The sequence below is a fragment of the Microcebus murinus genome, chromosome 6 (genome assembly GCF_040939455.1).
Source record: "Microcebus murinus isolate Inina chromosome 6, M.murinus_Inina_mat1.0, whole genome shotgun sequence".
NCBI classification, from domain to species: Eukaryota; Metazoa; Chordata; class Mammalia; order Primates; family Cheirogaleidae; genus Microcebus; species Microcebus murinus.
Genome location: NC_134109.1, coordinates 60033049 through 60105137, shown reverse-complemented (window position 1 = coordinate 60105137; position 72089 = coordinate 60033049). Strand labels below are relative to the sequence as shown.

Below are 72089 nucleotides of genomic sequence, written 5' to 3'. Positions count from 1 at the left end.
AACCTACTCACACCTCAACCTCAACTCAACCGACCTTGCACCACACCCAATGATCAAAGGCTGCATGTCTCAACCTTTGCCCACTAGATTTTAATAGGAGTTACCTGAAAAGAATCTCTCATTGAAATTAGTGGAAAATGCTGGGTTATGCAGGGTTTACCTATAATCAGGCATGGTGAATATCACCTCTTGTGCCTTCCCTGTCCTATCCAAGAGGATTGACAGTGATGGTATTCAAAGACAACTTTTCCTACCTCATTTGGGGTTGAGAATTGGGCTCCTCAAGTCTCTTCCAGAAGCACTTCAAAGCAAGAAGCCGGCAAATATTCTCATGACACAATACAAACCATATAGAAATAAAAACTAATCTACCTCCACGCCCTGTCTAGTCCCTTGTGGGATAGAAATGCCTAAGCCATGCTGGCCAGGCTCTCCTGGTAAATATTTAGCAAAGGAAAGAAAAGTTTTGAAACATGATAAATGGCAAAAGGCTCTCTCAGTCTTTTCCCCCAGAGTCATCAGGGGCTCTGTCCCCCCTGATGAGAGTACAAACCAGAGAAGACACCACCAGCCCGCAAGGGTTCAGTCTACTAGAGTGGACAGACACCATGCTTCCAGCTAGGCCGACTGAAATCACCACCACAGTAGGGCCATTTCCCAAGTGTTGCCGGTCTACAGAAGAGGGAAGTGTTGATCTATCTGTGGGTGTTGGGGAAAGATATGCAAAGCAGTTCCTGGGCTGTTGACAGATGGAAATGTCCAGGAAATAAAGGGAAGGGCATCCTAGGCGGGCAGAACCACATCAGTAAATGCACACAGCTCCTGAAAGTGCCCAATGTGTTTGGGAAGTGGCGCCTGATTTGGGGCAAGATAGGACCAAGATGACTCCACTTCTTTGCAGGGCAAATTTTACTTAAGTGATTTGCCTATTTCCTGTCCTCTTTTCCTCCTCCTCCTCCTTCTTCTCCTCTCTCTCTCTCTCTTCATCAGGCATTCAAAATAGAGCTTACACAGGAACTCAGGGGAGGGAGCACATTCCATAGTGGAATTCTAAACAGGGCTTTCCTAGGCTCAGAAATTATCAGTGACAGGATAATGATTACTTGATAAGCAGACTGTAGGCGTCAGAGCAGGAAATTTCTGGTCACCACAGTGCTTGTGCTGAGGAGAGCTCTCCCTGAAACTAGGTATCTGAGTTCTAAAAGTAGGACAATGCAGCCACAACATCTCAAGAGCAGATGCGTTTATTCAGTTAATTTTAAATTACATTGTCTTTACCAGTACCAGTCACAAAATAAAAACGGCTAAAGTTAATTGTGTCAAACACTTTTAGATATCATTTCTTTAAAAACGCCCAAGGACTGCATAAAATAGGTATCGTTATTATTGCCATTTTACAGATCAGAGAACTGAGGCTCAGAGTTCAGTAACTTTCATAAAGTCACACAACTATTAAGTGAAGGAGCTGGGATATGAATTTCATCAGCCCAACTCCAAAGCCTACAGTCGATCGATTATATATTGTAAGACACATTTAAATAACGGTTCTACTATGTTCTATTGCTAGGAACAAAAAAGCTTTTATTTAGTCTTCTCTGTACTTCAGACTTGCCAAATTCTTGCTAATCTTCTATATTCCCCAGAGCACACGACACAGAGCTGGCACCATTGCTCACATCCGTGTCAATACGTAAGAAACATGTAAGGAAACATTATACTAGACCCCTATACTAGTGAGAGAAAACAGAGAAAGAGCAAGAGACTTGATTGAATGGATTGGTTGGTATGTCTGTCTCTCCTTTCTTTCCTCTCTCGTGTCTCTGTCAGTCTGTCTCTTCTCTTGTCCTTCTTCTCCTCCTTCTCCTCCTCCTTCTTCTTTTTCTTCTCTCTCTGTCTCTCTCTCTCTCATGTCTATGTGTCTCTCCATATGTCTGTCTCTATCTTATTTCTCATTTTGCCCCTAAATCTCTCTGCTACTATCTCTGTCTCTCCCTCTCAGACATACACACACTCAATTAAATTTCAGAGCTGCACATTGCTTCTAGATCTGGAACAAATGAATAACCTAGAATCAATTTGATATAAAACATTCCTATAGGACACCTTAAGTCCCCAAGAACTCAAGTTACCGGCTAAAGGGAGCTGTAGCTTGCAAACTACATGACCTAGGGCAAGTTACACACCTGTGTGGATGGCAATTTCCTTGTCCATGAAATGAGTAATGTTGTAACTGCTACAAAGAGTGTTACCAGGATTAAATGCAATAATGTGTATAAAGTTCTTAACAAATGCTAAGCAAGTAGCAACAGTACTAGTAACTATCATTCCATAGTTATTCACAGAGTTTTATTTGTCTTTAGACACTCAGCATCTAAGCACAGAACATGGCACACAGTCGGAGCTCAGAGAAACAAGGTAGAAAGAGACAGACATATCAAGACACACAGACAAGACATAAGACAGACACAGAGAGAGATACCACAAAGGAGAGAGACTGAAGAAAGTCAGACGTGTGCACACATGAGGGAGCAAGCAAGAGATTAAGAGAAAGACACAGAGGGAGGAAGGGAGAGACAGGCAGACACAGACTAAGAGACAAGCCAGTCCACCCACTGACCAATCTGTTGCTCTTTCTCTCTAAATTTTCTTTCACTAATATGGATCCAGTATGTTGCCTTACGTGTTTCCCGTGAATCAACATGAATGATGAACAAGGTCACGTTCTCCACCCCACCACCAGACTGTCCATGGTACAGAGTGGAGCTTAGACATGGGGAAGAGGGTGCCCACATCCAGCACAGTGTCACAGAAGTAGTGAATGGCTGGCTAAGGAGAGAGGTGACCCAGGAGCAGTCTGTGCCGTGACTCCCTGCACCCCTCAAGGAGAATAGGGTGTTACCAGGTCCATCAAGTCCAGGATATGCAAACTCCATGACCTTGAACTCATTTGCAGAGGCCTCCTTAATCAAATCAGAAGGAACCCATGTTCCTTCCCTGGCAGAGCCACTGGACCACACCATAGGAACTTTCCTCCACCAATATGTGGAGGGCAAACTTGTATCCCCACATCAAAGGAAAAAGCAACTAGGTCCTCCAAAGGAAGACTCCTGGATCCTCTCTGTGCTTGTGTTAGCCCTTGGGATACTATTTTCTGTTGTTGCTGCAGTAAATTGTGAGCTTTTTAATACCTGTCATCAATATACTTGGACAAAATCAGGTGAGTATGGAGAAAGACATATTTGGAACAAGCAGATCTTCCGGGAACAGGTGTTGAGCAAATCATTGTGGAAACAATATTTACCTTTCACATGACTCCAGAGGAAGACTGAATCATGGGGAAAAAGTTGCAGAGCACCAGGGTTCTAATGTTTAAATGGAACCACCCCACCTCGAGCCAACTGCATTCCTTAGACTGCATGGAGAAAAAAGGGATGTTACCAACAGGATGTTAAGCTGATTTCAACCACGTGAATGTGATCTCTCTTCTCCAAGGAGCAGGCTGGGACAGTGCCCTTCTCTTCCCTGAGGACAGATCTTGTGCTGCTTGAGTTCCTCTCAGTCACCTTCCTGCTCCCTCCTATATTGCTTCCGCATGGCTGAAGCCAGATAATTTGGGCCATACGGTGTTGTCGCACCGCTGTTGCGAAGTTCTTCTGAGCTCTGTAGCTCCAGAAGTTACAGAAACCTGGGAACTCTCCTCTGCCCTTCCAAACCAAACCCACTTCATCTCGTCAGCAAAGGACAGTTGTGTGGACTGTCAAGCTGAGCTGGACTAGGAATCCTAAACTATCATACACCATGACAACGTCTGCCATTTGTGGGAGCCTATTGTTTTCATACTTTTGAATTTCATTTCAGAACCATTCATCAGAAATAAGAAGTTTCCAAGGAATAAAGAGTTGCTTGTCCTCCCCACTTTGTCTCAGATCCCCAGCAGATGGAGTCACTGAGGCCAGAAAACAGATCATTTACTTTCGTTTCTAAAGAAGTACAACTAACCCTGGAGACAGATGGTGGTCACGGTTGCACAACAATGTGATGTACTTACTGCCACGGAATTGTACACTTTAAAATGGTTAGGATGGTAAGTTTGATGTTATGTATGCTTTCCCACAATTTTTTAAAATTTAAGAAGAATAAATTGAATGCAACATTTAAAAATAGAAGTACAGCTACGTCCCACATAGCTTAATGATGGATGATTTAGGCCGGGCGCGGTGGCTCACGCCTATAATTCTAGCACTCTGGGAAGCCAAGGCGGGTGAATTGCTCGAGGTCAGGAGTTCAAAACCAGAGCAAGAGCAAGAAACCTGAGCAAGAGCAAGACCCCGTCTCTACTATAAATAGAAAGAAATTAATTGGCCAACTAATATATATATAGAAAAAATTAGCCGGGCATGGTGGCACATGCCTGTAGTCCCAGCTACTTGGGAGGCTGAGGCAAGAGGATTGCTTGAGCCCAGGAGTCTGAGGTTGCTGTGAGCTAGGCTGATGCCACAGCACTCACTAGCCTGGGCAATAAAGTAGGACTCTGTCTCAAAAAAAAAAAAAATGATGGATAAGTTATTATTATTAAATTATTTCTAGAGGGAATCTCACTGGAACAGAAAGGTTTCCAGCTTTTAGGATTGATAAAAATCAAAAGCAGGAAATATCAAAAAATGCCTTTAAGGCCGGGCGAGGTGGCTCACGCCTGTAATCCTAGCACTCTGGGAGGCCGAGGCAGGCGGATTGCTCAAGGTCAGGAGTTCAAAACCAGCCTGAGCAAGAAGGAGACCTCGTCTCTACTATAAATAAAAAAGAATTAATTGGCCAACTAATATACATAGAAAAAATTAGCCGGGCAAGGTGGTGCATGCCTGTAGTCCCAGCTACTTGGGAGGCTGAGGCAGGAGGATGGCTTGAGCCCAGGATTGTGAGCTTGTTGTGAGCTACGCTGATGCCATGGCACTCACTCTAGCCAGGGCAACAAAGTGAGACTCTGTCTCAAAAAAAAAAAAAAAAAAAATGTCTTTAAGTAAAAAATCAGTGCACTCTGAATATTGTGCATGAGTAAGATTTTCAAAAGAATGCCACTAAGCTTTTTCCAAAAACTGGTTCTTCCACAATTGCAGCTTGAAGAACATTCAGATCACAGGAGTGGCTTGTAAAGGCTTCCAGCTCTTTATTTAATAATACCTTAAACAGTCTATTCTCATGGTACCCCTCAGAAATGTGAACAGACACAGTTAACATAAGTGGAAAACAGTATTTGTTTTTGCAGATGGTAAAATTAAGGCATGACAAGCATAAAAGACTGAGCTGAGGTCATTCCAGAAAAAGAGAAGTTCAGATTCCATACCCAGAGTGTCTGGCCCGTAGGCCACCCTTTCCCAGCCTTCTGGCTCAAGATCATTTAAGAAACAAAGATCACCCACTATAATTTAATTAACTCCAGTAAACATCCACCCACAGAAGCACTTACTGTCTTGAATCACACCTGTTGACTCACTCTTCATCTAGGAGAGTCCAACACAGAAAGCCCCAAACCTGGGGGAAAGTTCCGAAATGCAGCTTACCTTTAAGGAAAGGGAAAAGATGCAATTAACTGTTCATAACTGTCAGTTTCACCTGCAAGGAGTGTGGGGGCCAGGGAAGGGGGCCAGATCAGCACAGCTCAGGCTCTAACTCGCCATTGATGGCACAAGTGACAAGGCACATCAGTCAGGAGCAATCATGGAAGCAGAAAATCCCACGACACGCCTAAGAAAGAGAACAGCTATCTGTTGAAAGAGCTCTTCTATTGTGATGCCAAGCCAAGATGGACCAAAACGAAAGAGAAAGCAATAGAATCTGTTAGGAATGACTCTCACAGTTCCCTACCATCCTACTCACAAACATGTGTCTGCATCTGCCCTGGATTTCACATCCTTCCCCAGTCTCAGAAGAAGAATAAAACAAACCATCCTCTTCCCAACAAGAGAATCCTCCTCCTTAAATTCTGGCTCCTACCCTGGTCACTTCCTCACTGGTGGGTCAGGCTATCCATCATCTCTCCTATTTCTTTCACCTCTTCCTCTATTGCTGCCATTCCTATAGCACAGTGGTTCTTAATATTTGTGGATCACAAATCTCTTTGAGAAGCAGGTAATTTTGAATGCCATTTCTAAGGGGTTGATAGATTCCCAGAGCCTTGGAGCCCAGGTAAGGAATCCCTGCCTTAGCAAAAGTCTCTTCTGCCTTAAATCTTACTGCCAGTGGACATCCCTCCTTGCTTTCAGAGCAAATTCTCAAATGTCTCAGGTCATGGAAAATCGAGGAAGGCTGGGGGGCTTTCTAGACTGAGACTACAGAGAGCTGACAGCCAAAGCAATGCATGAACCGTGACTGGAGCCTAGATTTTTAAAATCCATCTATAAGGAACTGTTTGGGGAATCTGAGTATGGACAAGATTTTGAATAATGTTATTGAAGTAATGTGGATTTTCTTTGGTGTAAAAAGATGCCATGGCTATCTAAGAGGATGTCCTTGTTCTCGGGAGACGCGAGCTGAAGTATTTAGGGTTGCACCATCATGATGTGTGCAGTGTGGGACTCCTCCATCATCTCTCTTCTCTTCTCATTCTTCTCTCTCTACTCTTACATACTCAGCCACCCTTTCACACACTCACCTGTTCTACCCCACTTCCCTGACACAGCTGCCCACGAGAGTAACTCCCAAACCAAGATCTGTAGCTCATAACCTCTGCTGAGCTCCAGACCTGTGGAGCCACTTTTCCAGTCAACATTCCCACCCTGAATCTCCCAGCAGCATCTCAAATTCATTATATTCAAAGCCAAACTCATCTTTCCTCTTCTCAATCCCCCCTCTAGAAAACCTGTTCCTTTTTCTGTCTTTTCTATCTTGATAAATGTCAAAAGTTCCCAACTAAGACAGAAACTTTTTTCTTGCCCCATATCTACTCAATCACCAAATCCTATATACCTTGTAAATCTCTCTTGCCCATCTCCTCCCCTCTGCGCTAGTTTTGTCTTTCTTATCTCTCTCCCAAACTAAATATTATAAAAGCATCCTCACTGGTGTTTCTTGCCTCCAATCTATCTTCTACCCTTCCAACAAAGCGAGTTTTTCAAACATAAAAATCTGATCATACTCTGCACAAAAATCTTCAGTGGCTCCCCAGTGCCTCTGAGATAAAATCAAATAAACTCTTTTTCTATAGTATGCAAAGCCTTTCATGATCTTCATCTCTGTCTTCTTTCCCAGTCTCAATCTCCTCCTGTACCCCACCTCGAAGCCAGTTCTTCAAACATGCTAAATTACTGTGCTAATTCTGAGTATGTCGTGTCCTACAGAGCTGCCGGGCCTCTGCACCTGCCATTCTCCCAGCTACATAGCATCCCTGCCCCCTCTGTACCAATCGCTCCCCACACTGCATACCAGCACGCTCCCACTAGACAAGATATGTCTGCTGGAGCCTTCTCTGCATTCCCCAGTCTGCTTAGAAGCTCCATGTCCCCTATGGTCCCAGTAACCCTGACACAAACCTCATTAAAGCAATTTATCTTATGGTATTAAATTATTTGTTTAGGCAACTGCCTTCCCAAATTTCCAAACAGTTGCTTAATGATATGAGACCTTGTTTTTAATTTTTTTAAGTGCCTAGTCCAGTCTTCTAGTTTTTAGTAGGCAATCAACAATTGCTTATTTAAAAATTGTCATCCCAGGCCGGGCGCTGTGGCTCACGCCTGTAATCCCAGCACTCTGAGAGGCCTAAGCGGGAGGATCGCTGAGCTCAGGAGTTCAAAACCAGCCTGAGCAAGACCTCATCTCTACTAAAAACAGAAAGAAATTATCTGGACAACTAAAAATATATATAGAAAAATTTAGCCACGCACAGTGGCACATGCCTGTAATCCCAGCTACTCAGGAGCCTGAAGCTGAAGGATTGCTTGAGGTTGTTGTGATCTAAGCTGACGCCATGGCACTCTAGCCTAGGCAACAGAGTGAGACTTGGTCTCAAAAAAAAAAAAAAAATTGTCATCCCAGTGAAATCATTTGGTGTTGTTTTGTTTTTTTGTTTTTTTGGGTGGTGGTGTTTTTAAGGACTTTATTTCCAAATTATAAAGAGCTATGACCTGCTAAAAAAATAGGAACAAGAAAAGAGATTGGGAAGGTTAGCAACTAAAGGAAATATTACTAGAAAATAGAGACTTTAGCTCTTTCCCTCTCAACCTTGAAAGACAGTTGGGGAAAATGGGGCTGGGAGGATTAGGGAGTCAAAATGCAAAGGAGGAAAACAAGTTCATTTTGTGTATCAAAAAGACTTAATGAAAATTTACCCACACCCCCATATTCTAACTTTATATTTTTAAAAATATAATGTTCTGTGCACACAAGATGTGTGTGCACAGAACATTATATGTAACCAAGGGGAAGAAGGGGAGAGTGGTGCCTTCTCATTTTCTCACCAATAACCCAAAGCTTCCAGCGAGCACTAACACCAAGGAATTTGATTTCAAAGAGGGATTCTCCCTATTTTGTGCACCACAAATCACTCTCAAAAAACCTAGGTTTCAACCACTATGCAGCAAAAGACCATTTATTTAGAACACACTTACATGCTTAACTTCCTATAACTATTTTTTATAAGGTAGAGTAAGCTTTAAGAACAACAACAGGCTGGGCGCGGTGGCTCACGCCTGTAATCCTAGCACTTTGGGAGGCCGAGGCGGGCGGATAGCTCAAGGTCAGGAGTTCAAAACCAGCCTGAGCGAGACCCGTCTCTACCAAAAATAGAAAGAAATTAATTGACCAACTAAAAATATATATACAAAAAATTGGCCGGGCATGGTGGCGCATGCCTGTAGTCCCAGCTACTCGGGAGGCTGAGGCAGGAGGATCGCTTGAGCCCAGGAGATTGAGGTTGCTGTGAGCGAGGCTGACGCCATGGCACTCACTCTAGCCTGGGCAACAAAGTGAGACTCTGTCTCAAAAAAAAAAAAAAAAAAAAGAAAAAAGAACAACAACAACAACAACAAAATGAAACAGCCAGGCCAGTGGGAGTGTTCAAGGGAATTCCATTGTGACTTCTTGGTAGCTGTAAGAGAACACTGTGGCCAGGGCTCAGGAGGCCTCAAAGCAAAGCTTGCAAGCTTGCTCTGGGAAACACAGGCCTTCATTCCAGGTGGCATTGAGAAATCCTTTGACGGAAACCTTCCATCTGCTGAGGAGAAGAATCCTCCCTCTCATTCTTGGGGCCCTCAGTCAGCCGGCAAGGTCAGGGATGTTTTTCCAGTGACTGGCTCAGCCAGAGGGCAGAGGAGCCCTCAGGGGCTGGGAGACCCTGGGAACCAGATGGCCGGTGTCTGGTCAAGGGTTTCAAGGTCTTCTTCAAGGTTTTCCTTTCCCAGAACTCCTCTGTCTTCAGTTTATCAGGAAAATGTTCCTGAAGGAAACCTTGTTAGTGGCCTTCCAAGGACATAGGCAGGCAGGCAGAGCCCAGAGGCCCTGTGGGCAGACCGTGAAGGACATTGAGGTCAAAGAGGCTCACATAAAGGGGATTAAAAATATCCAGTCGCCTCTGCAGCATAAAGTAGAGAAAGAGAAGAGGAAACATAGAAACATCAGGATGGACCAAGCTACAACAGCTATTTAACACCAAAAGGAAGAAAGAAATGGAAAGCCGGAGATAGCTTTTGAGAAGAGTTTGCTGAAAAACTATTTTAGATGAATTACCATAAAAGTATTTTAACAAGAAGGATAATTTTAAGGGGAATATTAGATATTCAGCCTCCTTCATTCAGTTGTAAGGGACAAGGAACTAGTGAAGCAGTGGAGATGAGAGATAAACCAGGAATGAAGTGAAAAATTTGAAAATCCCTTGAATAGGAATGCAGGATAATTATTTAAGGCATGAAGGCAGTAATTTAGTTCTAAAATGTCACCACCATTCATTCTAAGTTTTAGTGTAGTCTGTTAGGGAAGAGTTCTCTGGGGGTTATGAATAACTGCTTTTTGAAATGGAAACTCTGCAAAAACAATTGACATTTCTACTGTCTTTAAGGAATAGGACTTTGAGAAAAATGACTTCTCAGGTGGCTATCTGAACATCAATGCCTGCATAACTAACATTCATCCCTGCTTTATGTCACCCTCATTAATCAGCTCCCATTAACAATAATGTCATATATGTAATTATATGGCATATCACTATGTTAAATATTTAAGACAATTATATTGCACCATGTCTTGGCCATGATAATATATTGCCCTAATTTGAGTATACATGTCAATTTTTCATAGATTTTTATCTATATTCATGATTCAAAGGCCTTTAGCAAGTTAATAACCAAAAGAATATACAGTAGATACCTCTGTAAGTCTGTTTCTTAGCATATTTCTCCTCGCTTGTTTTAGTTCCTAAAAACCTATTCAGCTTTCAAAAAATATGCTTAACCTATTTCCTAATTGCCTTTGTTCCTGTGTTAGGTTTTGTTTTTGTTTTAGAGATAAGGTCTTGCTATATTGCCCAGGCTGACCTCAAGAGATCATCCTACCTCAGCCACCTAAGTAGTTGGGACTATAGGCTCACACCACCACACTCAGCTTGTTAGATTTTTTAAATCTAAGCACATATGATTTTAAAATTACATCACTCTTGTATACTGAGTCATCGAAATGAACGGTAAAGGAAATGAAAACAATACACTATAAGGTAATGCCAAATTAAACTAAATCCAAGATCTTGCACTAAAATTTAGCTTTTCTACATTTTTAACATTCAACAAAACTCACCTTTTAAAAAAACTCATCTTTATACAGTTTTCAGGTGCTTAACAGAGGCACTTGTTTATTACTCCTTACAACAACCTTAAGGAAAAAAGTCAGCACTATCCTAATTTTTATAATCAGAGAAACAGAGAAGGCGAGATCCTTGCCCAAACTTCTCCAACAAACAGAAGAATGGGGATTAAAATGCTGTTCATACATTCATAGTCCATTTTCTCCTGCATGTGTTTTTGTGAAGATTCTGTGACAGGCACCAGGTCTCCCCTGAGCTGCTCACATTCATCATTGCCCAGCCTTAAATCAACAAACTCCTGCTGCTCCCACCCTAAGCCTAGATTGCTCACGGGACAAGTGGCATTGTCAGAAATCGGCACTTGACGTGGCTCTAGAAGATGCCTGCCTCTCTCTTTGGAGGACATCCCTCCTCAGGAACCCCTAAAATAAATTTCCTTCACCCCTTATTTTAAGTCAGACAAGCACAAACATGCTCTTCTAATCTGATGGAAATCTATCCAACTGTTTTCATTTGATGTAATAAAGAACAGGCTGGCCGGGCGCTGTGGCTCACGCCTGTAATCCTAGCTCTCTGGGAGGCCGAGGCGGGTGGATCGTTGGAGCTCAGAAGTTCAAGACCAGCCTGAGCAAGAGCCGAGACCCCGTCTCTACTAAAAATAAAAAAATAAAAAAAACGTTAATTGGCCAACTGAAAATGGAAAAAAAAAAATAAAGGAATAAAAAAAAAAAAAAAAAAGAACAGGCAGAAACTGTTTTATGCAAATGGGTAAGATTGTCCTGGATTCTGGAACAAACTCTGTTGTAATCAGTAACACATGGCCTGACACAGTAAGCGCTCCCCTGGTGTGTGGTGTGTTGAAGGCCAGATTCTTATGTCTCCATCAGTGGCCTGAAGAGCAAAGTGCTTGTTAAAATGCAGATTCACAGGTCCCAACCCAGACCTACTGAGTCACACTTGGAGGCTAACATGCAGTGAAACCAGCGCCACAACCAACAGCACCGTGACTCTTATACAATGTGACCTAAGAGCACCCCAGCTAAACTGGGACTTCTCAAACTAGACTGCATGCTTCCAGAGGGCGGGAACTATTAATAGCTCTTAATCATCCCTGTAGGCCCAGTACCCAGCTGAGGTGCTTACTAAATTGAATGCGTGTTAATTGGTTGTGTGTTATAAGTGTCCACAGTCTTTTTTTTTTTAATGCAAAGACTCAGGGTTTATTGTTGAAGGGGAAGTTGAGGGAGAAAGTGAAGTGCTAGGAAAATAAATTCTAGACGAGAGGCAGTTGATGCCCCTTGGCCAGAGCAAGGCACTCCTCTGGGTGACTGTGTAGGTACAGGCAAATGTAGTTTGCCTCATTCCTGGGTGAGTTGGGGCCTACCCAGCCTTGCAGGTTTCCTCCTTCTTCCTGGGAACATGAGCTGACCTGGGGCTCTCAGGTAGGGTAACAGAGGCAGGCCTTTCCCTACACAGCCAAGCCTATAGCTCTCCACAGTCTCTTATGCTAGAATTAGTTCATGTGTAATTAGTTACTTAGGAATCAGTGTCAATAAAAACTTATAAATTGCTATGAACAGTGTAAACACATGCAAACTCATGAAACTGATTTTTAGCTTTGTCCTATTCCCACTGTGTGGAGTGCAAAAGCATGACTGCCCCTGCGGGGACCTGCTCCCTCCCAGCCTAGGTGCCTAACCCTCCAGTCACTCAGATAATAACCTGCAGCACTTTTAGGGAAAAATTCTAGTCTGGTCAAACAGCGAACGTCCAAATTCTTATCCAACAAAAACTTCTCTATTCCCCCAATTGGGACCTACCTTAGCCCCGAGACTCCTGTACAGGTAGGGGGTGTGGGGCACTGTCAGCGCCCTGGAGGCCCCCTCCCCCATGCCCTCTGCCGCCCGGCTCCTGCCCAGGCTGAGGGAGAGGAAGGCGGGGAAGAGGCCGGGACATGGAAGTCTTCCTACACCGGTGGGGCTGTCCTCTGAAAGCAGGCTTCAGTGCGGCAGATACGCAGCTACCTCCTCTCTGGGGACCCTTCTTTCTGCTGAGGAACCTGCTGTAGTCACCAATATGGGCAGGACCTCCTCCAACTGGCCACCAGGGCTGTCCCCGCACTCTTGCTTCCTACTGCCTGCCGCCAGTCACTTGATGCTGGGTTCACCTTGCCCCTCCAGAAGATCCTCCTTTTTGAGATAACCCAAGCGCTCCTTCCTTCCGTGGTTCTCACCTGTTCACAACTTAGCCTTCCACCTGTGGGCATACAGTTCCTCCACCATCACCTCTTCACCTCACTCTGCCAGCTCTAGTCAGAACGAAACAGCTACCAGTCCCTGTACCCTGAACCTGAGGCTGCCTCACTTGGCTATGACTCTGGGAGGGCACTCTGCCCTGTCCCCCAGGGAGGCACACTGACAACTCTCCCGCCAAAACATTCTCACTGGCCACTCCCGTGATGGATGCTTCACCCTCTTCACCCTCACCTGGAGCAGGTGAGCAGCTAATGCTGCAACGCCAGTCCCATAATCTCTCAGCAAGTGCTGCAAAGGTAGTCCAGCATGTCATGAGGAAGTGAGGACATTTGTCACCTGTCATAGTGTTCTGGGGAGACAACTAGAAAGTCACATCTAACATCCTGTTACATTAGTCTGACTCTCAGTCACAAGCAAAAAGACTCACTCAATTCATCTCAATTAGTGCAGGTTTGAGATTAGGATACTCACTGAAATAAGGAACACTAAAATATTATGGCAGCTCTAAAATATTACAGCAGCTGTACCCCGACCTCACAATGACTAGAAGGCAGTTCAGAGTGTAAAACAGATCTAACGACCAGAAACTCTCATCGCCGCCCCAGCAAAGGAGTTTCTAGACTCCCCTGACATGGGGACTGAGCTGCCTCTCTGTTTTGGGGGCCACCTCTTCTTTCGCTCCCACCCACAGATGCCAGCTCCTACTCTAAACTCTGTTCCACAGGACACAAGTGTTACAAAAGATGTCACCAGGTGACAGTTCTGTTATCCAGTAAGTGTGGGCAACACGAAGTTAACGTTAGACAAGCTTCTTGGAAAAGGCTCAGTCTTTAATAAGCATCATGTGACTCACCAGAAGGGCAAGTTAGATTAATTAAATGATGTGCTGTTTCCCGGATGCTCTTGCCTAGGAAACTCCATTTAAGGAACACCTGTGAACCACAGGTGAGACATAGCTCAGGCTACACTGCTGGGAACTACACACGCCCTTTCTCTACCTCTTGATATCAGAATACTTGTGGCTTTAAGGGCCAGTGGCATCTGCGCACTGCCCTCTCTCTGTGTGTGTTTTCAGCTCCTGCTCCCACAATCAAATAACTCTCCCTATATCTTGAGTCTCTTAAGACAAAGAAATTGCTTGTTCCAGTATGGTCACCATCGTTCTAATGTGGGCTGAGCCTTGGTATCAAGCCATATCATAAGCCACTGATCAACCTACAGCCTAACTTTGGACTGGATGCCCAGGCCTGACCCGGAGGGTGGAACAAAATATGACCCTCCCACCCTTAGCAGGAGACTCTGAAGGGAACAACGCTGAGACTCACCACCCTGAAACACCAGTCTCTCTAACCCCTTTGTGACAGCCCATCCGCAGAATGAGAACAAGGAGCACCCGGACACCCCAAAAGCACCTTCTTCCCTCAACCCACTGCGCAGCTTGTATATCAAGGCTAACTTATATTTCAGGGTTTTTCATCACTATTTCTCCATATGTTTAAAGTCTTTAACAACTAATGGTAAACCAATAGTAAATGATTTTTTAACTTAACCCAAAGTAAAAGAATAAATGCAAAAATATTGTATAGGCTTCTGCTTTTTAAAATACTTATTTGCAACACTGAATTTAAAACCTGCGTGGGTGCACTTTGGTCTTCCCAGCATGCACTTAGGCACTTACGCAGCCCTGCTCCTAAGAGACGGTTCAGCCCTCCTCATCTTCACCTCAGCAGTCACATTCAGCCCCGTGCGTGGAAAGTACTGATTCATTAGCCTCCTTCCACAGACTGGATCATAAAAATGCACCTTCAACATTATGAAAACACAAGTCAACCAATGTGACTGAAGGTCAATTTAAAAAGTCACCCACTCTTCCAGGCATTTCCTATTAGGGCTACTTGCAAATAAATGGCAAGATAGAAGACTTCTCAATGAGGAAAAGAATAGGGTGGTGTAGTGGAAAGGTGTTTTTAATGTAAGTGTATAACTGGGTTTTATCCATATAATTTATAGGATTGATGAGTCATCGTTGCCTGGGGAGCCCCAGGTCCTGAATGTCTGGCCACCCTTAATGTGATTGTGTGGCCTAACCTCTAACTGCCAGCCCACTCTTTTTTTTGTTTTTTTTTTTTTTAGTTGTTTGGCTAATTTCTTTCTATTTATAGTAGAGCTGGGGTCTCGCTCTTCCTCAGGCTGGTCTTGAACTCCTGAGCTCAAGCAATCCTCCTGCCTCAGCCTCCCAGAGTGCTAGGGATTGCAAGCGTAAGCCACCGCGCGCGCGACCAACCAGCCCACTCTTGATGTAGCCCACCAGCATGAATTCTTCCCAGAGTCTGGCCTCTCCAAGGGGAGCCCAATGGAACAGCCTAAGGCAACAGGACATGCACCTGGTTGTTGTGCCAGTTTCGATCTGCTGACACGGTTCTCTCTTTCAGCCAGCAGGATAAGACATAACTGGTCTTTGTCAAGGACCTGTGGCCCACTGGAACATCACTGCCCTCCCTTCTCTACTGTCACTGTGGGTGGAACCTGACCCTATATGCCTTGCCCTTCTGCCTAGGGACCCTCCCCTCCCTTCCCCACTGGGACCTAGCAAGACAGGAGGCAGCACTAAGGTGGGTTGTGTTCTGCCCATGCCCTGGGTTGTGTGTCATCGTAAAGGTCCTTTCATTTGGAGAAAAAAAAATAATCTGTTTCCTGTTCCACCTCCAGAACCAACAAATTAGTGATGAATTAGGCTGATACAAATGGTGACTAAGACCACTGGGGAAAATAGACAATAGGATTTTAATTAGGATACAGGTTCAGCTCCATAAAGCACAGAAAATAGAAGTTAAGTAAGATGTTTATTTGTCCCTCATGAGACAGTCTAGATGTGGGTTGAGGGCTGCAAGGCTGCCTGTTCTGTGAGGCTGTCCAGAGACCAAGGCTCTCTCTGTCTTGCTGCAGCGCCATCCCTTGAAGGTTGCCATTGTCTACAAGGTTCAAGATGACTGGCTGTCTTGTTCACATTCCCATCAGCTGAGTGAAAAAGAAGGGAAGAAGAAAGGGCCTGCTCCCTCTCTTTAAGATCATGACCTGGCCAGGTGCAGTGGCTCAGGCCTATAATCCTAGCACTCTGGGAGGCCAAGGCAGGAGGATCACTCAAGGTCAGGAGTTCAAAACCAGCCTGAGCAAGAGTGAGACCCTGTCTCTACTAAAAATAGAAAGAAATTAATTGGTCAACTAAAAATAATATAGAAAAAATTAGCCGGGCATGGTGGCACATGCCTGTAGTCCCACCTATTCGAGAGGCTGAGGCAGGAGGATTGCTTGAGCCCAGGAGTTTGAGGTTGCTGTGAGCTAGGCTGACGCCATGGCACTCACTCTAGCCTGGGCAACAGAGTGAGACTCTGTCTCAAAAAAAAAAAAAAAAAAAAAAATCACGACCTGGAAGTTGCATACCTCACTTTCCCTCACATCCCACCGGCTGCATGGTCACAACTACCTGCAAAGGATGCAGGGAAATAGAGCCTTTATTCTAAGGGCAGCCACGTGCCCAGTTAAGAATGAAAAATTCCATCTTTACAGAAGAAGGAGGAAATGGACAGTGATGGGAACCAGCAGCCTGTATCACAACAGGCAATTGCAACAGTGTGGGAAGTGGTTCATGTGGAAGACGGGGTGCAGTGAGCAGGCCCGGGGAAGGTGAAGGAACAGGAACATGTCCCAGAGCTTTAGATTTCTGAGATGCTGGTAAGGTCCAGATGTGGCATGGAGTGAGTGGCTAGAGTGGTCCTGGGATGAGTGGAAGACTTTCCAAGGTAGGATGCCGTGTGATTGTGGACATGGGCCTCAAACCCCAGGGCATAACGCCATGCATTAGGGTGGAGAGAAACATTGTGCAGAAGACTGGGTGGCTGAGTCAAAGACCTCTCTGAATTTTCATTCCTGGGAAAAGGTAGAATAAAAGTCTTACCCCCCAAAACAGGATGTTGGGATGAGGCCCATTTTATACATATTCTATGAGGTGAGATAGAGAGACCTAAGCAAAACTATCCCACAGATAGCTGGAAAAAAACAGGCTTTCCCTCAGTCTGGAAAGCTGGGTTACAAATAACCTATCTTTGAATAAGCCTATCTTTGAAAATAAAATTGCCAATGATAAACCATTGTGCATAAGGGGGGCAGTGGGCAGTGGCCCAGTTGGAACCAAAGTTGGGAAGTAGCAGAGATGTGGGTGAGGATAAGCCAATTTGCATAAAAGACTAAGGTACCTCTTGAGAAAAAAAAATATGCTGTGTTTATTGCTAAATTCATATAAATTTGTATATGTCTGACGAATCTGTGAAAGAATTTAACTACAATTTATTTGGTAGGAAGCTGAAGATCCAAACTTGCCCTACAAGTTTGGAACCAGGCACTATGAACTAACGCAATAAAGAAGTTTTAGTTATGAGGGGTCGGGAATGGTGCTGAGAATAGCACAGTGTCAGCCATTTGGATTTACCGATTAAGATAGTGCGCTCTGAGGTCAGACTGCTGGTGTTAGCTGGGTAACACTGAGAAAATTGTTTAACCTCTGAAGCTTCAGTTTCTTCCTCGTAAAATAGAAATGATGGTAGAATCTACTTTGTACAGAATTAAAAGGATTCTGTTCAAGGGCTTATAGAATAAGCCCTAAAGAATAATTGTTAAAGGGCTTATCACACAGCTAAGTACATAGTAAATGCTCAGTAATTGTCGCCTGACTATGTTAATAATGGTGACACTCCCCAGGCCCATACTCTAGTGGACCCATACTTGGTTCCTTTGGAGAACAGGTGCCGGAAAAAGGAGAGCTCTGGGCACACAGTGCTTTGTGACCTCTAGCTGAATGCAAACACTACCAAGCTCCAAGGTGAGAGCTCACAGATGCCACACAGCTCTGGCTCTGTGAACATTCCTGGGGCAGCAGGGGCAATATCAGGACCCGGGACTCAGACACTTGGCACTGGGACCCAAAAGGAGACAGCAAGACCCTAAGTGCAAACTGCAGAGGTGGCAAAGCAGTAGTAGTGGCAGGCTGGAGAGTGTTAATTTATAAGCACGTAGTAGATGTCTCCTGGGAACTCCCAGAAATATTTTGCAGATTGGAGCCCTGCTGGAGTGGATGAGATAAGAGCCAGAGTCATTCAAGTCATTATGATTGCTGTGATTCCATTTGTGCTAATAGTAAGGTATCTTGGGTCACGTGTACAGTGTTGCCTAAGAACCAATTATCATCATGTTGCAATCAACATCATCTGTGACAATAAGAAGCCCTATATTTAATATGACAATCAAAACATGCTGCCTTGTTTGAATATAAGGGGTCTTCATTTTCCTGTGCCCAAGAGATGCTTGATGTCGAGTTTATTTTGGCAATGAATCTGTACAAATACAAATATAAATATGGGTTCAGATTGCAATATTTCAAGTACTCCCAAACCACAGCCAGTGAGAAAAATAACATAAAAATGTATAATTGTGGCAAGGCTGAATATCAGGAAATAAGATCTTCTCTTCTTGCCACAGCTACTTTCACATGTTAATATTAAATCCAGTATTATTCATGATCCAATACCTCAGAGGACATGCTAGTAGGCTCTTGCTTTGGACAAGCCAGAAGCACAAAAAGCTTGACTCTGAGGGTTCCACACATTCATCAGCAATGATTCATTTAAATGAGGAAGGCTGGTAACTTATGGCTGTAATCTCAGCACTTCGAAAGACCGAGGTAATTGAGATTACTTGAAGCCAGGAGTTCAAGAACAGCCTGGGCAATAGTGAGATCCCATCGCTATAAAATATTTTTAAAAATAGCTGGGCATGTTTGCATACTCCTATAGTCCCAGCTGACGCTGAGGATCACTTGAGCCCAGGAGTTTGAGGTTGCTGTGAGCTATGATCGTACCACTGCACTCTAACTAAGACAACAGAGTGAGACCCTGTCTCATAAATAATAAATAAATAAATGAGAATCAAACTTTCCCATCCTCATTTCTACTAAGGACTAAAGTATCTATCAATTCCAGAACATATAGAAAAATTGGGTTTGGTTTCTACTAACATAACTTGCCTAGAGGTTTGGTCAACTATGCTAGAAGGATAAGACATTTTGAAGTATTCCAGAGGGTTGCCAATAACACACATTTATTTTTCTCTTGAATTCATTAAAAGAGAAACCAATGTCTTAGCTAAGGAAAGAGCTGACTCCCTAAAATTTCTAGAAGAAAACTCCTTTCGGCCAATCCAGAGCTCCTTGAATCGAATGGGAAGTACAAGGCCACTGGTTTTGTAGATAACAAATTGGCTCAGTCAAGGAAAGACTGCAGATCTGACAAGGAAAAAATGGCGTGCTCAAGAGAAGATGAATTTTTACCATATTTCATTACAGAAGACCACAATGAAAGAAAAATGGCTTCATCAATCCCATTCTAGGAGCCCTGGCAGGGCTAAGGATGAAAGGAGAAAGCCATTGGAACTGACTTCCCATCATGCAGGTTGCATCCATCAATCTGAGGCAGCTTCAGAGAGGCACATGTGATCACAGCTGACGGTGGATAAATCACAGTTATCAAGACCTTATTAGCTATTGCTCTAGAGTTAAAGAGGGTCATTTGCCTCTATAGGGTAGCAATCAATTGCTTTGTATGGGCTACAACTTATAAGGCCAGGGTCAAGGTATGGTGATGGAAAATTAGGTTAGATATCATAAATCCTCCAGCGCCAATCCTCCTCATCTGAATGAGGATACTGTGAACTATTAATCCTGAAGACAGGTTTGTGGGAAATATAACAGAATCCAAAATCTTAGCGAACTTTTCTGATGGATAATACAGTATACCAGAACAACCTAGAAAAGACTGAACTTTCTTCACTTGATCAAAAGAAAAGAAAATTGAATTCACTCTGCCTTGATGCACATGGTTAATTCTTCAGACCATCAAGTACTCATCAAAAAGGAGGAAAGATACTTACTAGAGGAAAGATTCTCTCGTTTTTCTCCTCTTCTCCTTTTGCTATGATCCAAGAGAACCCATGCCCTAAATGATCAGACAAGGTGTCACAAGAGGCAGATATCATGAGATTTGTACTGACTAATTCTAATTCTGTCATAGTGTCTTTTAGCTCTGTTACTAATTGCCAAAAAAGAAAACTAACAGAAAAGAAAAAGAAAAAAAAAAAAGCAGAAACAATTTATAATTCTCAAATTCCCAAATAAAATGTATGTTGAAACTTTTTAGAATTGTCGGAAAATATTAACAATTAGTAAATCTAAGCAAAGGCTATATATGTGTTACTTGTACCACTTTTCAACTTTTCTGAATGACTAAAAATATTCCAGTTAAAAAGTCTGAAAAAATGTCGTCATAGTTGGTACTACAGTAGAAGTAGCTGTGGTTTAATTTGTGTACTCTTTGTATTTCTGGTTTTCTCATGGAATTGTTACTTGCATTTTTATTGCCATAATAAAAATGGTTTCTACTTTTATGCATACTCAAGTGTTTATACTTAGCATTTACAAACCAGAAATATCTATAAATCAGCATTTTTATACTGATCACAACAAATAATCAGTGACCCTACCTGTCCCTGTTTAGCAATTTCAAAAAACTTTTAAAAAGATAAGACAAAAAAGCAAAGCTTAGTGTCATCTCTGATGACTATCTGTAACATAGTTGAATCAAGTAAGAAAAAAAGATATCAATTTTCTCAACTGTCCACAGCTGAAAAAGCATAGAGTTGTATCAAGTCCATTAAAAATGACAAGTATTTCTAAAATGAATCTTGTTTAGAAATGTCAGAAGTTAAAGATTCTTCTTAAAAACCAATGGGCAAGCTCTCTCAGGTCCTCACTTCCACAATGACAAAGAAAAGAAGAACAATAGGCTCGGTGGCTTGCGCCTGTAATCCTACCACTCTGGGAGGCCAAGACAGGTGGATTGCTTGAGGTCAGGAGTTTGAAACCAGCCTGAGCAAGAGTGAGACCCTGTCTCTACTATAAATAGAAATTAGTTGGCCAACTAATATATATAGAAAAAAGTTAGCTGGGCATGGTGGCACATGCCTGTAGTCCCAGCTACTTGGGAGGCTGAGGCAGCAGGATTGCTTGAGCCCAGGAGTTTGAGGTTGCTGTGAGCTAGGCTGACACCACGGCACTCACTCTAGCCTGGACAACAAAGCGAGACTCTGTCTCAAAAGAAAAAAGAAAGAAAGAAAGAAAGAAAAGAAAAAAAAACAATAGTTGTACCAAAAAGGGCCATGGCCACATGCAGCCCATCCACTGCAAGGACTATGCTTGGTATGTGCCCAAACAAGGCCATTAAGAAGTTTGTCATTTTAAACATAGAGGACATTTCAAGGACAGCAGGGACATTAGGATTTCATAGAAACATCAAGGACATTTCAGAAGTCAGTGTCGTTCATGTCTATTTGCTTCCCAAGCTGTATTTGAAACTACATTGCTACATGAGTTGTGCCATTCCCAGCAAGGCAGTCAGGAATTGATCACATGAGGACTGGAACGACAAAACACCCCCACTACAATTTGCATGTGGGTGCTACCCCACAACTGCCACCAAGGCCCACATGAGGAGTTGAGTCCTTAAGGACTGAAGAAAAATAATCCTCTGGAAAAAAATCAAATGAAAATTATACTTAAAAAAACAGTGGACAATACATAAAAAGAAGCTCAACATCACTAATCATTAGGGAATTTTAAATCAAAACTACAATGAGATACCACCTCACACCCATTAGGATAGCTACTATCAATCAGAAAATAACAAGTATTGGTGAGGATGTGCAGAAATTAGAACCCTTGTGCATTATTGGTGGGAATGTAAAACGGAATAGCCACTGGAAATCATCAGAAAAGGAAATGGCAGTTCCTCAAAAACTTAAAAATAGAATTAGCAGATGATCCAGCAATTCCACGTCTGAGTATATGGTTGAAACAATTAAAAACAGGACCTTGAAGAAATATTTGTACACTCATGTTCATAGCAGCATTATTCACAACAGCTAAATGTAGAAGCAACCCAAGTATCCATCAATGGATGAACAGACAAGCAAAATGTGGTACATAAATACAAAGAAATATTATACAGCCTTAAAAAGGAAGGTGGACAGCTGGTCTATAGAACAAAGAGAGACATTTGACAGCTTTACAAGCTGACAGTGAGCTGTGAAGCAAAAGAAGATCCCTGGAAGCTCACCAGTACTAAGGCACAGGTCCTGCTAAAGAGAAAATCCAGATCCCACCCTCTAAACATTTAAGGCCAGTGGCAAACTAAATCAAACTGCAAATCATCCAGCTCAACCACAGATCAAATTCACTCTGCCCCCATTCTAATAAGCTGATATACAAAATAACGTGCCACTTTCTGAAGGTAAATATTATTTACTTCAGTCTCTACTATTCTTTTCTACCAAATGCCCAGAATGCAATTAAAAATCACAAGATATATATAAAAATAAGAAAATGTGACCTATGGTCATAAAAAAATAATTAATAGAAACAGAGACTATAATCCTAGCACTTTGGGAGGCTGAGGTAGGAGGATTGCTTGAGGCCAGGAGTTGAAGACCAGCCTGAGCAAGAATAAGACCCCATCTCTACAAAAAATATAAAAATTAGCTGGGTGTGGTGTCACACACCTGTAGTCTCAGCTATTCAGGAGGCTGAGGCAGGAGGATCACTTGAGCCCAGGAGTTTGAGGTTGCTGTGAGCTATGATGATGCCACTGCACTCTAGCCAGGGCAACAGAGGAAGACTCTGTCTTAAAAATAAAAGGGAAAGGGAAAGGGAAAGGGAAAGGGAAAGGGAAAGGAAAGGAAAGGAAAGGAAAGGAAAGGAAAGGAAAGGAAAGGAAAGGAAAGGAAAGGAAAGGAAGGAAAGGAAGAGAAAGGAAAGGAAGAGAAAGAGAAAGAGAAAGAAAGAAATGAAAAGAAACAGACCCAGAGGTGTTCCAGATGTTGACTGAGACTTTACAATAACTATAATTAAAATGCTAAAGGATCTAGTGGGGAAGATGGACAACATGTTTAAAGAGATGGAGAATTTCAATAGAGACATGGAAATTATTTTCTAAAACTCTAATGGAAATGTTAAAAATAAAAAGTATGGTATCAGATGTGAGTTCATTACATGTGTATCACAGCAGATTAGACAAAGCAGAGGATAAGATCATGGAGCCAGAAAACAGGTTGATATAAGTACCCAACTGAACACAAAGAGGAAAAAAGAATGAGAAAAAAAAAAATAAAACCAGAACAGATCTGTGGGACAATATCAAATGATCTAACATACACATAATTGGAGGTTCAGCAGCAGAGGAGGGAGAAAATGAGGCATAAGAAATATTTGAAAAAGTATTAGCAAAACTGATAAAAGACAACAATCCAAAGATTCAAGAATCTCAGTAAATTCCAAGCAGGATGAATACAAAAAACTCACCTAGGCTGGGCGCAGTGGCTCACGCCTGTAATCCTAGCACTCTGGGAGGCCGAGGCAGGCAGATTGCTCAAGGTCAGGAGTTCGAAACCAACCTAAGCAAGAGCAAGCCCCTGTCTCTACTATAAAAAATAGAAAGAAATTAATTGGCCAACTAATATATATAGAAAAAATAAGCCGGGCATGGTGGCGCATGCCTGTAGTCCCAGCTACTCGGGAGGCTGAGGCAGCAGGATTGCTTGAGCCCAGGAGTTTGAGGTTGCTGTGAGCTAGGCTGATGCCACGGCACTCACTCTAGCCTGGGCAACAGAGTGAGACTCTGTCTCAAAAAAAAAACTCACCTAGGCACATTAAAATCAAACTTCTGAAAACCAAAAGTAAAAAGCAGATCTTTAAAAAGTGCAGCCAGAGAAGAGGGCTGGCAAATACATCATATACAGGTGGGAAAGGGTGCAAATGAAGGCTGACTTTTCCCCCCGACATAATGAAAGTCAGAAGACAAAGGAGAAATATCTTGGAAGTGCTAAAAGAAAAAAAGAAACTGTCAACTTAGAATTATATATCCAGCGAAAATACCAAAACTGAAGAAAAAATAAAGATAGCCTTAGAAAGGTAAAAGCCAAGAGAATTTGTCTCCACAACTCTTTACTATGAGAAATGGGAAAGGTAGTTCTTCAGGCTGAAGGGAAATAAAATCTGATAGAAATTCAGTATTACAGAAGGAAATAAAGAGCAAGAGGGTAAATTATCTGAGTAAATGTTAAAAGAAAATATAGTACTTTTATTTTATACATTTGTTCTCTTTTTAAATTTCTTTAAAAGACCATCAATATTTTTTCCAATTTTTTATGTGGCAAAATACACATAAGATAAAATCTATTATCTTGAAATAGGAGCAATGTCAGCAAAATAATGGAATAGCACTTTTCAGTGCTCAATCCCTCACAGAAACATCGATTCCAACAACCATCCACACATAAAAATACCTTCACAAGAGCTAAGGAATCCAGATGAGAGATTACAGCACCTGGGTGGAATGCAGAAATAGGAAAAGATGCAACGAAGAGGGTTGGAAGATGGTTTCACATTAGCCCTTCCACCCCTACCCGAAGCCCACCTTACGCAGCATACAGAGAGAGAGAGAGCCTTTGTGTGAGGAAGGAATATAGACCAAATAGACCTAACAGACACATACAAAACATTACATCCAACAGCAGAGAAGACTGCTCGTGAAACATTCTCCAGTATAGATCATGTATAGTCTACACAACAAGTCTTAACAAATCTAAGAAGACTGAAATCACATCAAGTTATCTTATCCCACCACAATGGTATGAAACCAAAAATCAGTAACAGCACACTAAAAGAGAAAAGAGAAAAGAGAGAGAGAGAGAAGAGAGAGAGAGAGAGAGAGAGAGAGAGAGAGAGAGAGAGAGAGAGAGAGAAAGAAAGAAAGAAAGAAAGAAAGAAAGAAAGAAAGAAAGAAAGAAAGAAAGAAAGAAAGAAAGAAAGAAAGAAGGAAAACTGGAAAATTCACAAATATATAGAAATTAAATAACACACTCCTGAACAAGCAATAGGTCAAAAAGGAAATCAACATGGAAATCAAAAATTATTGAAACAAAAATGGAAACACCATATACCAATATTTATGGGATGCAGGAAAAGCATTTCTAAGAAAGAAGTCTATCGCAATAAGTGCTTATATTAAGGAAAAAAAGTTCTCAAGTAAACTAACTTTACACCTCAAGGCACTAGAAAAAGAAGAAAAAACTAAGCCCTAAGTCAGCAGAAGGAAGGAAATACTAAAGATCAAAGCAGAAATAAGTAAAATAGAGACTAAAAAGACAGCAGAAAAGATCAATGAAATCGAGTTGATATTTTAAAAGAAAAGCAAAATAGACAAACCTTTAGCTAGACTAAGAAAAAAAGAGAGACAACAGAAATAAACAAAAGAGAAAACATTACAACTGATACCACGGAAATATTAATACAAAGGATGATAAGAAACTACTATGAACAATTATATGCCAACAATAGATTTTAATTTTGCAATATATTATGGACATCTTTCCAAGTTATTTCAGATAAAGTTAGCCTATTCTTTTAATAAATAATTATATGGCATTTCATTACATAGATGTACTATAATTTACCTATCAATCCCTTTGATAGGCATTTGGGCTGTTTCCAATTTTTCACTATTAGGAGCAAGGCTGTAACTCATTCATTGTTGATAGGAGTATAAAAGAGCATAGTAGAGTAGATAAACAAATAGCTGTGTATAGTCATAAAATGGACTAGGATACACAGCAATAAAAATGAATGAATTAGATCTATATATCACAGCAGGATAAATTATACAAACATATACAAAAGAAGCAAGATGTAAAAGAATACATAAAGCATTTTCCATTTATATAAATTTCAAAAATAGATAAAACTAAACTATATTATTTTATGGATGCCTACACAGGTGATAAAAAAATCTAAAGAAGAGGGTCTGGGCATAGTTGTTCATGCCTGTAATCCCAGCACTTTGGGGAGGCCCAGGTGGTAAGATCACTTGAGGCCGAGTTCAGATATTCAGCCGGAGCAACACAGCAAGACCCCATCTCTACAAAAAAAAATTTCTTTACTTAGCCAGGCATGGTGGTGCATGCCTGTAATCCCAGCTACTTAGGAGATTGAGACAGGAGAATTGCTTGAGCCCAGGAGTTTGAGGTTGCTGTGAGCTATAATCATGCCACTGTATTCTTGCCTAGGCGACAGAGCAAGACTCTGTCTCAAAAAAAAAAAAAAGTGGGGGCCAGGCGTGGTGGCTTACGCACATAATCCTAGCACTCTGGGAGGCCGAGGCGGGTGGATTGTTCAAGGTCAGGAGTTTGAAACCAGTCTGAGCAAGAGTGAGACCCCATCTCTACTAAAAATAGAAAGAAATTAGCAGAACAACTAAAAATATATACAAAAAATTAGCTGGGCATGATGGCGCATGCCTGTAGTCCCAGCTACTCGGGAGGCTAAGGCAGAAGGATAGCCTGAGCCCAGAAGTTTGAGGTTGCTGTGAGCTAGGCTGACGCCACGGCACTCTCACCCGGGAAACAGAATGAGACTCTGTCTCAAAAAAAAAAAAAAAAGGAAGGAAATACAACCCACTTAATTACTGCATGATCTCCCCTATATCTGATTTTTTTCTCCCAGTCCCTGTATTAGTGAATGTCACACTTACTAAGTGGCTCAAGCCAGAAACCTGGGCTGTCTCCTCACCCTCACCCTCCATATCTAATTAGTCACCACATCCCATTGGTTCTACCTCCAGTGCCATCATGTTGGTCCAAGCCACCATCTTTTCTCAACTGGGCTGCTAAAACTAGCCTTCCCACACTGAAGTAGAGGTAAAACAGATGGTTCTCATGAAGAGTTTACCAATCTGGCTTAGTAAAGAGTTTAATTTTATACTATAAAATGGTAAATGTATAAGAACACATGGTATGCTATTGAAGACCCTGGAGTTTCCAAGTAAACTATAAAGAAAACATAAAATCAAGGCATTTATATATTCAAAGATTATAAAGTGACAAAGCAAGAAGACAAATATAGAAAAAAAATGTAATGCTGTAATTAAATCATGCTACTATTTTATTATTCAAGATAAATGCTGTAAAGAACTATGAAGGGGAGGGGCAACAAGATGGCAACAGAGACGGTAGAACTCCATGAGCTGAAGCTTGCTGAACTAAAGCAAGAAAGTCTTGCTCATGGTTTAGAAACCAAGGGAATAAAACAAGATCTCATCAACAGGCTCCATGCATGTCTTGAAGAGCATGCTGAAGAGGAGGCGAATGAAGAAGATGTACTGGGAGATAAAACAGAGGATGAAGAATCAAAGCCCATAGAACTTCCTGTCAAAGAGGAAGAACCCCCTGAAAAAAACTGTTGATGTGGCAGCAGAGAAGAAAGTGGTAAAAATTACATCTGAAATACCACAGACTGAGAGAATGCAGAAGAGGGCTGAACGATTCAGTGTACCTGTCAGCTTGGAGGGTAAAGAAGCTGCGAGGGCAGCTAGGTTTGACATTTCTTCAGTTCCAACAAAAGGTCTGTCATCTGACACCAATATGGTTAACCTTGGTAAGCTAAAGGAAAGAGCTCAAAGATTTGGTTTGAATGTGTCTTCAATCTCCAGAAAGTCTGAAGATGATGAGAAACTGAAAAAAAGGAAGGAGCGATTTGGGACTGTCACAAGTTCAGCTGGTACTGGAACCACAGAGGATACAGAGGTAAAATATACCTAGAATGCTTCATAGAGCTCTTGAAGGGAAATGAAGGCAAAGAAGAGGAAAAGAACAGAGCGCTTTGGGATTGTCTGATGAAAAGTTCTTGATGTTTTCTGTTCTCCAGTGGTTTCAATTTCTCCGATTCTTCCTGATCACACATATATCTAAATGCAGTCACGTGCTTACATCTTGCCTCGCTGTGAGGGAGCATGTACCCCAAGTCCATCTGTGAACTCCAGCAGCAATTTGACTTAATGCTGTTCCAACTCTAAGGTGGTTGTGTTTTTGTTTTTAATTAGTTTGCTTGTTAATAAAAAAATAGAAAAGAGGAAAAAAAAAAAAAGAACTATGAAGGGTCTGAGACTTTACCCTACTTGCAAGCTAACACACACAGAAGACAGAAGACAAAAGACCACAGGGTTAGAGACTTAAGTCTTTATTGCTCACAGCAACAGCAGTAGCTAGAATATCAGCATTTTCTTGCTCTGGTCCCTCAAGCTCCAAATCTCATAGTGTGGCACAAAGAAGGCCTAGGTGACATCTACACATACAACAGGTTTTATTACAGGAAAGGATCCCTGAGCTTAGAGAACCCAAGTTATTTTATAGTAAAAAAGTTGTTCATAGTATAGACCAGGTGCCCTCAAATTATGGCCCGCGGGCCACATGTGTGTGTTTTTGCCCGTTTGTTTTTTTACTTCAAAATAAGGTATATGCAGTGTGCATAGGAATTTGTTCATAGTTTTTTTAAAACTATAGTCCAGCCCTCCAACGGTCTGAGGGACAGTAACTGGCCCCCTGTTTAAAAAGTTTGAGGACCTCTGGATAGACAGTAAGCACGCCTGCCCTTTGCTCCAGAGGTAGACACTATATCTACCTTCCAGGACTCTCTGCAGACCTGTCCCTTGCTCTGGAAAGAGACACTATCTCTATCTTCCAAGGCTGCTCCCTACACAAACATCCCTGAAGAGACAGTCTAGAACAAAGACAACCAGTGCCACTGCTCACAAAACACGCAGAAATGTGAGAGACCTGGGGAGAACTTTCCCCAAGTAATAATATCCACAAGTCTGTGCCATTTCTACGGTCTTGGCCTGTGGAAATTTTTTCTGTGATTACGTCACTCCATCGGCCACTCTAATTAGTCTGACAGAGGCTGGGACCAAATCAATTTGTCTCACACAGCATTTAATTAAGATGACTTTCAACAGGACTCTGCACAGCAAGATGAGGCAACCTTGCAGTGTTAACCTCAACCATGGCCCCCAGGGACCTGGACCCAATCAGTTTAACGCATCCTATACACCATCAGGGTTTACCTAGAAAGTCAAGCCGCTTTCTCCCTAAGTCTCTCTGGTCGCCTTTCCACTTGGCCAGAAGCATTAATCCAGACACAACAAGATGTAATCAGGGACTGCACAGACTTAATCTGAGGAGGAAGTCTAGGGCAACTCTCTCACCCATAACTACCCTGGCTAGTGAGCTGTGGCTGACCTGAATTCCTTTCAGGGCCAAGGTGGTGTCATTAATAAATTCAGATGAATGTTTAGCACTTTTTCTAAGTGAATGACTACTGTTGCAGGGATAACTACCAACACAGTGTACATAAATAACAAATGGCTTATCTTTTGGGGGAGATCACTAAGTAACTAAGAATAATAACTAAGAATAGCCTCATTTTGGAGATATCTCTGTGCTCATCTGAGAGTCATCAATGGTGTTTTCTTAAACATTTGAAGGGCTCTTACGATTGCTCCTAAGGGTGTTTTCAGGACAGACAACTCCTGGCTTCCACTGGAAATGAAGTCCTGAGGGAGCACATGGTGCCCATGGAAAGCAAGTGTTGTTTACAGTTGTCGCCCTCCCTGAGTGGGCAGATGTCTTCGCGAGGGCGTGGGTTCACAGTTCTTCTAACAGGCCCTCCCAGCAAGCTGGTAAGCCTTAGGGCTACTAGTTCAGTTTGCATAATTGAGTCTAGTGCCTGGTTTTGGTGGGATTGCCTGAGGGATGTCAATCCAAACTGTCGTATTTGTCTATGCCACCAGACAGGGGGCATTCGCCCACCCCACAGAATGACTAAGCAATGGGAATGGCAACGGCGAAGACATCCGGCAGCATTCACCGGTGGTTGGCATGGGAGCCACAGACACTGGGGCTATCCTCCACTTCATCTGATAGACTTGCTAAGGTGAAGGGGAATGACAATCAAATCCATGGTCAGAGCTGTCTGGAGGGGATGGCAGATTCAGCAGGTTTATTATTCAGGGGTTTACAACAGTTTGGGAGAGCTGCCTCTGGGCATTTCCCTTCCTGAGGAAGGACTCAGGGGTGGCTCTGAAAGACTAAAGATTATTAGAGATCCTTCCTAACCCCTTCTAGCATCTAACTCTCACCTCAGGTGTTGGAGTTGCTGTCTCTTCATCACCCCAAAATCAGTTGGTTCCATTCCAGTGGCTCCAATTCACCTTTTTTCCCAATCATCTGTACTCACACTCAGATCTGTCATCCAAAACAGTCAGGTGCAAATGGAATAAGGCATTTTTATAAAACTTCCAGAGACTCATTATGCCACCCACTTTGGCCTGCAAGCACCACTGGGTGGCTCACAAAGCAGTGTGCTCAGCCGAGTGGTGACCAGCTTTCTGATGCAGGGCCATCTCGGTGCAACATGAGAACCCAGGTAGCTAAGCCAGAAGTGAGTTTGAAATCCCTAGGCCCAATCCACTGGCCCGGGGCTGCCATTGGTGAACAGAAAAGCATCATGGCCAAGGAGGAATCCCAAACTTTAAAATAGCAATAGATCATCCTGATCACCAACCAGGAAGTGGCTGAGAGATGATCTCCTTCTGAGCCACATTCAGTGACCAAACTGCCTTACTAAGGTATGTGCACCAGGAGATGGGGGAGCTAGAGTCAAAAATCTATTTGAATTAACTTTGGAAGAGGCCATTTCAATATTCAGGATCAGATGCCCATGAATTGTACCAAGTGTGAAATGTCCATCAAATACCTTGACTATCAGCACTTTATTGAGTAGTGTTTGTTACAATAAGCACACCACTGTTAAGCTGCAAATGGTCCAGAAAGCCAAAAACAGGACACAGATTAGATTCAAGGTCTACAACAGTATGTCTGGAATCTGCTGATCAGGAGGGAAGGGCAATATTGTAGCCTGAAAAAGTATAAACAGCATTGAGGCAAAACGGATACCCCTCAGAGGTCAATGGTCTGATGTAGTCAACTTGCCATGAGCAAGGCGGGGGCAGGTGAATGATGGCTCACCCTATGGGACCCCCTCACTGCAGCACTTTTCACAAGTCTAGCTTACAGGCAGCCTCTGCATCCCATAGTCCTTTACTTTGTGCCAAGCCTGTGATGCTGGATGGGTTGCCGTGTCCAGGATGATGATGAATCCAGGCAGTAATGGCAGCAATGTGGGCAGTGCAGTGTTGGTCAGCAGTGATGCCAGAGAACTGGCCCTTACTGTGCCCATCTATGTCAGTGTGAGACGGACAGTTCAATCAGCAGCTGTGATTTGTTATCACAGTCTGTGGCCCCAAAGAGGGGAGTCTTTAACCTACCAGTCCATAGTTTTCAAACTGCTAGGCCAAGAGCTATAGTCCAGAAGTCAGTAAAAACATAAGAAACTTTATCAAAGGGAATATTGGCCAGGACAGAGGACCAGCCTTGAGTTCTGCACAGTGAGTGGAGCAACTACACCCGTGTTTGGTCCTGCAGAGCTGGCACCAAGGCTGAACAGCGGCAGCAGCTCAGTGGACACCATTGATTTTAAGCCTAGCCAAACAATCCGGGGACCAGGCCCAGGCATTTGGGTAAACTGTGAATTGAGGTCCTCATTGAACCAGCACTTTTGCTTCAGGTGGCAGAACAGGCAATGAAATATCCCCAGAGAGATAACAGCCACTTTTATATGTAAAGCTAAGATGCTGCTGGAGCCAGGTCAGCTGCATTCTTATTATTTTTTTTTTTTTTTGAGACAGAGTCTTACTCTGTTGCCCAGGCTAGAGTGCCATGGTGTCAGCCTAGCTCACAGCAACCTCAAACTACTAGGCTCAAGTGATCCTTCAGCCTCAGCCTCCAGAGCAGCTGGGACCACAGGCATGTGCCACCATGCCCAGCTAATTTTTTCTATATATTTTTAGTTGTTCTGCTAATTTCTTTCTATTTTTAGTAGAGACGGGGTCTCACTCTTGCTCAGGCTGGTCTCGAACTCCAGACCGAGAGCGATCCTCCCACCTCGGCCTCCCAGAGTGCTAGGATTACAGGCGTGAGCCACCACACCCGGCCAGTCAGCTGCATTCTTGAATATGAAATTTCCATTTGACAATGAAGTATGTTTGGCCTCTCCCACCTTGTTTGTGTTGGAGTCCAGTTGACCCACACAAAAATGGGACTATCATGCCAGAGAGTCACAAGGCCTCCATGGGTCAGTTTGGAGAACAGCCAAGTAGCAAACCAATAGCTGCTTTTGAAAAGAGGGATACTTCATAGCCATACCTGGGGGACAAGGAGTCATTTCTCCAAGGAGCACCTCTGGATGGAGGATGCCTCTTTTCATCAGACTCTAGTTGGTTAAATCTCTAGTCACAGAGACTCCGAGCTCAAAGGAGTAATTAGGATTGTTGGGCTCCAAAGGCACTAATATTTCCCTGTATGCATCTCTTCCCAGTCAGTAGAATCACATAATCATTCAAAGGCCAGGCATGTAAAACATCAACATCAATTATACATTTATCAGTAGAAGCTGCAACACTAGTACACTAAGTAGGCCCAGTGGGCCCCATACAACAGGGTCACATTAACTTCCTTTCTCCACTGCAAAACTGCCCACACCCCATCAGTTGAATTCGGGTGCCCTCTCCTTCCAAGGCACTGGGAAGGATAGTGCCTTGGGTGGCAATCCAACAGAGCCAGAGGTTTGAATCCCTCCCCTCTGTGCAGTGTCCCAGCACACGCAAGCAGGTGCATACTGGGTCCCATCACTCTTAACCATCTTTCTCCTTAATGAGGGTGAGGTCAAGGTAAGAGGGGAGGAAGTGGCCAAGGGCACCGAAGGAGAAAGCAGGTCTCTTTGAGGAAATTGAGGCTTTGCATTCAATTTCAGTTTCAAGTGGCCACTCACTTGTGGCTCATGTGAATGAGCATCCAAGGTTCTCAGACCGCCCGAAGGTCTGTGTTGAATAGCATGTTCCTTACTGATGACACTATTTACTTCAGCTTTGGGGACTCTTTGGCTTAGCAGCCATAGCCACACTACCCTTAGTCCAGGAGTGTGAAGCCTATTGTCCCATTGTCATAAAATGCCATCTTCCACCTGCCCACAGCACAGTAACAACCAAGGTACCATTTAGGTAGCTTATTTCCATCCTACTTCTCAGTGCACAGCCCCTAATTAACAAGTAGGATGTTGGAGGATCTTACTCCCCTAACACACCCAATACTTAGGCAAAAACATTTACTGTTGGATCCTCGGGAGTTGTCTCATCCTCAAATCTGGCTTGTGAGGCCATTATCCTTCCTCTTCCAGAAGACCATGTCTGTCAGCACCCCTTCCTCATCACCAAAACTATCAAAACCTGAAGGGTCTGAAATTTTACTGTACTTGCAAGCTAACAAGTTAGCCTGACCCAGTTTTGTAGATACTGGCAGAAAACGAGATCCTGGGGTCAGAAGCAAAGGAATTTATTACTCAGAACAGCCAAAGTATCAACATTTTCTTATTCTAGTTCCCAAGCCTGGTTCCCACAGAGCAATGCAGAGAGGCTGAGGTGCTATCTGTATATGCAGAGGGTCGCATTGCAAGAGAGGAGTCCTAAGCACAGGGAACTCAAGTCTTTTATAATGCCCTTCACTCCAGAAGGAGACACTTTCCATTTTCTAAGGCTCTAAGCACATCTGCCCTTTGTTCTGGGGGGAGACACTATCTTTTCTATCTCTATCATACAAACATCAATGGAAAATATTCTAGAATTAAGGCAGTCAGTGCATCTGCTGGCAAGATAGACAGAAATACAAGTATTCCATGGAGAATTGTGTAATAAATACCTTATTTTAAACAAATAAAGTGAAAATGATCTCCCCACTTGTTATTCACTAACATACAGATGAGACGCTTGCACCACTTGTTAAGAACATACTCCCTCATCACCTCTCAATGGATGTGCTCCTATTTCTTCTCTTTCTGACTCTCCTCAAGATTTCCTGTAATATAAAAACAATGGGAAAAAAAATGACTTCCTATAAGGCTAAACTTATCTTCTGTGTATCTCACAGGCCAGTGTTCATAACAATCATCAGCTACACAACAGCAATTTAATGGATTTCAGCAAAGAGTGAGGACGAATCAATGATTTCTGAGGGCCAGGATAGGTAATCTGGATACGCATCTAAACTGGTGATTCTCAAATTTTCCTGTCTTCAACTCACTAGGGAGATATTAGACATTCATGTGTCAGTGACTCTGTATGGGGGACAATCGAGAAAAGCCAAATCTGGGCATTAATTTAAAAAAATCCTAAGTAAAATGCTCATATTCGTTATTTTGCTTCAGATAATACAAATATAGCTCAGGTATAACCACACTAATTTTTGAAATATATTATCCTTACTATTCCTATCTAATTGTGATGATATAAACTTTTTTGTTGTTGTTGTTTTTTGAGACAGAGTCTGGTTCTATTGCCCAGGCTAGAGTGTTGTGGCATCAGCCTAGCTCACAGCAACCTCAAACTTCTGGGCTCAAGCAATCTTCCTGCCTCAGCCTCCCGAGCAGCTGGGTCATGCACCACCATGCCCAGCTAATTTTTTCTATATATATTTTTAGTTGTCCAGATCATTTCTTTCTATTTTTAGTAGAGACGGGGGTCTCGCTCTTGCTCAGGCTGGTATCGAACTCCTGACCTTGAGCGATTCTCCCACCTCAGCTTCCCAGAGTGCTAGGATTACAGGCGTGAGCCACCACGCCCAGCCTAAACTGACTCTTTAAAAATATAAAAGTTTTATATATTACTTCTTCAGACCTCTGGACTAAAAAATACTTCAAAAGCCTAGTCCTTAACGTTTAGGGCCAAAAATACCTAAATTTTTAAAAATTAGCAAAACTTGTTCTGGCAGGCATGTTAAAATATATAATGCCTATTTTTTTTTTTAATTAGCAATACTTTTGTGTTGAGAGACATGTTCAGATATACTTACGGCGCATCTGGTTCCCCGCAGCAATCAATTCAGAAATACAAATACTAGGTCATATTTAACCATCTAGGAAAGATATACTGCTACATCAGCTGATTTTTTTTCTCTTTGAATTTAATGAATTTACATCAAAAAATTAGGTAGTCATTTTACATTTAAGGAATAAAAATCTTAAAAAAAATACAAAGAGTGAAAGGATTTTAACCACGTTTATACTTCTTTTTGCTATAATTTAATAACAATTCATCTCATCATAACTTATTGCAATATGCAAATGCATTTGCAGCACCTATTACAATCACTGAAACTAAACTTAAGGAAATACACTGCTACCAGTGGCCCTCGGGAAAACTGATTTACCTTCTATTAAAACTCTATGGTATATAAGCATTACATAATAATGCTACCTTTTGTCACAAGAATCACCACCAAAGTTTTCTGGAAATAAGTCCACATAAGAATTAAATATTTAAAAGGTGAAATGTTCCTTATTTTAACTTTAGCAAGGTCCTCTCTTATTCATTGTTAAGAAACACTTTAATAGTTTTAAAGCAAAAGCTGTTAGAGTCTAGATAGCTAAAACTGTACTCCTGAGTTCAAGCTTACAGGTAAGTCTTTTGTAAGTAGGTCTCAATAAAATGTCCTCCCTCCCCATCCCCCTGCCCCAAATCTTGTAGTTTCTTACAAAACTTTGGTCAAGAGTAGAAATATATCCAGGCAGATGTATATGCCATACAATAGCAAGAACAGTAGAGCCCAACTAATGACTTTGGGTTTTAAAAATAGAAGGCAATTAAAATGTACTCAAAGTTACATTAAGAAAAGCTTTCACGGGGTAATATTGAAACAGTCACAAAGGTTAAGAAAATACTGATATCAAAGTACAAATGACTACAATGTTAAAATAGACAAAAACTACTATACAAGAGCCTCTTCTAAAATTAAAAATAAAGAACACAACACATGAGTCAGGATGATTTTCCTGTTCTACTCATGAATTTTAGTCTTTATAGGGTTGGTGATGTTGACATCTAGAAGAGGTCTCATCTGATGAAGTCTCATTCCAGCTTCATAGGGTGGGTCTTCCACGAGGAACCTCCGGATCCTGGTCGCGTCTTGGTCACTGTACAATTTCAAAGTAGTGCAATATCGCCATGATGTGCTGGGGCATGAAGACATATCCTGTGTACAGTGCCATCCCCATAATGGAAACCAGCATGGAATCTGAGTTGTAGTTAAGGAAACTTTTTATTTTTCCTAATTTGTTCAAAACTAAGTCCCCCAAATTTTTTTTCACTGTTTTATATTGAAGTAACCATTCACTTAGTGCTTTCTCATATACATGAAATATTTATAAAGAACTAATAACAAGAACCATAATGCTAGCCACTGACAGCTCATTTATCTTTACCATGATTGTACAAGGTAGGTACTGTTATCTTTTTAGCTGAAAATATCAGACTGCTTAGAATTAAGCACAGAAAGTGACACTGTTCAACCTAAGAAATAAATATATAGGAATAAAATTGTATTTAATGACTGTAAAAGGTCTACCAACTTAAGTAATAAGAATGTATGATCCAAGAACTTCAGAATTAGACTAAAATATGGCTAAAAGTATTGACTTTAGAATCAAACAAAGCCAAAATCAATCATATACTAGCTTACTGATATATAAAGTTACAGCACTTGCTACTATCAACATTTATTATTAGCGCTATTAGACATTATTATGACTATCCACTACTACTTGCAACAACTTCAAATAACAGTCATTCAGATAACCTAAATAAAAATGAGTCTGTACTGTGTTCCTTTCTTCTCATTATAAAATGAACTGAAACTGAAACAAGAGGCCTCTCTCTAGGGCCACACAAATTACTGCTAACAAAAATTATGTCAAATCTAATTTGATTTTGTCAAATCAAAACCTTTCTGTTTTTCAGACTCACAGAGCCATGCTAAAAGGAATAATTGCTTCTGAACTGGGGCCATGTTTTATTAATTCATACATTCATATCCTCATCATTCTCTCTCTCCTTTTCTTCTTTTTTTTTTTTTTTTGAGACAGAGTCTCGCTTTGTTGCACAGGCTAGAGTGAGTGCCGTGGCGTCAGCCTAGCTCACAGCAACCTCAAACTCCCGGGCTCAAGCAATCCTGCTGCCTCAGCCTCCCAAGTAGCTGGGACTACAGGCATGCGCCACCACGCCCGGCTAATTTTATATATATATATTAGTTGGCCAATTAATTTCTTTCTATTTATAGTAGAGACGGGGTCTTGCTCTTGCTCAGGCTGGTTTCGAACTCCTGACCTCGAGCAATCCGCCCGCCTCGGCCTCCCAGAGTGCTAGGATTACAGGCTTGAGCCACCGCGCCCGGCCTCCTTTTCTTCTTTTCCTCTCCCTTCCCCTCTCTCTCATACCTTTGAGTTCTATATATTAGTATTTCTATAATAACTTATATTCTTTTATAAGAAGATAGGGTTTAAATAAACTATGTGTTTATTATCAACTAATATTTGTATAACTGTGTAGATGAAAAATCTTTCACATAACATTAGCTTAGTTAACACAGCTTTCCAAATGTTTTTACGTTTATTACTCATCAGAAGCTGAGAAAACACTGACTTTTCTAGGACCATATAGGAAGCTGTCTTTAGAGCGAGAGGTTAAACCAAGGCTGCCTGACTCAAAACCTAAATTCATTCCTCTCATCTAGCAGATAGCAGCGAAAAGACTCCCATAATTATTTTTTTTATTTACTTTTTAACCTCCCCTAATCCAGTTCTTCCTCAAACTACCACCTTCTATTTACTACCTAAATTTTTTATAAAAAAAAAAAAAAAAAAAGGATACACTTGCTACTTCCATATCATTGCCTAAATGTGTTCATTACCAACACAAGCATGTCACTTCTACCCCTCCAGGATGTAGACATTGTTCAAAGGTGACTGGTGGGCTGGGCGAGGTGGCTCACACCTGTAATCCTAGCACTCTGGGAAACCAAGGCAGGCAGATTGCTTGAGGTCAGGAGTTCGAAACCTGCCTGAGCAAGAGTGAGACCCCATCTCTACTATAAATAGAAAGAAAGTAATTGGCAAACTAATATATATAGAAAAAATTAGCTGGGCATGGTGGCACATGCCTGTAGTCCCAGCTACTCGGGAGGCTGAGGCAGGAGGATTGCTTGAGCCCAAGAGTTTGAGGTTGCTGTGAGTTAGGCTGACACTCACTCTGGCCTGGGCAACAAAGCGAGACTCTGGCTCAAAACAAAACAAAAAACAAAAAAAAGAAAAACAAAGGTCACTGTGACCCTATCAAATCAAAGGGCTATTTGAATTGACACTGTTCTTGTTCTTCCTCTTCAAACCCCTTTCTACCCAGGGCTGAGATGCTTCTCTAGGGCTCTCCATCTCTCTCACCATTTCCCTGGTTTTCACTGACTCCTTCTCCGTCTTTCTTATGTGCAAGATGCAGAGTGAACTTTGTGCTTGTCTTCCACACATCCACTCCAACCCTCATCCTAGTATAGCAGCCATGCTCTTTTGGTCGGCCTAACCCTATCCCATCTCCAGGGATAGGGTATCCCTTCTCTTGGTAACAATGCCCTCCCTCAAAACTGATCAACCAGCTCAAAACTTAAGACTTCCTCCAGGAATTCAGTAACACAGACGTTCTCTCTCCTTCTAGAATATGCAATTTGCTGATGGAATCCTGCAATCGCTGGAGTCACTTTTCCTCAATGAGGAAAGCAAGACTCAAAACAAAGCTGATACACAAAGGTAGAAGGACAAAATAACCACAGAAAAATGGAGCCAGAATCCTGATCCAACCACCCTGAAGCCCACCCTACCACTGGATTTTCACATACAAGCCAATAAATCCCCTTTATTCTTAAACCAGTTTGTTAGATTTTCTTTGTTACTTGCAGCTGAAAGCATTCTAAATGATAGAATAGAGTTCTCAATATTTTTGTCTTAGGCCCTATACCAAGTACAGGTTGAGTATCCCTTACCTGAAATTCTTGGAACCAGAAGCGTTTCAAATTACAGATTATTTTGGATTTTGGAATATTTGCATTATACTTACCAGTTGAGCATCCCTAATCTGAACTCCAAAATGCTCCAATAAGCATTTCCTTTGAGTGTTATGTCATTGTTCAAAAAGTTTCCGGGTCAGGCACAGTGGCTCAAACCTGTAATCCTAGCACTCTGGGAGGCCAAGGCAGAAGGACCATCTGAGAGCTCAGGAGTTTGAGACCAACCTGAGCAAGAGCAAGAACCCATCTCTACAAAAAATAGAAAAATTGGCCAGGCATGGTGCGTGCCTGCAGCATGGTTATGTCCCAGCTGCTCAGGAGGCTGAGGCAGGAAGATGGCTTGAGCCCTGGAGGCCAAGGTTGCAGTGAGTTATGACAATGCCACTGCACTCTGTCCTGGACAACAGAGTGAGACCCTGTGTCCAAAAAAAGAGTTTTGGATCATGGAGCATTTTGGATTTCAGGCTTTCAGATTAGGAATGCTCAACCTGTACCTTAAGGTTGTTGACCTGACCACCTTCCATATTGCAGATATTTCCAACTCTTTGCTTAACATTTCCACCTATGACATTCTAAAAGATACCTAAGATTCGATGTAACCAAAATTGAATTCCTTAACCTTCTCCATAAACTATTTCTTTTTATGTTTCCTAGTTTTTCAATTAATGTAACTATTTACCTAATCATCTAGTCTGGAAGTATCTTTGATTCCTTCTCCCCACATTCAAATTAGGACTTCTCAATTCTTCCCTAACACCTACAAATGACTATGAAGTCTCACCTTCCCTACCCTAATCAATGATAATTGATTAAGGCCTTTATCATTCCTTACTTAGACCATGTAAACATTCCCATTTTAGGCCTCTTGCCACTTTCCATTCCCTTCTTTTCTAGAATGATCCTTTGAAAATGCATTCCGGAGGATAGCATTTAGATTTCTAAAGCAAGTATTCAAGGACCTTTCCCGTCTAGCCCAGGTATCTGTCTTAGGTAGGAGTCCACAGAAACAGACAGGGATTGAGAGACTGGAACAGGGATTCTTGTACAAGCTATTTCTTGAGGGAGTTTTACCAGAAGGGGAGTGAGTAGAGTGGAATAGAGCAGGGGAAATAAGCTGAGCAGAGTCAGGGTCTCAGCTCCCACAGGGCACTCTGGAGCATGAATTGTACCATTCAGTTGGTGTTGTCTTGAGACAGGAGGCCTGACCTTTGGTATCCCCTTATCTGTCAATCACTGGCTGCAGGATGGGGTAAGGAAAATCCACCTGAGCAAGACAGCTGTTGGCAGGGGGCAATACACTGGAGAAGGGACAGGTGTAAAGCATTAGCAGGTAACACTCACAGCACATGGGGGATAGGTACATCAGCTGGTAAAGGTGATCCAGGTAGGGACCTGGACAACTATCATGCTACTTTTCCTCTGTACTTCCCAACACCCTAGACCTTCCCCCAATATACACACACACTATTCGCAGCCATGTACATGAGACTCAGGAAACAACATTATATATTTTCAGACTGCTGTGACTTTGTTTATTGTTTAATAATAATATGATTAAAAATAAAAGTATTAGCACCAGCTTTTATTTTGTGAATGTCTAGCATATGCCTGAGACTGTGCTAAGCATTTAAGTTCAGCAACAGAGTAAGCAATGGAGCCAGTTCCAAACCAAATCAGTCGAACTCCAAATATCTGTGTTCTTAACCACTATACTATAATACCTTCCTATGTGTGAAAAGTCTTCTAGTAAAACCTAATAATCTTTAGGGCTCAGTTAGTTATCCCTCTTATGTTAGGTCTTCCCTAGCAGTCATATTTTTCCCACTCTTACCCCAGCCTCCAGGCAGAACTAATTGCTCCCTGATGCTAATAACGCTCTGTATTCATATAATATAGCATTTATCACCTGACATTACCTATTTGTAGATGTATTTATGTCTCACCCAAATTACCAACTCCTTTAGCACAGGAACAATGTCTTACTATTTTTGTATCTCCAGCATCTAAAATAACACATGTTCAATAAATATTTGATGAATAAAGAAATTTCTCAAGAAGCATTCATTGGACTCTAGATTCACAATGATGCTTTCTACATATTCCACACATTGTAGCTGACAAACCTGATCACGACTACAGAAAAGACAAAATCGGTTTCTAGGCAATATTATACTTAAGAACATTTTTTAGCTTATTACAGCTTTTATGTAAGTCTTATAAATATATACAAGCAAATTAAAATGATATAGTAATAGCATTGGCTCAAGTTCAACTCAAGTAAGGAATGATTACTAGAAAACAGCCATTTGAATAATTATCTTACATACTGTTTATGGCACTATAATTCTTCAATTTATTATGAAGAATATATCATCCAAGAAACATGCATAATTAGCCTCATAGAGATTACTTCACTGTAGAACAAGAATCTGAAACAGAAGCTCGATTTGTGAGCACTAAATTGTCAAGCTTTTAAATTTTTTACATGCATATAACAATTTTTTTTCTCTAAGTGAAACAAAAACTTACCAAAACTTGAAAAGGTTTTTTTTTTTTGCCTGGTTAAAATACAAGACACTAGGCCGGGCGAGGTGGCTCACGCCTGTAATCCTAGCTCTCTGGGAGGCCGAGGCAGTAGGATTGCTCGAGGTCAGGAGTTCGAAACCAGCCTGAGCAAGAGCAAGACCCTGTCTCTACTAAAAACAGAAAGAAATAAATTGGCCAAGTAACATATATATAGAAAAAATTGGCCAGGCATGGTGGTGCATGCCTGTAGTCCCAGCTACTTGGGAGGCTGAGGCAGGAGGATCACTTGAGCCCAGGAGTTTGAGGTTGCTGTGAGCTAGGCTGACACCTTGACACTCACTCTAGCCTGGGCAACAAAGCGAGACTCTGTCTCAAAAAAAAAAAAAAACAATACACTAGAGTTCAAAACTGAATATAGCATTAAGTTGTGATGCATATATAGGGAATAAAATAAGAAATAAATGGTAAATTCAGACTAGTGGTTACGTTGTAGGGTGCAATGGGGAGAGGGAAGGGGGGCAAACAACTAAGAATGGGATGGGCATGAAGGAGGCTTCAGATATTTTAGTCATGTTTTTCTTCAGCTGGTTGATAGTATATGCCCTTCATTATAGCACTCTTTATGGTGTTCTTGTATGCCTAAATTATTTCCCTAACAAATAAGAACTGTAAAGGACAGTCGGGCTCAGAGGTTCGAGCCTGTAATGCTAGCACTCTGGGAGGCCAATGCGGGCAGATTGCTCAAGGTCAGGAGTTTGAAACCAGTCTGAGCAAGAGTGAGATCCCATCTCTACTATAAATAGAAATTAATTGGCCAACTAAAAATATAGAAAACATTGGCCAGGCATGGTGGCACATGCCTGTACTCCCAGCTACCTAGGAGGCTGAGGCAGAAGGATAGCCTGAGCCCAGGAGTTTGAGGTTGCTGTGAGCTAGGCTGATGCCACGGCACTCTAGCCCAGGCAACAGAGTGAGACTGTCTCAAAAAAAAAAAAAAAAAAAAAAAGAACTGTAAAACAAAAATGGAACTGCATATAGCACTAAACTAAAAAACTGTTTTGTGTGAAGGATCCTTCCTCCTCACAAAATTTAGTTTAGGCATAATTGGACCTAATTTGTTACAGAAAGTCTTAGTTTTCACGAATAGAACAACTCTCAATTTTAGTAAAGTTAACACAAAATTATTGAAAGTTACTTGAACCTAGATGCAAATGGCACTTTACTCTGTGGACTGCTAAAAGAACAAAACAAAACAAGAACCCTTAACCCAACCCTTTACCCATAAAATTTAACTTTTATCCTGTGTCCCCCCACAAAAAATATTCCTATTCTGATCCCATTTCTCTGAATTATTTTCAGAATCATATTAAACAAGCCTATAAAAGGAAGTTTTCTAAAAATTAAATTCCAAAATTATTCCAAAAAAAATTATCCTAAAGCTCTCAACCATAAGAGAATCAAAATTGACTTAAAAATTAAAAATTGACTTAACTATACAGGAACACTCATACTAAGTGAACAAGTAGACAATGGAACAGTGAGGGATGTCTAATAATCACCTTGTATAAAATGCAAAAAAGCACTTTTTAATAAGTAACTTTCTACAAATTCAATCTAAGCAATTTCAGCCATGAAGTTAAAACAGCTCCATGTACTGAGTCTAATATTCCCCGGGGTTATGCCTGGCATCAGTTAAAGTGGTTGTTTCTATTGACACTCCCGGGCATTGGTTTTACTGTGACATTTGCAAGGCTGGGGAATGTGCGACCTTCATCTCTGTAGAAGCGCTTAACAAAGCTAGACATATGCCATTTAGAGTATACCAGCTATAATTTTCTATCTGACATAGATTTCTTTTTTTTTTTTTTTTTTTTTTTTTTTTTGAGACAGAGTCTCGCTTTCTTGCCTAGGCTAGAGTGAGTGCCGTGGCGTCAGCCTAGCTCACAGCAACCTCAAACTCCTGGGCTCAAGCGATCCTGCTGCCTCAGCCTCCCGAGTAGCTGGGACTACAGGCACGAGCCACCATGCCCGGCTGATTTTTTATATTATATATATTAGTTGGCCAATTAATTTCTTTCTATTTTTATGGTAGAGACGGGGTCTCGCTCAGGCTGGTTTTGAACTCCTGACCTTGAGCAATCCGCCCGCCTCGGCCTCCCAGAGTGCTAGGATTACAGGCGTGAGCCACCGCGCCCGGCCTGACATAGATTTCTTAATCCATCTCATTCTGTAACGAACCTCTCTAAGTTTAAAATATTCTTGAAGACTGAATACAGCAAGTTTGGAAGCAAAAAAAAAAAAAAAAGATAAAAAAGTAAGTAAAATGTTTATTAAATTTAAAAAAAATAAAAATAAATTAAAAAGTAAAGTATTCTTGACACACTGTAAAGTACAACAAACAGGTACTAGAAGCAGCACAGTGCTGGAGGACACCTTGTTTTGAGTTGTAACTCTGCCATCCCTGTTTGTATCAAAAACTCTCTGAACACCAGTCCCCTTATCTATAAAATGTGGACACACATCACCTACTCTTTTTTTTTTTCCTTTTTTTTTTTTTTTTTTTGAGGCAGAGTCTTGCTCTGTCACCTAGGCTACAGAGCAGTGGCATCAGCCTAGCTCACAGCAACCTCAAACTCCTGGGCTCAAGCAATCCTTCTGCCTCAGCCTCCCGAGTAGCTGGGATTACTAGCCACTGCACCTGGATAATTTTTCTATTTTCAGTAGAGATGGGGTCTCACTCTTGCTCAGGTTGGTCTCGAACTCCTGAACTCAAGCAATCCTCCCACCTCAGGCTCACAGAGTGCTAGAATTACAGATGCGAGCCACTGTGCCCAGCCGACATCACCTATCTTTCAAAGTTGATGTGAGAATTTGGAATCAAAACTATTCTGAAACAGAAGGCAATACAATCCTTATTAAAACTGTGTTTGAGCCGGGCGCAGTGGCTCACGCCTGTAATCCTAGCTCTCTGGGAGGCTGAGGCGGGCGGATCCTTTGAGCTCAGGAGTTCGAAACCAACCTGAGCAAGAGCGAGACCCCCGTCCCTACTATAAATAGAAATAAATTAATTGGCCAACTAATATATACAGAAAAAATTAACTGGGCATGGTGGTGCATGACTGTAGTCCCAGCTGCTCAGGAGGCTGAGGCAGCAGGATTGCTTGAGCCCAGGAGTTTGAGGTTGCTGTGAGCTAGGCTGACGCCATGGCACTCACTCTAGCCTGGGCAACAAAGTGAGACTCTGTCTCAAAAAAAAAAAAAAGAAAGAAACCAAAAAACCTGTTTTTGAGGGTTTGAGTATTTAACATCATGACTCAGACCTATGTTTAGGAATTGCCCAAGGTCACTTTGCTACTAATTTATTAATCAATCTAGAACATAACAAAAAAGAAGCCTCAAAAACTAAAAAATGGGCTGTTCTGTTTTGGATTTATGACCTATTGCTAACACTGAATTTTAAGTGCTTGATAGCAAACACACCTCTGCTGAGCCTTTGCTTTCAGCCACAGGGAACTGTTTGGTAAAGCAGGTGCTTCATAAATCATTTCAGAACTGAGCTGGTAAGGTGCCAGGATATGTGCAGGCACTGAAGATAAATGTTTGTTCAAGGGCTGAATGAACAATCAGAGGTTATTTATAACCTGGGCATAACATAAATATTTTATGAGTTCAATGGATATAAAAGCAAATAGATGTGAAACAATATACAGTATCTGGATGTTGTTTTCTGTTACTTTAAGAGGGATCCCCAAGTAATCATGTGCTAAGTTTCCAGATAGATAGGAAAAAAAATAAAGATTTTTTTGCCCCATAGAAAAGCCATTCCCCTTATCCCAGCAACTTTTGAAAAAAAAAAAAAAAAAAGGCCTGTAACAAAGAGAGGAAATGCTTTAAGGAAAAGTACAGTACATCACAAACAAGACCATAGCAAATCATAGCAACTGACATTTCCTGTCCGAACCAGTGACTCTGAACTATCATCACCCACCTTAGTAATCTGTTCATAAGACTTTGGAAAAAATCAAAAGTAAGGCCGGGCACGGGTGAGTGAGATGAGCGAGACCCCATCTCTACTAAAAATAGAAAGAAATTAGCTGGACAACTAAAAATATATAGAAAAAAATTAGCTGGGCATGGTGGTGCATGCCTGTAGTCCCAGCTACTCAGGAGGCTGAGGCAGGAGGATTGATTGAGCCCAAGAGTTTGAGGTTGCTGTGAGCTAGGCTGACGCCACGACACCCAGGCAACAGAGTGAGAGTCTATCTCAAAAAAAAAAAAAAAAAAATCAAAAGTAGTTTCTTATTGGAAAAAGGTCAGGGACCTTTGTTCCAGTGGGTATGACTTACACCTCTTCACTAGTATAAATAATTTCAATGCTTTAAGACTCTGGTTGTAATGGTCCCTTCAAAAAGCAAAGCTAGGCCGGCGCGGTGGCTCACGCCTGTAATCCTAGCACTCTGGGAGGCCGAGGCCGGCGGATTGCTCAAGGTCAGGAGTTTGAAACCAGCCTGAGCAAGAGCGGGACCCCGTCTCTACTATAAATAGAAAGAAATTAATTGGCCAACTAATATATATATATATAAATTAGCCAGGCATGGTGGCACATGCCTGTAGTCCCAGCTACTCGGGAGGCTGAGGCAGAAGGATTGCTTGAGCCCAGGAGTTTGAGGTTGCTGTGAGCTAGGCTGACGCCACGGCACTCACTATAGCCTGGGCAACAATCGAGACTCTGTCTCAAAAAAAAAAAAAAAAGCAAAGCTAAAACATATTTAAAGCAATCCAATCTTATATTAGTCAAATTTCTTTTGTAAAATTAATTCTAAAATGCTACTTATCCTTACAAACACTCAAAGGTTTTGATAAATCTATTTTAATGAACCATCTTAATGAAAAAGACAACAAAGCATTTGACAAAGTATTATCATAGGCTGTTTACTGAAAAGCAATCAAACCCCTTAGTGGAAGCAGTTGCCAGCTACCAGATGAAGCTCCAAACAGGAAATCTTCCTTATTACAGCAGTTTTTTCCCTTGACCTCAAAAGACTGCAGGTTATCGCCAACAGAAATATTAAGAAAGTTTATTTTTCCCAAATATATCAACTATCTATTAATACTTGCCTATTTAGCTTAAATTGAAGCAAGGGGAAGATAATATTGTTAGAACCCTTTGGATGTTAACCAATCTGATATTCTTGGATCATATAAAAGGATATTACATCAGCATTGGAAGTTAACGTTTAGCAACCCATTCCCTGAGCTTTCTATAGTGTGTTGATTATACACAAGCCTAAGTATAGAAATTGTTTTTAGGAACTACAATTTGATGACAAGCCTCTTTAAAAACTAACCAACAAAGCATGCTGCTGAAACAAGCAATAATCATGCACTGAAAATTTTTCTCTCTGAAATGAAATCCCAGAAATGATTTAGAGCTCTAAACCCAGAGAAACCAAGCTTATGAATGGGTAAACACATTTATTGATTAAAGCTTCTATTATCTTTATGAAGATTTGAATCCCAGCATGGGGGGAGGGAAAATTCCCAGTTTGCTCTGAAACATAATCTGTTCTGGTCCAATATATGTTTCTGGAACAGATAGCTCACATATGATGAGTATAGCATGGGAATATAGTTTCATATGGGATTTTTCATCAATGAGGGGAGCCAGATTAGTGGGAAAATAATTACATTTGACCCTTGAACAATGTGAGTTTGAACTGTGCAAGTCCACTTACCCAAGGATTTTCTTCCGCCCCTGAAACTGCAAGACCAACCCCTTCTCTTCCTCCTCTTTCTTATGATTTTCTTAATAACATTTTCTTTTCTCTAGCTTATTTTATCATAAAAATACAGGATATAATACATATAACATACAAAATATGTATTAATCAACTATTTATATTATTGATAAAGCTTCTAGTCAATAGCAGGTTAACAGTAGTTAAGTTTCTAGGGAGTCAAAAGTTATTCATGGATTTCAACTGTTGGGGGTGAGCAGCACCCTGAACTCCCACACTGTTCAAAGATCAACCATATAACCTTCATCAGAAACGTCTCTCAGTTCAGCTGCTATACAGGCAGAAGTCCTTTTAACTCTATTTTAAGAAAATTAGAAATTCACATCTGCACCCAGGCTCCCTCTTCAGAGAGGCACACTTCCTGGGTAGCACAGCTCTCAGCTAGTGGCAGGTGGCACTGCCCCCTGCATGCCTCAATGGCAGCCCACACTATCTGCTTTACATCAGCACCCACTGCTGACATTTGCATTCAGCTTTGGCCACGCATTTTTAATGTTCCCTTCGGCAGCTTCTAGCAACACTGAACTGCCCATCTGAGCTATGCAAGTTATCCCCCAAGATGCCAATTATTGTTTTTGCTACAAGTTGCACAGATTTTGAGTGGTCTGCCTCAATATGAATTTCTCATAAACTCTATTATTTTGACATTTTTCAGGAACACATATAACACATGCTGACCAAAATCCTTATATTAGTAAAATGTCTACTTCTCATAGTATTGATCATAAACACTATCTTTCTACCATTTTACAACTACTATTTTTCAAGCATTCCAATTTATGAAAGTGTATATCCTCTGTCAAGTAGATATTCTGGAAGATATAGCTTAAATTATGAAATTTGGACATTTGGGGTTTGTTCTTTTAAAAAACCAAAAGAATCTATCTTAGCTTAGCTCCTGAGTGCCATAAATGTTATAATACTCAAGACTGGAGGGATAGTAAAGCCTTTAAGAAAATGAACCAATGGAGACTTGGACCTATAGTCATTGCTGTTGACAAATCACTGGTATCACATGCTGAAACAATGTAGAATATCGATGAATGGTCTGTCCTTACTGCCATTAACCACCCGTGACTTTCCCTGCCTGTCCTGGTACAGACCACCCAGTTCTTCTTCTTTTCTTTCTTTATTTCTTTTTTTTCTTAGCTTAAAACAACTGCTATAGGCCGGGCGCTGTGGCTCACGCCTGTAATCCTAGCTCTTGGGAGGCCGAGGCGGGCGGATTGCTCAAGGTCAGGAGTTCAAAACCAGCCTGAGCAAGAGCGAGACCCCGTCTCTACTATAAATAGAAAGAAATTAATTGGCCAACTGATATATATATAAAAAATTAGCCGGGCATGGTGGCGCATGCCTGTAGTCCCAGCTACCCGGGAGGCTGAGGCAGAAGGATCACTCGAGCCCAGGAGTTTGAGGTTGCTGTGAGCTAGGCTGACGCCACGGCACTCACTCTAGCCTGGGCAACAAAGCGAGACTCTGTCTCAAAAAAAAAAAAAAACAACTGCTATTGATTTAGCTCATGATTCCGTGTGTGATCGATTGGGCTAGACACTGGTTTGGGCTGAGCCAGAGTCATGCCTATGCAGGCAGCTTCCAGGCCAGCAGGGTGATGGCTGGTCTAGGATGATCTCAGCTGGCATCTTCTTTGTTTCACATAGTCTCTCATTCTGCAGGAGGCTTATCTGGACATACTCCTAAGGGTTTCAAAAGAGTGAGTAGAATTATGCAAAGCCTCTTGAGGCAAAGGCTTAGAAACCAACATCACTTCTGCCACGTTCTGTTGGTCAAACAAGTTGCAAAGGGATGGGAGAAAGACTCTACTTCTTGATAGAAGCTTCAAACTCACATGAAGGGAAATTAAATTTCATAAAATTAAGAAAGTGATATTTATTACACTTTTTGTATTTGTGGCTTATACATGATAGTGGTTTAGAGAATAAACTCTGGGATTAGAGTGAAATAATTTTAGCCAATTCTGCATGCAATCTACCATACTCCCTGCCATGGTTGCTGTTTTGTTTGAATGTTTGTTTTTAACTCCGTACTCCCCCTTGGAGAAATTATCTCAGATCTGTCTTCTGGTTCACTAAAGTTCCCTTCAGCTATATACAATTTGGTGTTTAATCACCACTAAATATTTAATTTAGATGATTATTTATTTCTAGAAGTTTTATTTGATTTTTCTCAAATCTTTTCATAGTTATCATTAGTTTTCTCTCTTGTGTTTTTGACTTCTTTTATCATTTTAAACATACTAATTTCTCTCTTGTGTTTTTGACTTCTTTTATTATTTGAAACATACTTATTTCATAGTCTCCTTTTTCTTAATTAAAAAAATTTTTTAGAGACAAGGTCTTGCTCTGTTGCCCAGACTTAGTGCAATGACCTGATCATAGCTCACTGTAACCTTGAACTCCTAGGTTCAAGTGACCCACAGGCCTTGGCTTCCCAGTGGGCTGGAATCATAGGCATGAGCCACCACAGCCTTATTTCATAGTCTCCATCAGATTGCTCTTGGGTGTTTATTCTGCTATTTGAGTACCTCTTTTTTTCTTCTTTATTTTTTAATTTCAGAATATTATGGGGGTATAAACATTTTGGTTACATAAATTGCTTTATTCAAAGTTATAAGTGTGCCCATCACCCAGATAGTGTGCACTGTATCCATTAGGTGTGAATTTACCCAACCCCTACAACCCCCCCAACTGCTTCATTTCCAATGAATGTTATTGCCATATGTGCACATAGGTGTTGATGGATTAGTACCAATTTAATGGTGAGTACATGTAGTGTTCTTCCACCTTTCCTGAAAGCTACTAAAGTTATAATATCCTAAGGGGTAAAATTAAGGGATATTTTAATGTTCTCACTTATCCAACCAAATATAAAGGGAATATAAAACAGGCTAGAGACGGCCAAGCGTGGCAGCTCACGCCTGTAATCCTAGCACTCTGGGAGGCCGAGACGGGAGCATCGCTCAAGGTCAGGAGTTTGAAACGCCAGACCAAGAGCAAGACCCTGTCTCTACTAAAAATAGAAAGAAATTATTCGGCCAACTAAAAATATATAGAAAAAATTAGCCGGGCATGGTGGTGCATGCCTGTAGCCCCAGCTACTCAGGAGGCTGAGCAGAAGGATTGCTTGAGCCCAGGAGTTTGAGGTTGCTGTGCCATGGCATTCTAGCCAGGGAACAGAGTGAGACTCTGTCAATGAATGAATGAATGAATGAATGAATGAATGAATGAATGAATAAATAAATAAATAAAAAAAAACAGGTTAGAGTGGTTTTCTTCTTCAAACTAAAACACAAGAGCCCTGGAGGTAACAAGATAACCTTGCAGGAGGTTGGGACAGTTTAAGGAGACTGTTTACAGACCACCTGCTTCGGCTGTACTCTCTCCTAAAGCTGACCTGTCTGGGGATTGTGGTCTGCTAGTTCTCCTTCCCATCCCCCCTTACAACCTCATTTCTCCCACTTTACTTCCTGAATCTTACCATTGTACATTTCCCCAGGGCATAAAATAACCTCTGAGCCACCAAACAAAGGGATAATACCTAACTCGGGTTGTACTTTAGTTCATTCAGGTAACAAACTTCGGGCATAGCTCCAAGCCTCATCTCTCTATCCATCTAATAATTTGAATTCAGAAGTGAGACAAGCATAAAGGTGTTACAGTAACACAATTATTTGAACAGCAAAATGGCACTGAGCTTTTTCTGACGGAAATTAAGGATTAAAAAAAGAGATTGAGGATGATTTTGCCTATTTGGCTTCGCAGTGAGGACTGGCTTTGCCAGTTTGATTATACAATGAACATTTTCTATGAATTGTATGAGAAAAAATTATAGTTTTAAGTTTTAACAAAAAGATACACGTATGAAAAGAAATTAAATACTTTGTAACTGACTAAGTTTACTATGAAAGATTCCTATGTCAACTTAAATGAGGAAGAGTCTGCACAGTCCATGACTACTGCTCTTTTGGGGGTGCACAATGAAAAAACTCCAAGATCACAGGTTGGCAGCCTGAAAGTACTAATTTCTCAGTTAGAATAATTCCTGCCTCTGCATCTCCCACTTAGCACCCCTTGGGAATAGAAAGCTGCATTCACTTCTACAGAGGAAAGGTCAAAGGTAATGGAAGAAAATACAGAAGAAAGATGGAAAAAATTATTTTTCTATATAAGCTTGAAAGTAGTGCAAAATGTCCAGGTATTTCAAGTTTAGGCTGAAATCATTTTGCTTAAAAGTATCTTTTTTTTTTTTTTTTTTTTTTTTTTTTGTGACCTCATTTGGAAATAAAAAATATGGAACGCTTCACGAATTTGCGTGTCATCCTTGCGCAGGGGCCATGCTAATCTTCTCTGTATCGTTCCAATTTTTAGTATATGTGCTGCCGAAGCGAGCACTTAAAAGTAGTATCTTGATAAAAATCTTTCTAAAAGACATTAAGCTTACTTGCTAAATTTTTTCTAGAAGTAAATTTCTCTGATATTGAGAATTTTGCCTCATTATCACACATTAATATTTTTTTTTTTTGAGACAGAGTCTCACTGTGTTGCCCGGGCTAGAGTGCCGTGGCAACAGCTTAGCTCACAGCAACCTCAAACTCCTGGGCTCAAGCGATCCTCCTGCCTCTGCCTCCCAAATAGCTGGAACTACAGGCATGCGCCACCATGCCCAGCTAATTTTTTTTATATATTTTTAGTTGGCCAATTAATTTCTTTCTATTTTTAGTAGAGACGGGGTCTCACTCTTGCTCAGGCTGGTTTCGAACTCCTGACTTTGAGCGATCCGCCTGCCTCGGCCTCCCAGCACACATTGATTTTTACTGGCTATCTATTTAAAGTCTCAGATAATTTTATATATATTTTTTCTTCAACAGAAGAGCTCATTAAGAAAAAAGGTCTAGTAAAAGAGTCTGGTGAATTGGGGTTTTAATGATAAATCCCTTTATTGACTAGCTCACAAGAAGCTCTGCCAAAGAAAGGCACAGATGATAGCCTAAAGGTGTCCAGTGGCTGGCCAAACACTGGGTTTTTCATTGTCCATTCTGTTTTGTTTGCTGTGTTTATCTACAAAATAAATTTTATATACAAAACACAGGCAGAGATACTAATTTAATTGTAGGGAATCATGCCAGTCATTATTAGTACCTCCAAAGGTAGCACAGCAAAATATATTCTCCAAATACCTCTTTTTCAGCTTATAAATACTTTGATCTCATCAAACCATGCATACCAAAGCAACTGCTATTCAGAGTATATTTTCCATGTATTCACAGAATATCTCAGGAGATGGCCGGGCGCGGTGGCTCACGCCTGTAATCCTAGCACTCTGGGAGGCCTAGGCGGGCGGATCGTTTGAGCTCAGGCATTCTTGAGACCAGCCTGAGAAAGAGCGAGACCCTGTCTCTACCAAAAATAGAAAAAAAAAAAAACAACATTCTTTTTGAGACAGAGTCTCGCTCTGTTGCCCGGCCTAGAGTGCCGTGGTATCAGCCTAGCTCACAGCAACCTCAAACTCCTGGGCTCAAGCAATCCTTCTGCCTCAGCCTCCTGAGTAGCTGGGACTATAGGCATGTGCCACCATGCCCAGCTAATTTTTTCTATATATTTTTAGTTGGCCAATTAATTTCTTTCTATTTTTAGTAGAGACAGGGTCTCACTCTTGCTCAAGCTGGTTTCGAACTCCTGACCTTGAGTGATCCTCCCACCTCAGCCTCCCAGAGTACTAGGATTACAGGCAGGAACCACTACACCCAGGCCAGAGTTAACTTTTAGTTTTTTACTTTTATTTTTTTAAGAGACAGGGTCTCACTCTGTCACCCAAGCTGGAATACAGCTCACTGCAGCCTCCAACTCCTGGGCTCAAGTGATCCTCCCACCTCAGCCTCCAAAGTAGCCGGGACTACAAGTATATGCCACCATGCCTGGCTAATTTTTAACCCTTAGCACTCGCTTGCTTTTTTCTTGATTCCTTTATTCTACTCAGGATTTAATTTTTTAAATACTCCAGATTTTACAAAGTATGGCATTAGAATAAAAAATTGGAGTTTCTTTTCATACAAACTTATTTATTTGGATTTTTTATATTTCAAATTATTGATACATTCAAAGAGTAATTTTAATCTCTATAATTTTTGCTAACCGTGTTGAGTCACACTTGACATCCGAGTGCAAAGGGTTAAAATCTATTTTTTGTAGAGACAGGGGTCTCACTATGTTGCCCAGGCTGGCTGGTCTCGAACTCCTGACCTCAAGCAATCCTCCAGCCTCGGCCTCTCTAAGTGCTGGGATGAGAGGCATGAGCCACTGCACCCAGCCAGAGTTAACCTTTTAAAACTTAAATAAAAGGCAGCTTGGATAACTCTTCATGCAAAGCCTTCCAAGAGCACCCTTTTGCACTAAGATGAAAAACCAAAGTTCTTACAATGGCCTACAGCCCCTCGACCGACTCTCTACTGTCCGACCTCACTGTCCACCACTCTCGCCCAAGCTCACTCTGCGCCAGCCGCACCCACCTCAGTGACAGTCCTCACACACACTGGGACAGGCTTCTGACTAGGGGACTTTGCACTAGTTATTCCAACAATGCCCCTCCCTCCTGCTAACTTCCTCACGACCTTTATGTTTTTGTTCAAATACTCCTTTCTCCCGGAAGCCTCTCCTGATAGTCTCTTTTTAAAAAACCAGCAACTCCATCCCACCCTGCATTTCTGATCCCCCAGCCCTGGTCTACTTTTCTGTTTTCCATAATGCTTACCACCTAACATACAATAACTACATAACTTACTTACTATGAAAGTTCCATTAAGGGCAGGGATCTTTCTCTCTTTTGCTCACTAATATACCACAAGCACTAATGGCAGCATCTGGCACAAGATATACACACAGTGTTTCTTGTTTTTTTTTAAAAAGCTTGGGCATAAGGGGAATTTGCAAAGTATTTGTTGAATTAATGAATGGCCCCAATCTACTTTTTCAACTTTACTTCCCACCTATTCTGCCTTAAAGAATGCCGGTTCCAGCCATTCACACTGTAGTACTCGCCTTCAGACACCTCCGCACCTTCTCCCCTATGGGGGAGGGGCAAACAGCGCTCAAATACCTCCAGGAAAGTTCTCTGACTCTCCAGCCCACCGTGCTCTTCCTGCCCTGCATCCCAAAGCACCTGCTGCCCAACTCCCTCAGCTGAAACAACACAGGAGGATCCATCTGAGAACATGTATAAATGCTAATTTTTTCTGAAACTAGTCTCTAATTTCCTTAAAGGAAGAAATGAATTTCATCTTCTGGGAAACAGTACAGAACTCAGGACAGCATATAAAAAATGAGAAAAAACTGTACATAGGTCATATTTTTTTTTCCATTTGAAATGAAACTAGCTTGAAGTCCGAAGGAGAAAACAATACTCACTTTCCCACTTTATTAAATCAGTGAGAAAACTGTTGCTAGATTTTAACCAGTGAATCTATTTAAAAGGTCTGTGCACCTCCCTTTATCTCCTCAAATCTTAGCCTAGAGGCCCTGCATTATCTGACCTTTCCTACTATTCACGCCCCCTTCACTTGGCTCCAGCCACAGGGACCTCTCTGCCTTTCTGGAAACAAGCCAGACTTGCTCATGCCTCAGGACATTTGCACTTAATGTGCCTTTGGCCTGGAATCTTCTAGAATTCTTTCCCTGCTTAAATATTTCCAAATGTCCGCCTTCCTTACTTCTCATCCTCTTTTGTTTTATTTTTATCTATAACAGTTATAACAGTCTAATAATCTATATATTTTATTTATTTATCTAGTGGCATTAGAAGAAATATGTTTATCTGTTTTATTCACATTTCTAGCCCCAACATCTAGAATAGTATCTGGCAACTAGAAGGTACATAATACATGTGGGATACAGAATTCAACAAACATACATATTTTACAAATGAGTAGACGGAGGAATGTAAATTTTGTTAATGGCTCGAAGATAAATCAAAGAAGTTCTTCCAATCTATAGCATTTTCTACTTCTTTAAATTTGAATTTTTCTCTGAGCATGAATTCTCTTCATCAGAAACAGCCAAGCTCCAAAGCTACTCTAAAACTGGTTTGAAATCAGGTCTCTTTTCCCACTCCCAAATACTTCTGAAATTGCTGTAAAATAACAAATCAACTTATAAACAAATGTTTCTAAAGCATGATCTGTGTGCCCAGCACTGTGGTTTAAAGGAGGAAAAAAAATTTTTGAAGAAACATGGGGTTGTCAGCAGGAGTCTAGTTCCTAACATAAATCAAAAAACTGCCCACATTTTGCTTAAAATAAAATAAAATGCCATGGAAACATAAGCAGCAGCAGAGAGATGGCAAATATAACCCAGTGACTTTATTTTTTAATTAATAACTTAGGTTAAATAACATACTTCTGATCCAAATTATTTTAACAAACTATTTTTTCTACCTTTTCCCAATAGGCACAGTTACAATGTTCTTCCAATGAGGCACTACAGGGCCTATCTCACTGGTTACAAAACCTTTGAAACATGTTAAAAACATCCCCTTCTGAGATGAAGTCAGTGGTTCTCAGTCTGTGGTAGGTCTCCTTATTCAGTATACACTGTAACGGTAATTAGCACTTAGAAGATTCTTTTTATTGTTACCTTCTATCTCAAGGCAGATACCGTGTCCTATTTCTTTATAAGATAGAAACCATGTCTAAACATGGAAAAAGTTCAAATATTGGTTGACAAACCAAAAGCTAACCTATCATTTCAAATGTGATATCAGAAAGCAGATGTTAAAAGGCCCTAGCATGGAAGGATTTACAAAACCCATTTACAAATCTTACTTTCTGAAGAACTATTTGTAATGTGTCTGATTTGACACATAGATACATTTCCTTAAAAACATCTTAAATTCCTTTTATAAATCATAATTTCCTTACTTAGATAAATTCAAAAACACTTATATACAATTGAGATTGACTTTCAATTTACAACAGCTTTTAACTAACTTCTAGCTATTTGATTTGGGAAGAAATAGAGAAGCAAATAATTTCTAAACATATGGATACTCAAGGGTGCAGAAATAGTTACAGCAGGCTATCAGTTTTCCCTAAAACAACAACTTAAAATTTTTTAAGGACTTATAGCAGGGAAATGTACACTAATACATTTATCTTCTTTTAAGAAATTAAAGATTAATCTAGATCTTCCTCTGTACAGTACTTCTAACTCAAAGACCAATTTTCACACACAGAGGCAAATTTCTCTCACAATAAATTTTAGGTTTCTAGCACTCATGCTTATGTTCAATGTAAATATTAAGCTATGGAAAGTATGCCTCTTTCCAAAACCACATAACTGGCCACAAAGTAGTTCTGAGTGAAGCTTACCAAACATTAATGAATTTATGAAATTCAAGCTACTTCACAGTAAGGCTCCTAACAAGTAGGGGAAAAAATCCAGCATTCTCACTCAGTTCTTTCCTCCAAGCTAGAATGAGTATTCAATTTCAAATGGATGTTCCAAGCTACAAGACAGTTAAATAGTTTTAAATAACACTAGAGGATGAGATGGAATAATATACATACAACAGCCAATAGAAATTTAAGATTGGTTTATGTCAAAGGATTGCACTTCTACCCTGGGTTAACTCAACAATGTGAACTTCTAAATGAGATTTTTTTTAAAAAAAAATCTTAGGTTTAAAATCATAAGGTTCTATACCACCAAATGCCAGTTGGTTGCAGTTCTCACTAGCTTAAAACATTTTTGAAATCACTTGGGCACATAAACCAAGGAGAAGTCAAAAACATCAAAGGCAAAAATCTAAGACACTACAATTCACTTCATAGTTTATTTCTCCATTCCCCCAATACGCCATTACATGGGTATTTATAGGACACTATTACTACTGCAACATAATACGGAAAAATCTTAACACTATTGACACTGTAGCACTTATCCACATGCCAACAAAAGCTTTTAAATGTAAAATCTATACTAGGTTCTAATAGTGAGCTCTATATTCGACCTTGGATTTAAAGAGTTTCAATTTAGCCCAACATTGTTTAAATTAACTTTCGGATGTTCTAAGTGAGTCAAGATATATGTGCTTCTGTTGAAAAAATTCAATTAAGTATGCATTTAAGCATACACTTTACAAGGCATGACCTTGTGAGCCCTAACCTACAGAAACCAGAGTGAGATTAAACTGTAGCCACAAATAAATGGTGCAAGAAATCAGAATAGACTATATATTTGGAGTCTAAATCCAAACTAGGCATTCTAGTCCTTAAATTCCAGATTTGGAAAGAAATGTCAACAGTAATAAACAAATAAGTTGCTTTATAAGCAGCTAAAATTCCTCAAAAGTGCTGAAACAAAAGATTTAGGTTTGATTACAACCTTATGCTATTCCAACACAAACAAACACATCTGAGAAGACTCGGAATGAAATTATCTCAGTCATTAACTGGAATGCAACAATGCGTATGCAAAGTTGTTCTGTAGTAAGCTACTCCAACTAACCCACACCGAAAAGGAAAGAGCCTGGATGAACTAAACATGTTATGTGAAATACCTGTTTCGTATTGGCCCCGGGTTTTTTTTAAAAGTCACATCTCATTCTAGTATTTATTTTGCAAAAATAATACCATCAGAAATATCAGCATAAACAACTGGACACAAGAAACATCACAGACTTCGGGGAGCCTATCTTCGCATCCCTGAGTTAGTAACTGGGGTAGTGAAAGTTAGAATCAGGCAAAGCGCTCAGCACAATTGCTCTGCTTGCAGTAACCACTCAGTAGTCATTAACAAGAATTTATTAACTAGCCACCAAAACAGTTTCAAACCCTACCAACAACTAACCACAAATTCCCTTTCCGGCACGACTTCTGTGGATAGTGCGAAGTAATAAATAAACTTCTAAAACTACCCATCTTGAAGACAAAAAAGGCACAATAAAACTGCCTTCCAAAACTGTACCGGGGTGTCGTGGCCACAAATTCACAACCTGGTTTTAAAAACCGGTAAACTGGTTAGAACTCTCGTAAGAACCAAAGCCAAGTAAATCAGGAACAGTTAAAGGTCGGAGGCGTCCAAGGCGGGAGCCATCTGCTCCACTAACACGGTCCCCGCCGAGCACCGGACGCGGGGCTGAACCACGGGCAGGCGCGGCCGGAGTGCGGGCGACGGCAGGCGGGAGACAGCGCCCCGGGGGTTTCCTCCAGAAATAAAGACGCTTCCACCTTGGGTCGAGTGACCAGGGGCGACCCTGGGCCCCAAGAGTTCTCGCCTCCCGCCTCCCTCCTAACCACGCGGCGGGCCTCGCCCAGAGCCCCGCAGCCCCCAGCCCGCGGCTCCCGCGCCCGCCGCGGAGGGGCGAGTCCGCCGCGGGTCCCGGGACCGCCTCTCCGCCCTCCGGCCCAGGCCCGCGGCCCGCGGCCCGCGCCCCAGGCAGGATACTGAACACAGTCCGCTCCCAGGGCTCCAGCATGTAGAGCGCCGTGACCAGCAGGTACTGGTAGTAGAACCACGACATCTGCTTCCAGGCCTGCGCCAGCGCCATCCCCGCCATTCGCCTCCCGCGACGCGGCCGCACGTCAGTCTGTCCGGCCGGCCGCCCGTCCGCGTCCCGAAGCCCGGGGCCTGCGGGCCCGCCCGCCACCCTACGCCCATTGGCCCGCCCGGCCCTGCGCGTCACCCGCGGCACGCCCAGCCCCGCGCGCGCCCGAGCCGCTGCCAAGAGCCGCGCCCGGCCGGCGCTCATTGGCCCGGCCGCCACCTCGCGTCGCCTCCTCCTCCCCGCTGTCCCCGCCCGGGCAGCGCCCACGCGAGCCGAGAACCGTTCCCGCGACGGCGCCCGGCCGCGCGCGGCGCGCCGCTTCCCGCCCGGCCCGGCCCTCCGTGGGCGAGGCGCTGGTGCCACCTGGGCTCCCCGCACCCGAGCCCCGAGACTGGCCCTTTGCCTGTCTGTCTGTCCAGACCCGCCCAGAAGCGCTTGCCGAGGAAATGTTTGTGGAATACCTGGTATGCCTCCGGCATCCTCCTGGGAAGGGGAATTATGCGAGTGAGCCTGGGCGCGTTGGTTCCTGACCTCGTGCAGCTTACAGTGTAGCGAGGGAGGCAGGCATTAATCACACGAATGCAAGTAAAGTTATGATCAGTGCGGTGGAGACGGGGAGATACCTACCGTCACTGTCACCTCGTCACGACGGTCTGGAAAGGTGTCTCTGTAGAAGTGATGCACACATCGCCTCCTTCCTCCTTCCCCCACCCATGCACGCACACAAAAAATAGACCCGCCTAGGCCAGCATACCCCATACCCTCCCTAACCTAAAGATCGTATGCCATAAATGTCTATCTGCCCACCTCTCAGTGGCTACAGGTGAGCGGGTAGTTCAAGGCCAGGAGAAGCACGCTGAACTAGTGGGTTCTGCAGATGACAGGCAGCTTAAGATCAGTGCGTGGGCCGGTGCTATCTCCTAGAGATGCACTCCTAAATGCCCAGATTTCCTACTGGCAAATGAGCCAGCAACATTGCTTTCGCCATCAGGAACTCCATGCACAGTTAGTATGCGAAATGACGCAATGAAATGGCCTGCTGTTTAAATATTAAAAGTCTTCCAGGTTAAATGGCCTACTGCTTACACTTTAAAACTTGCACAATCCATAACTTTTTCTTTATTCATTTAGAAAGACTGTGCTAGATACTGGGGACAGCAAACCAAATAGACTGAGACCTGCCCTCATAAAGTACCCAGTCTACTGGGGAAGAGAGGCAAGCTAACTGATTACAGTGAGGTGTGGTGAATGGTATTTTTATGTGATGTGTAGTATGCCAAGATAGCCCAGAGAAAAATCAGATTGGCATTGTAAAAGGCTTCTGGAGCTACCTGAGATGTGATAGCAAAGAGGAGAGGCTTACAGGGGAAGCTCAGAGAGGAAAAACAACCAGCAGAATCAAAGAGCTCAGGGAGGGCAGTTAAAATGAGGAAGGGAAGTGTGGATTTGTTTTGTCCACAAGGGCCTCAGTTGGTGACTCATCACTTCATTGTGGAGTGATGAGGGCAGAAGCCAGATTATAATGGTTGGGATGGAATGGGAGGGAAAACAATGAAGAGAGTTGATTCAGGCTTAGTTTGGTAGGAAGCTTGCCTGTGAATGGAAGGAGATAGGACGGCAGCAGGGGTTTTATGTTTGGTTTGATTTTCAGGTGGGAAAAGTATGAGCACACTTGCAGGCCTAGAGTAAAGATATGGATAAAGACTGGAGCCCGGGCGCTCCTCTTGGCCGGATAGCAAGCGCACCTGCTCCCTGTGGGCGTCATGAGGTCCCCGGTCGGGCAGGCCGTGAATGATGGCGAGGAGGGCACAGACAGCACGCCCCTTCTGCGGGGCGCCCTGCGTGCCAAGCTGCTCCAGTGTGCTGCTCTGCTCTTTACAACTTAGCAATTTGGGCATTTTGGGGTTTCTTCGTTGTCTATGCATTACATGTGAATCTGAGTGTTTCATTAGTGGATATGGTAGATTCAAACACAACTTTAGCAGATAATAAAACTTCCAAGGAGTGTCCAGAGCATTCTGCTCCCATAAAAGTTCCTCATAATCAAACGGGTACAAAGTACCCATGGGATCCAGAAGCTCAAGGATGGATTCTCGGTTCTTTTTTTTATGGCTACATCATCACATAAATTCCTGGAGGATATATTGCCAGCAGAATTGGGGGGAAACTGCTGCTAGGATTTGGGATCCTTGGCACTGCTGTCTTGACCCTGCTCACTCCCATTGCTGCAGATTTAGGAGTTGGACCTCTCATTGCACTCAGAGCACTGGAGGGACTAGGAGAGGAGCACAGCTTGGGGCAGTAATATCTCTTCCTCTTTCTGGAATAACTTGCTACTATATGAATTGGACTTATGTCTTCTACTTTTTTGGTTTACTTGGAATATTTTGGTTTCTTTTATGGATCTGGTTAGTGACACACCAGAGACTAACAAGACAATCTCCCATTATGAAAAGGAGTACATTAGGGGTAACAAAAGGGGTAAAGTACAAAAGGGGTATAATACAAAAGGGGTAAAGCCCGAGGCATGTGGATTTGGTTCAGAGGCAGTAATGGGGAACAAGAAAGCCAGCCCCTCCCTGCCCACAATCCTAACCCCAGGTCAGTGGTAGGAGGAGATAAGTCATATGCTCAGGGCAGAAGGAGGTAGAGTGTTCCCAAAGGGGTTGACAGTAGAGACTTTGTTTATACTGGAAAGTAGAGTCTGGGGCAAGAGAGAGAGGGTTGACAGGATGGGTGCAGTTGCAGAGACATAACTGGAAGGTGGAACATTGGTACCTTAGGGAGGCAGTGCCAGGCTGACCTCCACATCTGGCAGCATGAGTACAGACGCCAGCAGGCCCCACGTGGTAACCAGGGCTACCGGGTAACCACCGATGGCTGTCCAGTCAGCAAGCCAGGGCCTTCACCCACTCTCAGCCCGTCTTCAAATACATGTTAATAAAAAGTAATTTTGTGTCTCAGCAAAGCTCAGCCCTGGGGTAGGTGAGAGAGGTGGTGGAAACGGCCAGTAGCGCATGCAAACTGCCCACGCTCAGGCCCTCTGCCCAGAGAGGAAAGGCGCACAGGAAAGCATGTCAGCCCAGGCCTGCCAGCCTCCAAAAAAGTGGAGCCCTGGGTAAAAGCTAGTGACATAATTAGATCTGAGACAGATGTGCAAAAAAACAAAATGCCAACTGCAGCACCTTTAAAAGAAATACATAGGCCAGGCGAGGTGGCTCACGCCTGTAATCCTACCATTCTGGGAGGCCGAGGCAGGCAGATTGCTCAAAGTCAGGAGTTCAAAACCAGCCTAAGCAAGAGCGAGACCCCATCTCTACTAAAAATAGAAAGAAATTAATTGGCCAACTAATATATATAGAAAAAAATAGCCAGCCATGGTGGCGCATGCCTGTAGTCCCAGCTACTTGGGAGGTTGAGGCAGCAGGATTGCTTGAGCAGGAGTTCGAGGTTGCTGTGAGCTAGGCTGACGCCACGGTACTCACTCTAACCTGGGCAACAAAGTGAGACTCTGTCTCAAAAAATAAATAAATAAATAAATAAACAAACAAATAAATAAATAAATAAATGAAAAGAAAAGAAATACATACACACGTGCATAGCCACATAGCTGTGTGCATAAATAAGGTTAGTGCCTGGCTGACAGCTAATAAATTTCAGCATTTATTAAGAATCTAGCCGCGGCCGGGCGCTGTGGCTCACGCCTGTAATCCTAGCTCTTGGGAGGCCGAGGCGGGCGGATTGCTCAAGGTCAGGAGTTCAAAACCAGCCTGAGCAAGAGCGAGACCCCGTCTCTACTATAAATAGAAAGAAATTAATTGGCCAACTGATATATATATAAAAAATTAGCCGGGCATGGTGGCGCATGCCTGTAGTCCCAGCTACTCGGGGGGCTGAGGCAGAAGGATCATTCAAGCCCAGGAGTTTGAGGTTGCTGTGAGCTAGGCTGACGCCACGGCACTCACTCTAGCCTGGACAACAAAGTGAGACTCTGTCTCAAAAAAAAAAAAAAAAAAAAAAAAAAAGAATCTAGCCGGGCGTGGTGGCTCACGCCTGTAATCCTAGCACTTTGGGAGGCCGAGGCGGGCGGATTGCTCAAGGTCAGGAGTTCAAAACCAGCCTGAGCGAGACCCCATCTCTACCAAAAATAGAAAGAAATTAATTGACCAACTAAAAATATATATACAAAAAATTAGCTGGGCATGGTGGTGCATGCCTGTAGTCCCAGCTACTCGGGAGGCTGAGGCAGTAGGATCGCTGAGCCCCGGAGATTGAGGTTGCTGTGAGCCAGGCTGACGCCACGGCACTCACTCTAGCCTGGGCAACAAAGTGAGACTCTGTCTCAAAAAAAAAAAAAAAAAAAAAAAAAGAATCTAGTTACTATGTATTCTCAGATTTGCATGAAAGTTAATAGCTCTTGGTTGGGTATGACAAATGAACATTTGTATTTGCCAAATTTTGTATGCTTTTTATATCACAAGAAACATTCACTAAATATCTAGAGTTGTTTTTTTTTTCTAGGACAGTTCCAAAGCCTCTCTTCCTAAACTACCCAACTTCTTGTCCCATTCTCTCTCACTCTGCATTCAGAGCATGGCCTGCCTCCTGCCGTGCATCGCTTCTGCTCTGCCAATGCCCTGAGACCCTCCAAAGATGCTTATCACCACACATTTCCTCCCAGACTTTGTATATTTTGCCAGGGTGGTTGAGACGAGGTGTTAAGGTACATGAAGAGAGGAGTGGTGGCTGTAGCTGTCGCCACAACTGTCTGTACTTAACAGCAAAAGGAAGATGGCTTAATACAATTTTGTATATTCTTATCCCAAAAAGGATTTGAGTGGTTCAACAGGGACAGAAAGATTAGCTGAGAATGTTTGGAGGTGCAGGAAAGTGGGGGAGGAGAGGGAGGTAACTTGTGGACCTGTGACAGAGGTGACATTGAAAGTCCACACAGAAGGAGTAGCTTTCCAGATTAGAGAGAACTGTGATAAACTCTATTTTCTTCCCCATCCCTAAGACCTGTTGGCCCCTCAGCCTGTCTCCATCCACGCCTGCTTCCTCAGTTGGCTCATCCCTCCCTTTGGGTCCCAAATATATCACTTCAAGTTTTTATTCTAACTGCTGGAAGAATATGTTTAAATATAATTAAAATTGGCCACGTGAGGTGGCTTGTGCCTATAATCCTAGCACTCTGAGAGGCTGAGGCAGAGGATTGCTTGAGCTCAGGAGTTTGAGACCAGCCTAAGCAAGAGTGAGACCCCGTCTCTACCAAAAACAAAGAGGAAAAAAAAAACAGCCAGGCATTGCAGCACGTGCCTGTAGTCCCAGCTGCCTGGGAGGCTGAGGCAGAAGGATTGCTTGAGCTCAAGAGTTGGAGGTTGCAGTGAGCTACAATGACGCCACTGCACTCTACCCAGGGCACAGAGTGAGACTCTGTCTCAACAAAAACAAATAAGACAACTGAACACCCCTCTTCCTGATAACCCCCCACCCCTTAAAAATATATATATATATATAATTAAAACAGTGATAAAAGTTATCATTAACTCATTACAATTATCTACTCCTTCCCAGTTTACAAAGTGCTTTCATCATCTCATTCCTCACCAAGAGGAAGGACAAGCCCTATGTAACTATGGATACTGGAGTAAAGTAATCTTGCACCACAAACTCACTTTTCTTTCCACTTTTCTCATTTCTATTTATGGCAGAAAGTACCTTGATTTTCAGGTTAGAAACCATATACTAGTTTTAACTCCCTTCTCTCCTCCCCATCCCTTATTTTTATCCCTAAGTGATATCAAGTCATTCTTCCAAGTGTCACAGGCTTGCCTTTCTTTTTTTTTTTTTTTTTGAGACAGAGTCTTGCTTTGTTGCCCAGGCTAGAGTGCCGTGGTGTCAGCCTAACTCACAGCAACCTCACACTTCTCAGCTCAAGTGATCCTTCTGCCTCAGCCTCCAGAGTAGCTGGGACTATAGGCATGTGCCACCATGCCCAGCTAATTTTTTCTATATATTTTTAGCTGTCCAGCTAATTTCTTTCTATTTTTAGTAGAGACAGGGTCTTGCTCTTGCTCAGGCTGGTCTCGAACTCCTGACCTCGAGTGATCCTCCCTGCTTCCCAGAGTGCTAGGATTACAGACGTGAGCCAGAATGGTACTCTAATCAAGTTGATGAGCTGGCTATTGTCACCCAGACTTGGCTTATATGCTACCACTGGCTACTCCTGTTTATTAACCATGTACTTAGAGTTCTAACAAAACTTTCATACTGAAAACACTTTTAGCCTATGAGGAAAAAAAATGACAGGTTTTCAAGAAACTATCCCATGTTGTCTCCTGAAAGCTTTCACTTAAATTGTCTTTTGAATTAAAATGACCCAGTTATTTCACCTACCCATTCACTTACTGCCACTATTATGTGCCCACTATATGACAGCTGTGCCAGTACAGAGTTATGGAGAGACTAGTATCACACGATCTTTGTCCTCAGAGAGTGTATGCTCTAAAAAGAAATGCATCCATATGTCCTATGAAAAAGATGGTATAGTTAAGTATAAAACTGTATTAAGTTGTTCTAACCAATGCATTCTTTCATACATACATTTAGCAAAGTGTTATTGAATCCCTACTATTGAATCCCTGAGGCCTGATTTCTAATATTGCTGTTTTATTTGCCACCAGGTTACTCAGCAATACCAACGAGCAGCTGAGGATATCCTGGTAGACCAGGTCTCCTGATGTCGGCTGACAGGTAGGCTAGGTGCCAGTCCTCTCCATGGTTTCCAAGGAGATGAGCGGCTGGAAGTTAGGGGCTGCCACACAAGGGCTTTACTGTCAGCTCCATCAGTCCCCACTCTGACCTCAAGGCTTCAGGGAAATGAAAACTTGGGCCCCCTTGCAAAATGCACACCCCTAGAGTGCAAGTCCACAGACCTGTGGGAGTAGAAGGGTGGCAGGATCTTGCCCTCCTCCTATCTGAAATAAATGGAAAGGGTTCACGCAAATACCCAGACCAACCACAGAGGGGGCTGAGGGAGGGAGACCCACACTGTGAAAGCAGATGAAACTGAGGGGCCGAGGAGCCTGAGGCTTGAGAAGTCAAAGGCTGAACATGCAAAGAGGCTGAGGCAGCACAGATGCGGAAAAGGTCCAGGAGGCTGAGGTGCTGAGGTAGCTGAGAAAGCTGAGGCATTGGGGAGATAAGGAGGTTGCTGAGGCAGAGGCTGCCAGGAGAAGAGGACAGCTGAGAGCACAGTCCGCCTGGAAGGGCGGCGTCTTGCAGTCTGAAGGGAGGTAGATCCAAGAGCAAGGGCCAAGTGCGCCCTTGCAGATGCCATCAGTCTCAGACCGGCCTGTCCCTTTAGCAAATGAATGTAAACAAGAGTCCCCATTTAAACGAACTTCATGTCACAGCTCCTGCTTCCTCTGACTCATTCTAATTTCCAAGTACAAATACAGTAGTGATTTCAGGTTTAGCCTCCTTTATATTGCAAATAAATGGCAGTCCATGACATTGGTGTCATTCTTTGTAGCCTTAACCCACCCTCCGGATGCAAATAGAATCCAATAGAAATAAATTACCTTAAAACCTTGCTGTGAAAAATGAAACATTTTGATAGGTGACCAGCAGTATTAGAGTGCTGAATTAAAGTCTAAAATTCAGGCCAGGTGTGGTGGCTCATGCCTATAATCCTACCACTCCGGGAGGCCAAAGTGGATCCTTTGAGCTTGGAGTTCGAGACCAGCCTGAGCAAGAGCAAGACCCTGTCTCTACTAAAAAAGTAGAAAGAAATTAGCTGGACAACCAAAAATTATACATATTTAAAAAAATTAGCCAGGCACAGTGGCACATGCCTGTAGTCCTAGCTACTAAGGAGGCTGAGGCAGAAGGATTGCTTCAGTCCAGGAGTTTGAGGTTGCTGTGAGCTAGGCTAAAACCACAGCACTCTAGCCTGGGCAATAGAGCAAGACTCTGTCTCAAAAAAAAAAAAAAAAAAAAAAAGACCCCGGCTATACAAAAAATAAAAAAATTAACTACGTATGGTGGCTTGTGCCTATAGTCCCAGCTGCTGGGGAGGCTGAGGCAGGAGGATCCCTTGAACCCAGGAGTTTGAGGTTGCTGTGAGCTAGGCTGATGTCGCTGCACTCTAGCCCAGGCAACAGAGACCCTGCCTCAAAAAAGAAAGAAAGAAACGAAATATGACTTAACACTACTCTAAGCAATCTGAATCTACAGATTCAATTTATTTCCTATCAAAATACCAATGACATTCTTCACAGAAATTTTTTAAAATTTATATGGAACTACAAAAGACCCAGAATAGCCAAAGCAAAACTAAGCAAAAAGAACAAATCTGGAGGAATTACATTACCTGACTTTAAATTATACTACAAACCAAATCAGCATGGTACTGGCATGCAAAAAAATGCACAGACCAATGCAATGGAATGGAACACCCAAAAATGAATTCATGCATTTGCAGTATACTCATTTTCGACAAAGGCACCAAGAACATGCAATGGGGAAAGGACAGTCTCTTCAATAAATGGTGCTGGGAAAAGTGGATATCCATATGTGGAAAAATGAAACTAGACCCCTATATCTTACCATATACAAAAATCAACTCAAAATGGAGTAAAGACTTACATCTAAAACCTAAAACTATGATACTACTAGAAGAAAACATTGGGGGAACACTCCAGGACACCAGTCTGGGCAAAGATTTCATGAGTAAGACCTCAAAAGCCAGGCAACCAAAGCAGAAATGGACAAATGGGATCACATCAAGCTAAAGCTTCTGTACAGCAAAGGAAACAATAAAAAAAGAGAAGAGAAAACCCATAGAATGAGAGAAAATATTTGCAAACTACCCATCTGACAGGGAGTTAATAACCAGAATATATACGGAGTTGAAACAACTCAATAGCAAAAACCAAATAATCCAATTTAAAATGGGCAAAAGATCTGAATAGACACTTCTAAAAAGAGACATAAGATGGCCAACATATACATGAAAAAATGCTCAACATTACTTATCAGAGAAATACAAATCAAAACCACAATGAAGTATCATCTTACCCCAGTTAAAACGGCTTTTATCAAAAAGACAGGCTGGGCGTGGTGGCTTACGCCTGTAATCCTAGCACTCTGGGAGGCCAAGGTGGGCGGATTGCTCAAGGTTAGGAGTTCGAAACCAGCCTGAGCAAGAGCAAGACCTCGTCTCTACTATAAATAAAAAAGAAATTAATTGGCAAACTAATATACATAGAAAAAATTAGCCGGGCATGGTGGTGCATGCCTGTAGTCCCAGCTACTCGGGAGGCTGAGGCAGGAGGATCACTTGAGCCCAGGAGTTTGAGGTTGCTGTGAGCTACGCTGATGCCATGGCACTCACTCTAGCCTGGGCAACAAAGTGAGACTCTGTCTCAAAAAAAAAAAAGATAGACAATAATGGATGTTGGCAAGAATGTAGAGAAAGGGGAACCCTCTTATGCTGTTGATGAGAATGTAAATTAGTACAACTGCTAAGGAATACACTATGGAGGTTCCTCAAAAAACTGAAAATAGAACTACCGTATGATCTAGTGATCCCACTGCTGGATATGATATCCCAAGAAAGGAAATTATTATGTCAAAGAGATATTTGCACTTCCATGTTTATTGCCACACAATTCACAATAACCAAGATCTGGAATCAACCTAAGTGTCCATCAGTGGAAGAATGTGTAAAGAAAATGTGGTACATATACAAGGTAGAATATTATTCAGCCATAAAAAAAGAATGAAATCCTGGCTGGTCTGATGCTAGTGGGTTATCAGAACCTATTAACAGTAGTGTCACTAACATTGGTATGCAATCTCCCACTGCTAAATTTGACTGGCTTTAAAAAAAACCAAAAAATAAAAAAGAATGAAATCTTATCATTTGCAACAACATGGATAGAACTGGAGGACATTATATTAAATGAAATAATCCACGCAAAGAAAGAAAAATATTGCATGTTCTCACCCATTTAGGAGCAAATAAATAAATAAATAATTGAACCTACAGAGATAGAGATTAGAATTAAAAAGTAGAATGATGGCATGATGGTTACCACAAAGAATTCTTACAAATCAACAATAAAAAAGATAAACTAGCAAAATAAATCCATGTGTCTCCCTACAGAATCTTTGGTAATATCCAATTTACTCCTTAAAAAAGAAAAAAGGAAGATAAACTATATTTTTAAGTGGACAAAAGAAATGAACATGTTTCACAGAAGAAATACAATCTATAACATGAAAAGATACTATTACATCAGCAACAATAAAGAAATTCAAATTAAAGCAACAATTAGATGTAATTTTTACCCTATCAGATTGGCAAAAGTGAAAAAGATATATAGCCGTTGTTATTACAGGTAGAGCAAAGACTCTAATTACTATTCATGATGGGGTAAATTATTATAAATCTCCAAGAGAAGGTGATTTAGCAACCTATATAAGAACCAGAAGTTTCACTTCTGGGAATTTGCCCTAAGGAAATAAATTCATTCCGGTGACCGAAAGTGCATAATCATCATTTATGGGATCCAGGATGTGGCTGCCTCATCCGTGCAGACTGACTCATGTTCCACCCTGCACCAACCTCAACCCCCAAACCTCACCCCTTCAACGAATTCTGCCAGGAACCCAGTCACAGCAAGGACACTGGGATTTTTGCAGTTTTGCTATGGTAGGCAGGATGTTGAAGCTGTCAGTGGCATTTCACTGGGAAATCCTCTAAAGATCTGCCTCTCCATTTGGGCCTCCAACTCTCCTCTGACCAACCCCGAAGCTCCTCCGATGCCTTATTATTCAGGAAATCTGGCCAGTCTTGATCAAAGCCAGTCCCCGAGGCTCCATCTGCCCCCACAGGCAGGGCTCATCAGACCGTCTCTGCCCAGGAGGCAGGATTTCTCTTATTAACTGCTGAGAACATAAAACCGTCTCCCTGTTATTATATTTGTAATGGCAAAAAAAATAGGCCATAAGTATAAATGTACAGTATAGAGGATTAGATAGATTATGATACATTCATACGATAGACTAGCTTTGGAAAAAATGAGTTGGGTCCATTTTGGATTAAAATGGAATGATGTCTAAGAGGTATAGCTAATGGGAAAAGATTTGCAGAACAGTATATATGCTATGATCACATTGTCCGTTTTGTGTATTGAGGTACCCCAATGCCTTCAAGAATGCCTGACACGAAGGAGGCGCTCAAATATCTATTAAGCAGTTGAGTGTTTGTAAACAGAAAGGTGTAGGAGGTCTAGAACTTTGTCTACTATATTCTCTGCAGTCTCTCAGCAGCTGGGAAATTGCCCAGGGGTCCCCAGTGTGGCCTTTAACAATACACAACAGTTGTCAGCAACTAATCCCAAGGGGAGAACGAAAATAGGTCACTTTTTACTTTATGGGCTTCTGTATTATTCTTGCAAGCATGTAATTCTGTTGTGATAATTCATAATAGTATAGAGGTGGGGGGTGGAAAGCTTGAAGTTCTTAGAAAAATACAGGTAAATAAGTATGACATCCTGCAATCTGTTATTCCTCAAATTGTTCTCATTTTAACTATTCCAGCCATTTTGTCCTAAATCTCTCTAAGTAATATAGGAAAAACTTAAAATTAGCCTCTGTATGACTGCTTGACTAGGCCTGTTTGCACTAACAATCCTTCCATATCTATTTCTAGGTCCACAAGTGGAAATTTTAAGTAACAGGAATTTTTAATTACCTAAAATCTTCTGTTCCTCCAACACAAAAAACAGCTAGAACTTTCTTTTAATGTAGCATAAATTTGGCCGGGCAAGGTGGCTCACGCCTGTAATCCTAGCACTCTGGGAGGCCGAGGCGGGCGGATTGCTAGAGGTCAGGAGTTCAAAACCAGCTCTAGCCTGAGCAAGAGCGAGACCCCATCTCTACTATAAATAGAAAGAAATTAATTGGCCAACTAATATATATAGAAAAATTTAGCCGGGCATGGTGGTGCATGCCTGTAGTTCCAGCTACTAGGGAAGCTGAGGCAGTAGGATTGCTTGAGCCCAGGAGTCTGAGGTTGCTGTGAGCTAGGCTGACGCCACAGCACTCACTCTAGCCTGGGCAACAAAGCGAGACTCTGTTTCAAAAAAAAGTAGCATAAATTAAAACTTGGGAATTGTACCAAAACAACACTAGTGGGTAATGTACAAAATGTAGTACCAGTGGCAGCCTGTGCCATCAGATTGCTCATCACTGGATTCTTCCCTCTCGTTTTGGGTGATGCCTCAACTCTGGTCCCTAAATCCCCTCCTAAATGATGCCAGTTGCCCTTTGTTCCAACTTAGGCAGATGGAATGTCAGTGACTACATTTCTGAATCCTCTACACCTCAACCAAATGAATTAAACTTATGCTGTCTCCCAGGTGTGTGAATGATGGCAGCTCAAAGATAGGCGTGCAGGGCCTCCCTTAAAAAGATGCACAATCTAGTAAGGGAAACAGTCCAGAAGAGGCAGGGGTTTTTCCTGCCTTGGATGTCTAGGTGTCAGGAAGGCCTAAAAAAGTGACATTTGACCTGGGCCTCTAAGGGTGTGTATGATTCTCCAGTTTGACGGTGGACACGGGAAAAAGGGAGCCTTGTGGGGACATTGCAGACAGAAGAAACCGCATGAGCCAGAGGCACTGGGGACATGAAAGGCCCAGCCTCTTCAGAATAGCAGGCACACTGGCTCAACAGAAGACTGAGTTTTCACTACAGTTTTCTAATTAAGAAATTAGAAAACTTGGCCGGGCACGGTGGCTCACGCCTGTAATCCTAGCACTCTGGGAGGCAGAGGCAGGAGGATTGTTCAAGGTCAGGAGTTCAAAACCAGCCTGAGCAAGAGCGAGATCCTGTCTCTACTAAAAATATAAAAGAAATTAATTGGCCAACTAAAACTATATAGAAAAAAAATTAGCTAGGCATGGTGGCGCATGCCTGCAGTCCCAGCTACTTGGGAGGCTGAGGCAGGAGGATTGCTTGAGTCCAGGAGCTAGGCTGATGCCAGGGCACTCTAGCCCAGGCAACAGAGTGAGGCTCCATCTCGAAAGAAAGAAAGAAAGAAAGAAAGAAAGAAAGAAAGAAAGGAAGGAAGGAAGGAAGGAAGGAAGGAAGGAAGGAAGGAAGGAAGGAAGGAAGGAAGGA

At 42.1% G+C, this 72089-nt stretch overlaps 1 protein-coding gene, 1 non-coding gene and 2 pseudogenes across 2 annotated transcripts; 2 read left to right on the top strand and 2 right to left on the bottom strand.

Moving 5' to 3' along the window:
• The first annotated feature begins 27179 nt into the window (after window positions 1-27179).
• Window positions 27180-27959, top strand: LOC105868037 (SAP domain-containing ribonucleoprotein-like; annotated as a pseudogene).
• Window positions 27960-31741: 3782 nt separating this feature from the next.
• Window positions 31742-59026, bottom strand: SPTSSA (serine palmitoyltransferase small subunit A). Its single transcript, XM_012758550.2, has 2 exons — window positions 58799-59026; window positions 31742-36207 (listed from the first exon to the last, which is right to left on the bottom strand). The coding sequence occupies exons 1-2, from the start codon at window positions 58908-58910 to the stop codon at window positions 36104-36106; spliced, it is 216 nt and encodes a 71-aa protein (XP_012614004.1). The 5' UTR covers window positions 58911-59026; the 3' UTR covers window positions 31742-36103.
• LOC142871616 (U6 spliceosomal RNA) lies at window positions 51647-51754 on the bottom strand. Its single transcript, XR_012919852.1, has one exon. It is a non-coding gene; the product is annotated as a U6 spliceosomal RNA (small nuclear RNA).
• Window positions 59027-60661: 1635 nt separating the features above from the next.
• LOC105868038 (sialin pseudogene) lies at window positions 60662-61351 on the top strand (annotated as a pseudogene).
• Window positions 61352-72089: the final 10738 nt, after the last annotated feature.

Excerpts from the sequence above, each read along its gene's own strand:
- SPTSSA (XM_012758550.2), bottom strand. The coding sequence starts at position 58,910 with ATGGCGGGGATGGCGCTGGCGCAGGCCTGGAAGCAGATGTCGTGGTTC. Across the intron at positions 36,208-58,798 it reads CTGGGAGCGGACTGTGTTCA|ATTCCATGCTGGTTTCCATT; the intron begins GTATCCTGCCTG and ends ACTACAACTCAG.